The 72,089-nt window shown below is 36.5% G+C and overlaps 5 protein-coding genes, 1 non-coding gene and 1 pseudogene across 6 annotated transcripts; 3 read left to right on the plus strand and 4 right to left on the minus strand.

Moving 5' to 3' along the window:
• Positions 1 to 628: 628 nt before the first annotated feature.
• On the minus strand, positions 629 to 7,132 carry LOC126801629 (putative disease resistance protein At1g50180; annotated as a pseudogene).
• Positions 7,133 to 11,541: 4,409 nt separating this feature from the next.
• LOC126801632 (probable dolichyl pyrophosphate Glc1Man9GlcNAc2 alpha-1,3-glucosyltransferase) lies at positions 11,542 to 15,773 on the plus strand. The gene is made up of 4 exons (XM_050529053.1): positions 11,542 to 12,378; positions 13,468 to 13,674; positions 14,301 to 14,538; positions 15,228 to 15,773. The coding sequence occupies exons 1-4, from the start codon at positions 11,614 to 11,616 to the stop codon at positions 15,623 to 15,625; spliced, it is 1,608 nt and encodes a 535-aa protein (XP_050385010.1). The 5' UTR covers positions 11,542 to 11,613; the 3' UTR covers positions 15,626 to 15,773.
• A 2,254-nt stretch (positions 15,774 to 18,027) lies between these two features.
• On the plus strand, positions 18,028 to 21,013 carry LOC126801638 (ATP synthase subunit delta', mitochondrial-like). Its single transcript, XM_050529060.1, has 2 exons — positions 18,028 to 18,364; positions 20,260 to 21,013. The coding sequence occupies exons 1-2, from the start codon at positions 18,107 to 18,109 to the stop codon at positions 20,602 to 20,604; spliced, it is 603 nt and encodes a 200-aa protein (XP_050385017.1). The 5' UTR covers positions 18,028 to 18,106; the 3' UTR covers positions 20,605 to 21,013.
• A 2,809-nt stretch (positions 21,014 to 23,822) lies between these two features.
• Positions 23,823 to 24,672, plus strand: LOC126801641 (FCS-Like Zinc finger 3). Its single transcript, XM_050529062.1, has 2 exons — positions 23,823 to 24,043; positions 24,173 to 24,672. The coding sequence occupies exons 1-2, from the start codon at positions 23,919 to 23,921 to the stop codon at positions 24,363 to 24,365; spliced, it is 318 nt and encodes a 105-aa protein (XP_050385019.1). The 5' UTR covers positions 23,823 to 23,918; the 3' UTR covers positions 24,366 to 24,672.
• Positions 24,673 to 28,583: 3,911 nt separating this feature from the next.
• Positions 28,584 to 31,417, minus strand: LOC126801634 (probable serine/threonine-protein kinase PBL19). Its single transcript, XM_050529055.1, has 5 exons — positions 31,266 to 31,417; positions 30,508 to 30,925; positions 29,772 to 30,032; positions 29,530 to 29,652; positions 28,584 to 29,270 (listed from the first exon to the last, which is right to left on the minus strand). Exons 2-5 carry the CDS (start codon positions 30,856 to 30,858, stop codon positions 28,725 to 28,727), a joined length of 1,281 nt encoding a protein of 426 aa, XP_050385012.1. The 5' UTR covers positions 30,859 to 30,925; positions 31,266 to 31,417; the 3' UTR covers positions 28,584 to 28,724.
• A 12,718-nt stretch (positions 31,418 to 44,135) lies between these two features.
• On the minus strand, positions 44,136 to 45,845 carry LOC126801637 (bidirectional sugar transporter SWEET17-like). Its single transcript, XM_050529059.1, has 6 exons — positions 45,681 to 45,845; positions 45,527 to 45,563; positions 45,193 to 45,403; positions 44,910 to 45,071; positions 44,577 to 44,696; positions 44,136 to 44,448 (listed from the first exon to the last, which is right to left on the minus strand). The coding sequence occupies exons 1-6, from the start codon at positions 45,715 to 45,717 to the stop codon at positions 44,308 to 44,310; spliced, it is 708 nt and encodes a 235-aa protein (XP_050385016.1). The 5' UTR covers positions 45,718 to 45,845; the 3' UTR covers positions 44,136 to 44,307.
• Positions 45,846 to 58,319: 12,474 nt separating this feature from the next.
• On the minus strand, positions 58,320 to 58,428 carry LOC126804287 (small nucleolar RNA R71). Its single transcript, XR_007673240.1, has one exon. It is a non-coding gene; the product is annotated as a small nucleolar RNA R71 (small nucleolar RNA).
• Positions 58,429 to 72,089: the final 13,661 nt, after the last annotated feature.

The raw sequence follows: 72,089 nt of genomic DNA on the forward strand, positions 1-72,089 counted from the left end.
ATGCTTCTGAAAACAATGATGTTGCTCTTTTATATTCAATGGGAAGCATATGTGTGCTAGGATTTGCTCATGGCCTTTTTAGGTTATATGACAGGGACACCTAAAAAGATATAACTTATAACTCATACAATTATGAACCACCTTGTGTGCCCTTGGTGGTGTCTCCCTCAGAATTTTTTTTAGTTTCCTCCCCTGAGAGTTCAACGATGAAGGGAGGCACCCCTTCTCCCGAAGTTACGGGGCTTCAATTTTTCGTGCTCTTGCTACGGTTAAGTGATCGTCTTCAGATAATTCGTCCAACCCAAGATTGAGTTAAATTAAGTTACAAGAAGTCATTCTCATCTATTTAAATTATCACACTTCTCTCTTCTTCTTCTTGAAAGGATTAGACTTCTCCTTAGAAGCTATATATGACATCACAAACTTAATAAATGTGAAGTGTAAAACCATGTAAATAACGGGTGCGAGTTTCATACCTTAGAAAACAAAAAACGTGATGAGAAGAGCATGAACTCTTGTAATCATAGATATGCGAGAGATTAAACTTCTCACAAGTCACTTCTTTTGGTACCTCCAAAAAGTGGCTGGAGGCATGCCTGAAATCAGGTTAGAGATCACACTATAGATGAGGACATTCTTTTGTATAGGTGTTCAGTTTGAGGCTTTCATCATACTCTCAAGTCTTGAAGGGGAAGCAGTTGTGTCAAATGATAAAATTACACATCTTCACAAGTTTATGACAATGCTCAAGACCAGGAGAAATTTTGGCTTCATGATTGTCCTCATTCCAACCTTAACTGTGTCTCTGGCTTTCTATTCCCAGAAAGTGAATCTTCAATTAGTTAAAAGGTGAAATGTAAACAGAAAATACTCGAAAAATAGTTCCAAATTCTTGAGACGCTTCCCAGATCTCCAGTCGGACCAAAAAATAGGAACTTTGTTACATTCTTCATTTCTAACGCTTCTATGCTTGGGGAAAAGAACAAGACCAGCTTCACACTGCGTGTAATAATATTTGTTACGATTACTGCCACTCAGTTCTTGCGTATTCTCTTCCACAAGCTCAATGTGTCATTCCGTACTACAATAGTACCAGTGGAAGCATATATATGAGAATTAATACACACGTTGAAAATTGTAGCATTAGGTAGCTCCATTGATTAGCTGCAACAGCCTATTCTTGTTGTGCAAGTTCTCCTGGTTACCAGTGCTTGCAACAGCGTCCTTCATCTAACCAAAAATAAGCACGACCGACAACTAATAAGCCGTAAGTTAAGCGAAGAGAACTTGTGTACATACTTGACATTGTAGTCGAGATCAACTTCACATCGTCTGATTATAGGAACACGAACAGCTACTTGCAAGGGATAAAAGTTATAAAACACTAACCATAGTCAATATCATAGCCCAGACCGTATGGTTCAACATGCAGGATCAACAAGCAACTTGAATTTCAGCTATTTTCCGGGGAGCTGATACAATTAAACAAGATGACAAATAATTAGGATTGAATCAGTAAAATAAGAAAATAGCAAAAACTTTTGTTCAAATTGGCATAGAACAAGTTGAATTAGCAGTCTTTCAATTGCACATCATCAATTGTTGAGCGCAACAAAATATAAACCAGACACCACACTTTCAAGTATATGCCTTCAACATATCTCTTCTCCTACATAAGACATCATAAATAAATCATGTACTCTAACAAGTATTGTAGGTTCCTCAGCAACTTCAACTAGCTCCACTACTTTAGAGACGGCTAGTGATTGGGATTCCATCTCTTGTTCATCTTCTTTGCTCGGTTCTTAATTATACATGTAAAAGGGAGAAAAAAAATTACAGCTTAATAAAACTAGAGGATAAGAAATGATAATGTGATGTATGGTGACTTCAATAAGCAACTCATTAACAACAGCTAGAGTGTTAACCTGATTTGGCGAGATGACCCTGCTGCAGTCCCTACACCAAAGTGAAAAATTCAGGCAAGTATTTGTAATCCAGTAAACTGAATAAAGCTGATTGAGCTAATTAAATACAAAATGCAAATTAAAACATTAGGGACAATGTACATTAATGTAAGCTTTGGGTGTATATTTTAATGATGAGCTTAAACACATAAATTTACTTTCAGAAAATAGTCTATCAATCACATACCATCTATTTCCTTTAGCGTTGTTGGTTCCTGCATTTCTGACTCTTTAGTCAAAACAGTATTTGTGATTATAAGAGATGGCACATGTTTAACTTTGTAGAAGTCCTCTCCTCCTTCTCCAATCCTCGTACAGAATTCTCTGTACATAAAATTGATGGTTATTTCCTTGAGGGTGGATACATATTGAAGCCCATCAGGAAGTTCCCTCAATTCTGAGCAATTTTCAATGTGCAATCTGCACAGACTAGGCATAGATCCTTTCTCCACCCTCCACTCCTTCAATTCCCACCACCAATCAAAGGAAAGATATTCCAAATGAGAAAAGGCTCCTTCTGAAAAGACAATGGTCTCCGACTGGAAAGTGTAAAAGCCAAGGCAAAGAATTCTCAAGTGTGGCAGTTTCTCTAGTATTTCTCTCTGATCTTCTGTGAGACCAGTTCCCTGTAATGTCATCTTGGTGAGGTTTGAATAGCACAAAATGTGTCGCGGTAGCTCTGTGATGCGCCCATGCAATCGTAGCTTGTATAGGTTAGGACACCTTTGCACTATATTTGTTGATATAACTCCAGAGCCAGAGTCTGCCTCCACAGATAGAAATTGAATATGCTTAAATGTGATGCTTCCAAATTCCAAAATTTCCTCCAGAAGTTTTAATGCTGTCGACCCTGGTGCAGTTATGACTAGCTTCCTAAGACCGGTTAATTCAACAAGATCATTCAAATCAAAATCTTCACTTGAAATATTGACAAGTGTCTGCAAATTGCGGAGACTAGCCAATGACAGTTTCTCACTTACTTTGTGTCTACCAGGTAAATACAGATGTCTCAACTGCTCCATCTTCACAAACACATTTTGCATTTTCAGGAAATCCCAAAGCAACGCAAGTCTAGAGTCTGCAAGCACACCAAATTGGCTACAGATGAAGGCAACTTTTTTATGTTACTGTTCTTTAGACTTAAGAACCTCAGATGAACAAGATTCCCAATTGAAGCCGGCAACTCTACATCTCCACTAATATATTCAAACTTCAAAACTCTTAAGAATTTAAAGTCCTCCAATATGGGGTGTATTAATCTGGCACTCCTATTCCGATAATAGTATTCTGGATCGACAAAGTATAATAGAGACCTAAGCTGACCATCTCTTGTGGGAGCTAATTGATCTACTTCTTTGTCCAAATAGATGGCAAGCCTTCAAACTTTACCAATTGGTGCTTCCTTGGATGCCATGGCTTGAGACAAATGGATAACATCTAAAAATTTATCCTCCCTAGCTTTCAAAACACACAAGTCTCGTATAAGATCGTGGAGGCGACAAGATTTAATCTTCTTAGTTGAACCATATTTTCCGACTTCAACCATACACCTCTCCACCAACTCATTGAGGCAATTGTACGCAACATCTTCCATTAATTATGTTGATGCCAGTGGTATAAGACCTTCTGCCATCCATAACTGAACCAACCTTTTCACAGGAATCTCATAATCTTCAGGAAATTGGCACAGATATAAAAAGCACAGCTTCAAGCAATATGGCAAGTTATCATAACTCAATGCCCATACCCATGCTGTACCCTCATATTCTGGACCTTTGTTTCTTTGTTCAATAACTGTGCCCTTCCTTATATATGCGCCAACATTCTTGCGCACTATGCTCCACTCATTAAAAGTACTTTTTCTAGCTAGAACTCCTGCAACCACAGTTATGGCTAATGGCAACCCTGCACAGTGTTGAAGCATCATCTTTCCCAATTCTTCCTTCTTTGCATATGTTTCAGGATCTGAAAAGTAATGAAAAGAACAATTACTCTTCTGTGTTTGGGTCATGATGCAGCTTGGGTGGTAGACTAAATTAGGTTCCCTTAAAGATATCTGTAGTGTATAACAACATAGGTAGAATAGGGTTCATTATCTTCTTAGTGGAAGAGGCCTCAAAACTCATACATTTACTAAAGCACTAGACGAAAAGGAACAACAAAACTCTAAAGAGAAAGATACTTGAGAGATCGAGGAAAAAACTCACACATACATCACTCAATCACAAACTGAATTCTGATTTGCATCTCCACATGCACATACTTATAGAGACTCTCAATGAAACTTCAAGGGTCATACTGTCATACATAACTACTTAACTAAAAACTAAGAATTCTTCTTTCATCATTGAAACGTACCATTAATCATTTTAATTAGTTTGTTTTCAAGAATTATTCTTACAAAAATCCGCCTAACAAAGATTATTGGCTCATAATCATAAGAACCGTTTATTGTTTTTACTTCCACATCAAGTATTATTCTCGCAAAAACTATTCAAGTCAGAAATGATCTAATTTGGTCTTCTATAACTTCTCAAGTTTACACACAGTGACAGCTACAATTTCTCAAAAACGACATATTGAAAGGCTTAACATGGTGCTCAAACAATTTATTATCTGAAAAAACAGTTAAGAAATTATTTAAATTTGCCAGATATTATATAAATGGATGGGGCTGGTAGTTCGTAAAAAACTTTCTCTCAGAATGCAGCTAGCGGGCACTCTTTATTAAATTTTTTTATTTTGAGAAATAATTAAAGAAAAATTTACAGATCAAATATGAATATGAGTCTGAAGTAAACTGAAACGTAACTAGAAAGGAATTGAAGCAATTAAGACGATACCTGTGTTGTGCCTTCCCAACATTGTTATCTTCTCAATAACTCCCAACTTTCTGTATTACTTAGTGGCTGGGGCTGGTATAAGAAATCAATTCCAGATGCATGCAAAGCCACTTCTTTGTTGCGAGTTGTGAGTAATATTCTGCTCTGTGTTTCTTCCTTCATTGGAAATCCAGCCTTTAAAGAATTCCACGCATCAAGGGTCCAAATGTTATCAACCACCACTAAGCATTTGCTTTCTTTTTGCATTAGACAAAGTTGCTCTGCTATTTCATCCGTCTTCAATTTCTCAATTTCATCTCTTTGCACTTTGGTAGCAGATTTTAACTTGAATAGAATTTCTTCCAGAACTTCTCTTCCTTGGCATCTCTGAGATATACACACCCACGCAAAACAATCAAAATAACGCCTAACTTCACTGTGATGATAAACATGCTTAGCTAGCGTGGTCTTCCCCGAACCGCCCATGGCCCAAATGGAAAGCACCCTGTGACATTTCTCTTCTTTCACCAAACTCTTAGCCGATGATTCTACGTTGTTTTGTATTCCAACAACATCGCGTTCCATAACATGAGGAAAAGTTAGCCTCCTGTCTTGTGATGAAGTAGCACAAGCAACACCTTCACTCCCCCTTATCTCCTTGATGTTATAACTTTGCAAACTCGACCTCAGTTTAGAAATCTTGTTCGTAATTTGCTCGATGTCTGATCCAGTCTTGTAGAGATAACATCCTTCTTTGAAGATGCAAGCATATCTCTTCAAAACAATCTTTTTACTCCCTCTCCTTTTTAGAACAACTTTCAACACAAAAGTTTCGATAACATCCTCCAGATCATAAGCAGCATCTCGAATGTTGGCAACCCATATCCGCACCACTTCGTTATCTTCCTGCTTTGCATCTGCATCTTTCAGGAAGCCATGCATGAACTGGAGCTCGGTTTGTGCGAGCTCAACTTGACTGCTTACTCCATTCAAGAAGTTGGCTTGCTGTATGATGAAGTCTCCGAGCGGCTTGAGCCCTTCGGCCACAATAGCAACAACAGCCTCAGCCATATTTCTGATACACGACCACCAAAAGAAAACAGCCAAGCAGATATAAAATTACTGTAAGAATGTAAGATGACAAAGTGTTTTTAGTTGTCCAGGAATCTAGTACATGAAGCGGAAAATTTCGTTTCATATATGCACACAAACATATCCATATATGAGTCTTGACTTGCATATTGATTAAACTGCTTTTGATCAATCTATTACTTTTCTTTCTCTTCCTTTCTGAGTAGGGTATAAGCCTTTTTACATACATGATTGATACTTTTTCCCAGTTCTATTATCTTCATGCATATGTATCATGTTCCTACAATTATTGATACATTTGCCGTGTACATGATTAAAAAGATAGTGATCAGTTGATGGAGGTAGATGTGGAATTGGAACTGACCGGCAATATATGGTTTCAGATAACAAGCAATGCTGGTATCTTTACAAATGATCAATCATAGTACATTTGTGTGGTTTTTCTTATACATATAATTCTAATATATATATATATATATAATGCCCACGTTAATCACGAATTCCGTAGAAGCTGAATTATTGTCAAGCTTTAGCCAATCTCTCCTTTAGGAAGTGGCAGGTAACTAAAAGTAAAGATATGATAAATCACCTACGTGGGGAATAAAATTGAACCGTCCTGCCGAATAGTTGATCTTTGATGCTGATGTTTCTTATGTATCCTTTTGTTAGCAGCCTTAACATCCAGAGCCTTCCCCTTGCTACCTGTTTGAGGTTACACGGGTGTTTGTTTTTCATCACCTGAAGAATAGTAGATGACCGAAACTATTAAGAGAAAATTTAGAACAATTACTGAAAACCGAAGAAAACTTTGCAAAAAAAAAATATAGAATGTTTCACGCATATTGCATCTCTACTTCTATTTGTATTAACAAAACTGGAACTTGAAGTATGAACTAAATAGAACCTAGTAAGATGTAAATCATATATTGCTTGGCTTGGTACATGAAATCACTAAGCAAATAATTAAATAAACAGGAATGAAATCAAGCAGACTTGGTACCTGCTGCGAATGTGAAGATTACAAACTAGCTTCGACCAATGTAGAGCGTGCCCAGTTACCCCAGTATGACCCGACCCGATTGTTGTCATTGTTTTGGACCGTGCTCAATCTGGACTAGCTTCCTTGAGGGAATGCCCCAACATAAACCCTTGGGGATGTCTGCACACAGTGGAGTCGACGGAGGGTTACCTGAAAGTGGAGATCGAATAAGCGGCCGGAGAGACATCGGAGACGTAGGAGAGACGACGGAGCAGCGGCGTCGATTTGGCGGTTTTGCTTGGATGAGAGAGAGAGAGAGAGCTCGCAAATGTTCTTATTTTTTTTAAACCACGCGAGTTTTATACGCGCACGTGCCGTTAAACAATTTTGGGGTAAATTTTGTTACAGTAATTGAGGTGTGTATTAAATTGTCAATTTGATACTCTAGTTACAAAGAAAATATTTTTGAAAGTTAAAACAATGACAACTAAATTGGTCAAAGAAATTCCCCTCTATTCATTTGTAGGTTTTGTTCATTCAAGTTTTAAGCTACTTTATGATCCAATTTTGATTTTGTAAGTAAGTTTTAATGCCTAATCAAAACTTAAATTGGTACCATGGATGATACACACCGCCAAGCATAAGTAACGACCTTGTAGGTCATGCAACCGGTGCGTTGCGGTGCGCCTCGCCTCCAACATACATCTGGTACACCAACACTTAGCCAACTTAGGCTACCTCATCATGAAGAAAAATTAGTACCACATCCAAAAGCCACTCTCCCATGCCTTGCAGGAAGCCTCAAGAGTAGTGAAAATGTGTATTGTATCCCAAATTGGAAACATGGATTGTGAGGGAGTTTTCCTTCACTATAAAACGAAAGCTTCCCTTATATGAAAATGATCCACATTTGTATAATTAGAAAGTCTACTTAGCCTATCATAATGGGAGCTTCAATGGACGTAATCATGCCCACCGATGGCATGGCAAACCACTATAATTGTTGTGTCGATTTATATTATCATGCTTCTTACTAAACCTATGGGTTTGCACAGAACTAGTGGCTGAAGCAATACCCCTATGAAATGAGCGAACCACATGTTATAAAAAGCACCAGAAAACCCATCCTACCCCAGAGCTTTAACAAAATCCAACTACTTTGTAGCTTTCTGAATTTCTTCCATGATTGGCTTCAACATTAGAATCTTATTATTATGAGATGTAGTTATTAGGAGTACACATAGAGACAAGTTGCAAGTGATCAACATAAGTGTGTAGCCGTATGATGTTGTTTTTTAGGTGTAGACATTTAGGTGTTAGCCTGGTGGCGTTACCGTGTGGCCTAATCTTGAGGTTTACCTTTAGCGTACAATAACCAATAAGGGCAATCAATAATCATTTAAGGAGACCGACACAAGTAATAAACTGAAAACTATTATGGAAAGTAGACATAAAGAGTATGCATAGAGATATGTCGCAGGAAATAAGCATAGGGGGTAGCTATAAGGTGTAGCCTTTTAGGTGTTAGCCCGGAGGCGTAACCATGTGGCGTGACCGTTAAGCGTTACCGCTTAGAATTACTCATGTACATGTACATGTAGTAAGCATGTCCATGAATAATATAGCATATATGTCATGGCGTGTATATGGCGATAATTCAATTAATGTATAAGCAAGAACGTACCGGAATCCATCAACAATATCATATGTACAATAGAAAGAATGGAGTTAATGAGTGGGACTCCATGTCAGCCATTGAGCCCTGACAAAGCTCTTGATGCTCATATATGAAAGCTTCCTGGTGGTAGTTGTACCGCACCAGAGAAATATATAATTGTGTGGTGATAACTCCATGATGCTCAATCAAAGTAGTTACTAGAAACGGCGTGATCTAGACCTACGTAGCACAGAAGCTTGGCTTGACGACCGATTCCCACTTTGGAAGCGGAAGCGTTTGGAAGCGCGGGGAAGCGCGACAGAAGCGTGATTCTGGAAAAAGAGGGTTTGGGAGCGCAGCGGAAGCGTTGGCTTCCGAACTGGAAGCGTTGGCTTCTAAATTGGAAGCGTGATTCCTTCCCTACCTCTATTTCATCAATCAATCTAATATGTGGTCTCTTCTTGTCATCTCATCTTCTTTCAATTTCTTTAAGCGGTTAAATATGAATATCATCAATCGATCTAATATGCGTCAGAGAGAATAGGAAGAGTTGGGGAGAGATATGAAGAAAATCTAGATGACACAGAGAGAAGATGAACCTTTTTTATTTATTCAATTTCATCCAGTGATGTCTCTTTGAATTCCATGTGCCCAACACCTTCACACTATACTGGACATTCTTTTGTTTGAATTTTGAAAGAAAGTTTTAATATTGCTATAACCAAGGATAGTCATGTTTTAGAAAAGAAGTTATTAATAGTTATCCAGTTATTTTAATACTGGATAAAATAATTAAAAAAATAAAAGATAAAAATAGTATATAATATATATTTATTATTCCGACGATTCTAAAACGCACCCGTTTCTTTAATTTTTGAAGAAAAAAAACGCTTCCGCTTTTCCAAACGCTTTGCTTCCACGTACCCGCACCCGATTCCATGCATCCTAGGTCTAGACTGTGTCCCATAATCATGCCAAGAGAGACTCGGTCGACATATGCAATTGACCATATAATAGTTGTTGTGGTGTGGCACCAACACAACTTGGAGTACTATTAAGGACCACTAGAGTAATTGAGCTTCGGAGATAATAAGTCAATACGTGTGGGTGTTGATTGTTGACCATTTGACCCGACAAGGGCTATGGTCTTATTGACCGAAAGTCAACATAACCTCTTTTATGTTGACTGTTTGACCCGGTTCACCTTTTTTAGAAACCCTTGTTGACCGGGTCAACGCACTCCATCCGCTCATAAACACGTCCGGGCCGAGGAAAGTCCAGTCGGGCCAGGTGATGTCATCCAAGTGAAAGCTCTGGATGAGAGGTGTCGGGTGGAGAGAGTTTTGACTGGGAGAGGAAGCTTTGGCCGGACCGGCTGATGGAGCTGTTGGGTCGGAATAGAGAGAGCATCTAAGGTAGTGGCATTGGGACAACTGGGCTGAGCTTATAGGCTGGAGAGGGCCGTCGGGCTTGTTGGGTTAGGGTGCTGCGGCTGGGCGATAGCTCAGGATGAAAGGGTGTCTGGGTTTAGAGCCGGATGGAAATGGGGTGGATGAGCTGAGTCGGCGGGGAGGGCTTCAAGTGGGCGACGGGGTTGTGGCCAGACTGTAGAGCTTCCAGCGGGGTGAGGGAGCTGAGCGTTCCAGCCGGATAAGGGAGTTGAGCGGCCGAGTGTAGTTGCGGCGTGCGGGGAGCATCACTGTGCCGGCTGAGGAGCTCCGGGAGGAGAACTTAGTCCCGGACGGAAGGTAGAGAGACATCTCAGTTATGGGGCCAGATGGATGGGTTCTCCGTCCGAGTGAGTTTCTGTGGGCGAGGATGCGGTCGTGTTCCAGTCCGAGTGAGGTAAGTAGTAGCCAGGGCAATGGAGTAGTCGAATGAAAGGGATGTGGACTGGGTGAAGTTGGTTAATCAAGTCCATCTACAACTTTTCTTGGAGTGGGAAGGAACTTCAACACTAGATTAATCCCTAAAAGCCATTATGGAGCCAAGGTTTGCTACGAGCAGAGGGAAGGAACTTCACGGTGGTTGGGTGTCCAGAGCAGATCTGGGCATCACGGCGACGGCGCGTGGGCCTCTTTCTGGCGTTAGTGGACGACGTGGAGGTTGGGGTTAACTCAATGGAGGCTGATGAATTCCCTGGTGGTAGAGGTGAAGCTTGGTGATGTTTGTTGAACAATAGTTAAGGAGGAGAGAGAAGCTCAGATCTACTTTCTCTCTCCTCAAACTTTCTACAAATTGAAGAGCCCAGAAGCTCAAAGCTAGCATGATTTGCATGGGTAGGAAATAAAAATCAACATAATATATGTTTATGATAACCGTAGAGAGTGAAACCCAGAAATCATGAGATATTGGGTGGAAAAGAAAGAATTTTCAAAAAAATGGTGGAGTTGCTTGCAAAGAGCTATGAGTGAATCAATGAGGAGTGAGGACCCTCATTCTAATGCCAAATGTTACCGCGCGATTCCGGTGTGGTCAGAATCTCGAGTACCATGGGGAAGCGCACCATTTCTGATCACCTGAATATCATGAACAAACTGCGTCAACGGAGGAGACCAGGCTAGTTGACATTCGACCCTCTGATGCCTTTGTCAGCTATGTGATGATATAGAATATGTAAAAGTAAAGTGAAGAATGAAGGTTTACCAATTTATGAGGTGGAGATATCTATTTATAAGAAATAAGGAGTGTGATGATTGAAATTACCCAACTACCCTTGTAGGGCTAATAATGCATGAGATGGGCATTTGGGCTTAATTGGACCCTAAAATGGCGATTTAAAGCTACGATGATCAAGTATGTGACGAGTAATTACAATGTTTAGTCATTTAAAGAGCGTATCATTAACAATAGTATATAATTTTACTGTAAATCTTCTAATGTCTCTTGTGTTCCATTAGATTAGCTAGCTTTGAAATTCAATAGATGATGTAGTTGTGTATTTTATTTATAAAACCGAAAAAAAACAATTAAAACGGAAAAAAAAGAAAAAAAAAAGTCATCGTCACTCTCGCAACTCGCAAGTGTTGATCTCTGACTTGAAGACAAATACGAACGAACTGAACTCTCTGGTCTCCCCTCGACATTCCAACTCCCATGGAATCACAAACCACCCAAAAGAAGAACCTTCCAAACCCCCCAAAACCCCGCAACCCCATAATCTCAGAGCTATGGTGGTTCTTCGCCGCAGCCACCTGCCTCAAACTCCTCCTGATCCCAGCCTACAGAAGCACAGACTTCGAGGTCCACCGCCACTGGCTTGCCATAACTCACTCCCTCCCCCTCTCTCAATGGTACCTCGACGAGACCAGCCCCTGGACTCTTGATTACCCTCCATTCTTCGCCTACTTCGAGCGCCTCCTCTCCATTTTCGCCAATCTCATCGACCCACAAATGGTCCACCTCCACAACGGCCTCAACTACAGCGAAGACACAGTTGTTTACTTTCAGAGAGCTTCTGTTTGTGTTTCGGATTTGGTTCTGTTGTTTGGAGTTTATAGATTGAGTTGGAGGTTGGATCCGGTGAGGCGGAAACTGATGTGGGTTTTGGTTGTTTGGTCACCAATGCTGGTTGTGGTGGACCATTTGCATTTTCAGTACAATGGGTTGTTGCTTGGCGTTTTGTTGGTTTCGGTTTCGTATTTGGAGGAAGGGAGGGACTTGATGGGTGGGTTTGTGTTTGCTGTTCTGTTGTGTTTCAAGCATTTGTTTGCTGTTGCGGCGCCGGTTTATTTTGTGTACTTGTTGAGGCATTATTGCTGGAAGGGATTGATGAAGGGTTTTGGGAGGCTTGTGGTGTTGGGGAGTGTTGTTGTGGCGGTTTTCGCAGTGGCGTATGGTCCTTTTGTGTATCATGGGCAGGTAAATTTACTGGCTTTTAATTTGTGTTGGTTGATCAGGGATATATGTAGACCATTGCCTTTCCTGTGTTAACATAGTTTGTTGATGTTTTCGTATTAGCGTTGTAAAGGCATTGAGTCCTAACAGATAGGTCGACATTGTATGGTAAATTGTTGTCCTCAAAATGTTGTTTAGAGAGTCGAAGACTTCATTAAAATAGTGACTTGAATAAGAGTAAATGTGAGGCAACACTTGCATTTAAAATTGTGGCTTCGATTGGAGTAATGTGAGGCAACACTTGCATTGTTGTTTGAAGAGGAAGGTTGAATTGTTGGCCTGAAAAGGTTGTTTAGAGAGTCGGAGACTTAATAGAAGATAAGACTTGAATATAGGAGTAATGTCAGAAAACACTTGCATTACTGTTTGAAGGAAGGGGATTTCTGGAATGAGAAAAGCATAAAAAATGCAAATGTGAGCCAACTCCGTGTGACCTAGATTTATTGATGATTTCTAATTTGAGTGGATAATTGGGATGGTGGAATCTGGCTACTATATTAATGATGAAGCAACACAATTTTTTTTTCACGAGTGGTAATTTGTTTTCAAGCCTGGGTCTGAGTCACTTGTTTGGACAATATCAAAAAATTATGTCAAGGCAACAACAGTCTTGCAATGGTCGTTCTTGGTTATTGGTAGTTCAAAAATATGCTTCTTTAGAGTTTATAATTGAAAATTCTTCTATAAAAATTTTGTGCATTGTGCATTATAAATCCAATTTACTTTCTAGTCCTTATATCTGGTTATTTGCTTCTGTATTAGTCTTCTCGAATGCTCTTGCGATAATAGCTAGTGTAACTGTTAATATGCGCATATTGGCTGCGTATATCTATCTTTTGACTATAATAACTCATGTCTAACAACATGAAGTAACTGCTGAATAAATAAAAGTTATATCAATATAGATAACAATTTGTTGCTTCCTGCTCTTTTAATAATATGGCATTTGGAACAGACCGCTTGCATCTTTAGCAAATCATTCATTCTTCTTACTGATAAGCGGTCATCTTATACTCAAGCAGAATGCATTAATTATTCAACATTATCTTGCAGATAAAACAAGTCATCCACCGCATGTTTCCTTTTGGCAGGGGACTTTGCCATGCATACTGGGCACCAAATTTTTGGGTGTTTTATATCGTGTTAGATAAAGTGATAGCTTTCTTGCTTGAAAGACTTGGAATCAATATTCAGGCACCAGCTGCTTCATTTACTGGCGGACTAGTTGGTGATTCGTCCCCTTTTGCTGTATTACCTCAGGTAATTCTCAATTTTAAACCCAAGGAGTATTTGTAAGGATGTTAATTATGTGTAACTTTATATAGCTTATTAAAGGGAAAATGTTTTATTGCTGCTACTGCTTGTTTGATGGTACACAAGATCATCCTCAGTCCAACTGTGCTGTATCTTGAATCTTGATTGTGGTTGTACCACAACATTATGACCCAGTAGGTGACTGTTTGTACTAACAATTATAGGCTAAGGCATGGGGTTTGAGGCTGGTCTGGTTCTTGCGGTAGATCACATGCTGTAGTTCTAGCTCTACCAGAGCTATTTTTTAGTTTGGAATACCCAACTTAATTGGGTGGCACTGTTTATATCCCACAATAACTCTGAGTCCTAATGCAGGGTATCATTTTTGAGCTTCAGCTTGAATGTATGAATGAAAGGTAGGGATGTAAGCTTTCTTTCCATCTGTTTCTGGGTGGAGTGATGTTGATTAGAAGTTGGATGTTTCCATAAATGGGACAATGGAATAGGTTAATTTTCTTGATAAATACAGTTTTTATTTTCGATTACAAGACAACTACAGTTGTTGATTTCTCCTATTTCATATTTTTTATTGTTTGTGGAACCTAATTGTACTATAATGGATGAAATGACAGATTACACCGGCGATAACCTTTATCATGGTTCTTCTTGCATTATCTCCTTGTCTCATCAAAGCCTGGAGAGATCCAAGACCAGTGATGATTACAAGATGGGTAGCCTATGCTTACACATGTGGGTTTCTGTTTGGGTGGCATGTTCATGAAAAGGCATCACTCCACTTTGTCATCCCCCTTGCAATTGTTGCAGTGCAGGATTTGGACACTGCTAGGCATTACTTCTTTTTATCAATCGGTATGATTCTAACCATTGTCATTTATTCACATAGCAACTAAGTAAGTTGTTTTCAGGGCATTTTCTTTTTAGTGGAGATTATTAAGCAGGGGATACATTTTTTGAGCCTGTGTCTTTTGTATTGCTTTCTCTCCGGTACCCTCTAAGAACTTGATTTTTAGTCGTGGGTAAAGGCCATGATCTTTCAGCACTGTATATTAGTAGTTATTGCAGCAGTAAAAAAATTTCCCTCTGAGATTATATGGATATCATTATGCTTATGCATATACTACATACAGATGAAACTTTGTTCGACCGTTCCATGTGCAATCCAGTAGGAAACCTTGCTATGTTTTTTAGGTCTCAGTTCAAAGATCACAAATAGACAAACACTATTAGTCCAATATTAATGTGTCATTATCACATGGATAATTCACAATTATAATGTATAAATGGATTTTGATTTATCTGAATTTTTGTAAATATGATACTTAAATCGAAATCTGAAAACTAGAATGGAATGGATGCTGTAATGAAGACCTCATATGGGATATTTCAAATTAAACCAATGAAGGATTCCTACTTAAACACATAATGTACTAATTAACATATGTGGTATATGTATTGTTTATCATTTTATCTGTATTCTTGATTGTTATCTGCCTTACACACATTGTACTAATGTGTTGTATACCATGTTTCCTATGCAGTGTCATGCTATTCGCTGTTCCCCCTTCTATTTGAACCCCAAGAATATCCAATAAAGGTGCTGTTGCTATTACTACACTCCGTGCTAATGTGGTTGGCTTTCTCTGCACAATTCACCAAGGATAAGACACTGGAAATGGCACCATCCGGAACAAACAAAGATAGTCATTTGGGGTCAAACAGATCCGTTGCAGCTGCCCGGGGAGGCTTTGTTATTGGGTGGGAGTTGTGGAGCTATCTGGTTGGTTTGTTGCTTGTCGAGATTTGTGGCCAGTTTCTGCATCCTATTTTTCTTGGTGACAAGCTTCCTTTTCTACCCCTTATGCTGATCTCTGTATACTGTTCGATAGGGGTCATGTACTCTTTCCTGTGGCAGTTAAAACGGATCCTTGTTTCATGAGTGTTCAGGTTTTTTACCGAATCTCATTTATAGTGGCTGGAGTGAATTTCGTGCTAATTCTTGGCACATACAGATGCACATTGTCCTAATCTCATTTATTGTGATTGCATCTTAATTAGTCGAAGAAGCATATGGTACGTATAGTTCAAACAAACTCTAAACAGTGCAAAAGAGAGCGCTTCTCATATGATATGCATCTTTGTCTCGATCCTTCCATAGAAAGACGTTGTGACTGACGAAGACTGGCTCGAAACCTCAACTCTGACCTCCACAAAACACAATTGTGATGTTTACCCGTTGCGACATTGTGAATAACAACCATGAATTTATGATGGTGGCAATGATCATCCTGAAACTTTATCCGTCAAATTAATTAAGCATCTATGGCAAGTTCAATACATTCATAGGCATGTTCCTCAGGGAGAAGAGAGGTAGCTACGAAGGTAATGGGAAAACATGACTCCAAGATGGAGGATTATTTTACATTTATGGCATACAGAATTTGAGAAATATAAGTAAATTGATTATTATATTGTTCTTTTTATATGTGCTCTCATAATCATTTACATTTTCTCACAAGGTATAGCGAATAGGGAAATACGGGTCATCGGGGGCTTTTTTACAAAGGGTGTGGCTATTGTCACCTTACGGTCTACTTTGTTCACCCTATATTTTCTCTCACCTCACGTATATATTTTTTCTATTTTCAAATTACTTTGTTCACCTAATTATAATACATAAATTGCCTATTTTTCGATAACTCAATATAATTTCTTCAATTTTAAACTTGATTTGTTCACCCTACATTCTCTTCTTACATTACACAATTTTTTTCAATTCTAAACTAACTTTGTTCAGATTTTATTTCAAATTTATTTTGACAATTTCTATTAAGAAAAAAGCTTGCAATTATTACTACATGTAGCTCGGTAGGCCATAGGCCCAAAAGGGTAGAGAAGACGGGAGTAGCTTCTTTTGAGCGAAGAGTTTGCTTGTGCAGTTCGCGTTTCTTGTGTAGATATGCGGGAGGAGCAATTTTGAATCCTTTGATGCGGGGTCTTGCGGGGCAAAAAGATGTTTTTACGGAGCGAATGCGGAAGAGACCCTGCGGGGCTGCGGGGGCTGCGTGCAGGGGCAACAGGGGGGTTCGCAGGGGCTGCAGGGTAGCAGGGGGGTCGCAGGGACTGCAGGGCAGGATCTGGTGCGGGGCTGGCTGCGTACAGGGCTGCGCCGACGAGGAATGCCGACGGGAAGATGCCGGAGGCCGGAGACAACGACGGTCGGCGGTGGAGAAGAGAAAAAATTTCTAGGGCTCTAAAAGTTCAGGGTTTTAGGGTAAAGTGTGTGATAACGTGTCTCAGGATGAAATAATTGTCTATTATTGAATGATATGGAGGCCTATATATAGGCATTACAAAACCACAATCCCGTAAGATTCGGAGTCCTAATCTATTACGGAGATGTTAATCTATCTCATACCAAGAAACCTATTAGGTTAAAACACACACAAAGGTAGAATAGTAATTCTCCCGGAACAGTTTGCTCATTTGTACATATATCAATAGTATAATTTAGTTAAAGTTAAAAATATATGCTAATTAAGAAAACATATTCAAACACATTGAAGTCCAAATCCAAAAAAAAAACACGCTCTTCAATTTAACGATATTGCATAAGTATAAGGATTTCTATCTTTTCATTAGTTTCAATTTTAACTATTTAATAGATGTGTGTTTTGTGAAATAAACAAAAATGAATTAAAAATTTAATAACTTATTGTCTATACAATAATTTTACATCATGGTGTTACAATCTTTCAGTAAATCAATAGGTTGTGTAGGGTGACAATAACACACCCTTTTACAATAAAACAAAACTAAAAGTGCTTGCGGCTCAAGTTTGTACGTTGTTCTAATTGTCTTGAGTGTAAAAAGAGGGGCACATATGTGAGTGACCTGGTGTCGAGTGTAAACTTTGTTTGAACTCTTTTTGTTTCCTTTGGAAACTAACCAGCAAAACACATTTTCACCGAAAGTTCAATAGCACTAATTTCCCCCTCATTCCCCTTCATGTAGAAAATTAGTCTCTATCCTTGTGCACCAAACATCGGAAAAGAATGAAGTTCCTTTCCCAAACCCTTAATTTCCTGAAACAAACGAGGCCCAAGGAGAAGGAGATATTTTTGGCTTAAGAGTTCAAAGTATTGGTATAAAACGTAATTACAATTGAGTTACCACCACTAATGTTGGATTCAAAAAGGCAAATGCAAGTTTGGCAATTGCCACAGATTCCTAAAAAAATCCAATGAGCCAATTGCAAAGCCCAATTTATAAAATCCGGACCAACCCAATTTCCATCTCCCATTTCCACAAAATCGAAGCAGCTTGACCCTAAACGCACACCAAACCAAACCCTCTCCTCTCTCTCACTCTCTCTCTCTCCGACCCTGCTAGACCCGAGCGACCACCTCTCTCCGCCACCATGCTGCGCCGCGCCACCGCTCTCTTGACCCGACCCACAGCCTCCTCGATCCGGGCCGCCCGAGTCTTCTCCACCGATGTCGCCGAAGCTCCCAACGCCGCCTTCAACGAGGCCTGGAAGAAGGTGGCCCCAAACATCGAGCCTCCCAAGACTCCTCTCTCCTTCATGAAGCCCCGCCCGGCGGTCCCTTCGTCGATCCCGACTAAGCTCACCGTCAACTTCGTCCTGTCTTACGCATCTGAGCTCTCCTCCAAAGAGGTCAGTGTTTCTCTCTCTGATTTTGATCGATCTAGGAGCATCTAGGAGCTTCTAATTTGTTCGTCGCATTTTGATTTTTGTATGCTAATCGTGATTTTTACTTGACATTGTGGAGCGTTGATTTCAATTTGAATTTAGTTGACTTGGTAGTTATGGATTTTGAATTGATTTGGGGATTGTAATGGCTAATGAATAAGTAATGCAATGCTACTTAGTAATGTTTAGGGTTAAGTCTAGTTTCAGATTGATGCTGGTTTTTAAAGTGATGTTAACGAGTTTAGGTTTTATTCATTTTGACTTTTGCAACTGATGTTTTGACGTACACCGCAGGCCCGTTTGGATGAAATGATTCCAAATCCATAAAACATCAGCATTCATTTTAACTATAAGGTTGAATTTATTATTCGAACTAATGCAGAAAGAGAAGAAAAAAAAGAATTTTTCAATGAGTCCTTGAGAAAGTACCAATGGTAATCCATTCAGTCTAGTATTTAGTAACTAGATTTAATAAAAAGATCATTGTAATAATTTTAACTGTTTTTTTCATCTAAATTGAGCCTTGATTTCATTATAAACGAATGGATTTTGGCAAAAATATATCTCAGTTTTCTTGCATGGATGCTCAGTATTATCATTGTATATGTATGTGTAACTATAATTTCAGTTTTGGTTTGCCTAAAATTTAGTCAATCCTTGATTTTATGCTATCTTGGTGTTGGCAAAAATTCATCTCGTTCTGTTGCAAGGATCCTTTAAATTATGATTTGATGTGTGTGCGTGCGTGTGTGTGTGTCTATATATGTATGTTTAATTGAATTTTCAGTATTGTAAAATTCATATTCTATCCTATATAATTCAACTTCATTAAAAATCTCCAGGACCTTTTTTATGAATCGTTGAGTGATTATTTTGATGAGAAACATATATTGCTTTTATTAGAACTATGAAACTAAGTACCATTTTCTCGTCATTATTGAAGCTAAATGGCTTAACCAGACCCAGATTCTTATTAATTGTCAGAGTTATAGAGTTATACTTTTTTTTTTGTGAGAGGAGTTACACTTGATGGTTGTATAACTTTTTTTTTTTGGTTAGAAATTATGCTTCATCAATAGTTACACTTGATGGTCGTATAACATAGTTGAGTTAAATTGTTGATGGTTGTATGCAAGATGAGTGTGATGGTACAATTTTCTGTTGTGTCAGCTCTTGGTAGTGTCAAGCATCTAAATTCTTACCCATTTGCCATTCTTTCAGCTCTTTGAAATCAAATGCACTAAGCTCTGCTACTCGTATACATAAGAAGTTCACTGTCACACTTGAAGAAGAAAAACCATGAATAACCAAACCAAAAAAAATAATATGGGAATGATTTTGAAGTTCCACATTGAAATTCTGATCGTGCCTTGATTCCTGTTGCTCCTATACATAAGATGTTGCGGGAACCTCAGAGAACTGAGAACTGGATTTTGCTTTTGATATCTTCTATTCTACAATCTACACATAACTTGTGATTAAGCAATACTAAGTTGTATACTGATAGTTGATTACCAGCACTGCCACAAAAGATGTATGTTTTGGCTAATTTGAAGGGTGATGCTTAAAGAGGTGCAATGGCTGTGAATCAAGTTGTGGAAATGGCTTAGTAAAAAGACAAGTCTAGTTAATTCACTTAACTGTAGGAACCAAGTCCCTGTGTCCATTACCATGCTTTCAATATCGTAGTTGCCTCTATGTATGAATTAACATGCATGTATGCCGCCAAACCCACTTTTTCTAGTAATAAGATTTTGTACAGCTATTTCTATTGATGTGAACATGTTCCATTTCTGTAAGCTTAGATCAAATACTAAGCAGAAATACCCTCATGAATTAACTACTGTAAACCATGACAGGTGGACATGGTCATAATTCCAGCAACCACTGGGCAGATGGGTGTTCTTCCTGGACATGTGGCAACAATCGCAGAGTTGAAACCTGGGATCCTATCCGTACATGAAGGAAATGATGTGACAAAGTACTTCGTCAGCAGCGGTTTTGCATTCGTCCATGCAAATTCTTTTGCAGATATCATTGCTGTTGAAGCTGTCCCTATTGATCGAGTCGATGCCAGTCTTGTCCAGAAGGGGCTTGCAGAGTTCACCCAGAAGCTGAGCACAGCCTCGACTGACTTGGAGAAAGCTGAAGCCCAGATTGGAGTTGATGTGCATAGTGCTCTCAATGCTGCCCTCACAGGCTAGTCTTAATGGCTTTGTGCACCCTCGTTAAATTAGTCCATTTCTACATAAAGTTCTGCACTTTGACAAAATTTGATGGGTCTCTTGGAGGCAAATATTTCTGGACGTTTCTTGTAGTTCTGTGTTGAATGTGGGATTGACTGGGAATAATATGTATAAGCATCATCTGGCATACAGAGTTGGACAAAAACTTTAAGAAATGAGGGATTAGCAACATTTTTTTTCCATGGAGAAGGAAACAGTTGGTTCATCCCCATGTTTACAATCTAGAGGTTGACCATCTAGCCTTTGAGATGATGTCATATATATGTATAGCGATTCACCAAGTGAACTCGATCATTTTGAAGGTGTTTCAATAATTCAATTTTGATGTGGGATTCAATTGAAAAATGAACCGATACTGTTTGATGTGTTTTCGCAACTTATGTTAGGGATCCCCTTATGTTATCGCAAGACTGCGATTCTGAACTCCTGAATTCACTCTTGTTTCCCCACATTGCGATAAAAGGCGGAGGAGAACGTTGATTTTATCTTCTCATTTCCGGTTAAGGGTTTAGAGAGACTGCTCTGTATTTAGGGTTTATATCATTACCTGAAACAAAAGTTCTTCTGTGCAGGCTTCACAGCTTTAGTTAGTAAAACACCTTATTATCCAAACATAAACTTAGTTAGGTTTTTTATGTGAGAAGGGGTTTTGAGGGTTTAAGGTTTGTTTCATTAATTAAACATTCATCACCTAAAACTTAACGTTAGTAGTTTTCGTTACCATATTGACAATTTCGCCTATTTGACTTGATCAGAATATCTGATGATCAGGCTTATATAAGCTGTGAACCGAGCAAAAATGATGTAAATGAAGGCTCTTCCTCGAAGCTATTTCCCCTTCTTTTCCTCGAATAACACGAGCTTGAAACGTGCTTGATGAAGCTAATTATATATGATTTAAAATGAAATCAAAGATTGTATTAAGATTAAATAAATGAAGTGCCACCTAGAACTATTAGACTTTGGCACTTCATGTATACGCAGCCACCAACTATCAATTTGGTGTGTCAAAGACCAGGAAGGAAGAATTCATGGAGTATGGAGAAGGGAAGAAAGCCATTTTCGTTGAGCTGCATATTGGAAATTGTATAATTAGGTCCTCGCGTAAAGATCTTCAATATTTTTGTTCAAATTAACCGGGACTAATTAAGGTATCAAAGAAGTATATACCGTATCAAAAGTCTTTCTATTAGTTGTCCATTGATCATAGCTTCAACAATCGTAATCTTGCAAATATGTCGGTTGGCCTCTAAAAGCACACTATCGATTAAGGAAAACTCCTCTTTTGAAAAAATTATCTGATCATTTTATTTCCATCTTCATATTAAGATTTACGTTTTCTCAAACAAACAAAAAAGAAAAGAGACTTTAGGAACTTTACACTATAAAGATGCTATACTTGTGCAGAAGCATCTCGATAAGCTTCGTCCAGATTCAAATTTAGACGAATTTCCATCCAAGTTCTAAAACGATGTCTACGTGTTTTCCCGATTAAAAAAAACCCAAGTTCAAATTAAGAATGTTTGGCAAGGGCAACAAATTCATGTGTGATAATACGATGTGACAATTACGGTCCCATAGAAATACATGTAGCGAGTTGCAACTCATGTGAGCTTTTTCATTAGTTGACAAATAAAATGCCAAAGAATAATTGCTAAAAAACAAACCACAAAAATGGACAACGGGTTGGGCAAATTCAAATCCAATAGAAAAATAAAACCAAAATACACAACTCATCCAATAATATGATCCACGTGTCTAGCAGTCATAAACCGCAACGACCCAAATAATTGGAACTCCGTTCGACCGTGGCGCAGATTCCAACCGCCGATCTCCCTCCTCGTTCACCTCGGCCCGTCTCCGTCTCCGTCAGTAGCCACTTGACACGTACACGTGCTTCAATCACGAGCTGCGCAAGTGTGAGAAGAGGAAAAAGGAGCTGCCCGTCGGGCACGGTAGTTGTCCGTGGGCCCCATCGGAGACAAGGACCCGATAGTAGAGCCAGCATGGGTTTGAGTCAGGCGGGCCCTACCCGGTCGATGGTTTTGTTGGTTTGTGGGCCCTCTTCCGAGTCAGCTCCACAGTTATGGCTCCATTTTCTTATTTGTTTTCTGATGGGCAGCGGGGCCCGGTTTTTGGTTCTAGAGAAATCATGGTGCTTAGACCACTCTACCCCTCAAAGGTACCATAATTACGAGGAAATTTACGATAGGTTGTTTGTTGTTTTCTAATTCTGTTAGGGGTGTTATGGTCATTGAGTGAGTAGCAGAGTTTAGGGAGATTGCTTTTTAAATGTGCCCTTAATGTTTAGTAAATTCTATTGTGAGCCCATAATTTTATATATTTGAACCCAAAAGTTGTTTTCTTGTTTGTTACTCCAAAAAGGCCCAAAAAGGAACACATATAGTTCAAGATTCTCATAAGCACCATTTACTGTTTTATTTACTCTTTAAGGAAAGAGTCCAAGAACAAAGGAGGAAATAATAATGAAAGGACCAATCCCATTTTTTACCATAGTCCAAGGAAATGAACCCAAGATAAAAATAGCAATTGGCATAAATCTCAGGAAATCACAGAAGAGGAAACTAATTTTATATTTTTAAACACAGCCCAGGAGAAGAGAACCTACCAACATAAACATTGGGGGACGAGAACTCAATATTAGAATATGGATTGTTAAAAACACAAAAAACCCCAACATGAAAGGACCAAATGCAAAAAAGAAAAGGAGGTAGTGCATCAAAGAGAAATTAAATAAAAGTGAGAACCATTTTGGAAAAAGAGAGATGCTGATGCATTGCACAGTCTGCAGTCTCTGCACTGGAGGATGCACAGCCAATGGTTTGATTGAAACCCTCCCATGGAATCTTGAAAAACCACCCCCCCCCACAAAACCCACTGTTTTATTATAATCCCTATCATTCAAGAAGCTACACTCCCCTATTCCTTGAACCACAAGCTTCTCCTGCTCCCCACCAATACAAACCATGCCTTCTGCATAGGTTTACAGAAGTTGACATGACCAATGATTTGATTGGCGTAGAACATTTGTAGAAATAAACCCATAAAGCAGCTTAGCTTTTCAAGTTCCCACCTAGCAAACCTAAGCAAGGTGCCAAGGTCCATAAATAGGGAAGCTTAGCCCTCAGTCTCCTCTACTCTCCTTCTTACATTTTCTTAGCAGCAGAGCCTTCACCTTTAGCAAAACCAGTCCATTAAAGCATCAAGCTTTTCTCAGCTTCTCCTCTTAGTTTTCTTCTTCTCATTTCAATATGAAGAAAGGAATGTTCTCCTACAGCTCTTATGAAGATCATTTCCAGAATGAGCCTCACTTTCTTGATTCCTGCTTTCTCTGCAGAAAGTCACTTGGAAACAACTCAGACATCTTCATGTACAGGTACTTGTTTGTCTAGCTTTCCATGACCCAGTTTTTAAAATTTCATTAGCTTCTAAACCCAGTTTACAAGTTTGGGTTTTTTTTTTAATTGAGTTAAATTCTGATGGGAATTCGATTTTTATTTAACAGGGGAAATACACCATTCTGTAGCAAAGATTGCAGACAAGAACAAATAGAGTTTGATGAGGCTAAAGAGAGGAACTGGAAAGTGTCCTCTTCTTCTTCCTCATCTTCAAGCAGATCAACTATGAGAAAATCAGATGCCAACAAAGATTCCTCCACCAGCAAAACTGTACGGACAGGCAGAGTTGCTGTGGCCTAGTGATGAAGTTCTGAACTGAAGACGTTTTGTAAATTATGTTCATATCATTTCTCTATCCACGTGGCAAGATCATGGAGATGAATTGATCGTTTGATCTGTAAAGGGTGAGATGGGGAGGGGGTAGTACATAGGAGGTTTCAGGTTTGTGACCAATTTGGGGAAGAAATTTTGTTTGAGCTTTTGTGGAAAGGGAAAGGAAAACCATCATATCTCATTACTGTAGTGGTAGGGATGTGTTGTAAAATTTTGTTAATGATCTTTGTTTGCTTCTCAAGGAATTTTTTTTTTTGGTTACAAAGGCACAAAGGCCGACTAAATATTAAAGCATGTGCATTTGCGTCTATCGTCCAGTGCATGGATCAACCCAATAAATTCAAATTCATGTTTTTGGCCAAATTATAGTAATCATGTTACTCTTTAAAAATATGAGAGGATGCATAAAATTATTATCTTTTTGCATACGTTAGATAAGAATGATAGAACTCAATTTCAATGTTTCCAATTTAATGTTTGGTAATGAACTCAAGACCAACATTTTCACTATAATATTTGGGAATGAACTTAAGACCAAAAAATAAATTTCAAACCTCTGCATCCAAAATCTCCTGAATTTTTAAATTCATTTGAAAAATATGAATCCAATGCCCATGTTGATCTCTAATCACACACCAATTTTCTTCGGGTGCCATCAATATTCAATTTATACCCATAAGAGTATAACTATAAAAAGTACTCATTTTAGTCTTATTTAGAAAGCAACTCCACTTTCATAATTTCATACTCACTTTAGCCTTGTTTAGATAATTATGTACTCACTTTAGCCTTTGCTTAGAAATCAGCTCCACTTTCATAATTCCAGATGATTTCACTTGTTTCTCGATTTTCATATAAACCAACAAACAAAGATAAAAATATTGCACACCCAATGTTATTCTTGACTTTAAAATGGTAATGAAGCTAAGCAGCCAACCAGCCATTCTAATTAAGAGAAAATGAATTAACAATGAGGACTCATATCATTCCAAATAGCTTTAGATCTGTAACATTGTCTAACAAAGTGAAGTAGACTTTCATGTGCAAAGTTACAAATAAGACAGGTAGTAGTAAACCTTACTTGGGCATTGAAAAGTTTCAAAGGGATACTTGGTATCAATTCATTGTTCCATGCTCATTTCTTTCCTCCCATTCTCCATTGATATTAGCTTTTATGTGTTGTTATGATGCGTGTTGTAGGGTTATTCTCATTATCTCATATGATTAGATGGTCCATTGACTCCATTCTAGCTTTCCTTTTGGTATAACATATGGCTGGGATCTGGAATATAATCACTTTCTTTCCTTTAGTAGCTGGAAAGAATCATAGCTTTCTTCTAGTGGCAGTTCATATAAATAAAGGAGCAAATTAGAGATAAGTTTGATAATGAAGACACTCTTTTAAAATTAAATCACACATATAATTTTTTTAATCTACACTCAATGTGAATTATAAATTGACTATGTTGCTCTTTTAATATGAGTACACAAATCTTCCTTGATTATAGTTGCTGATTGTAATTCAAATTCATCTTCCTTCCCATAATTGATTACTTTATTAAATTTAAGTGATTACTTTATATATGTCAAAATATTCTCATTGAGTCATTTCAATAGTATCCATTTTTTAAATATAAAATCCAATTATGGTTTCAAAATCTAGAGAGAAGATGTTTGTCTAGGCAAGTATGCATACCATACTTCTTATTTGTGCTTACGAAAAACATCTGAGTTTTGAAATAAAAGAATAGGGTATGTGATTAGATCAAGAAATTCGCAAATTGTTTTTAGTGATTTTGTTTTCACTTATAGACTCACATTTGGTGTTTGTCTACTTACGCTAAAAATGTCTACTTATAAGGTATGTCTTTTGTTTTTTGATTTATTTCTTCTACCACATTCGTAGTTTTACCTACAAATATAGCTAATATATATGTAATTGAGGTTCGAGTGTAACCTAAATGCAAGGTGTTATCTTCTTCAATTATAGGTATAACATAGTAAGTAACCTAACAAAGAGAGCAAAAAATCTATTATTCAAGTATCTTTACAAAAAACAAAGTATGATAATCATGTACCTTAATGAATAGTCATTGTATAAAGACTTTCAAGCTAATGTACATAGTTAACTCGCATCATATATATATATATACCTAAGAAATAGGTTGACGAGAAAAATAATCCTAATACATAGGTAAAGAAAAAGTAAAAATCAAATCAACTTTTACTTGGTCAAATAAGATGAAATGTTCCCTCTAAAATAGAAAGTTTAAATTATCCAAAAATAAAATTTATTAAAATATTTCAATTAGGAAAACTACATCAATATGACCATCATGATAAATTTAATAAAAATTGCAAACAAAAAGGGACCAATTGAAAGATGGGAAAGATCTACAATTAAGATATTTAATTATCACATTATTTTTGGTAATTGACTTATAGTTAACCGATTTAAATTGTGTCAATTTATGTAATTTTTCTTAAAACAAAACCTAATAATTTGGACTAAATGTCAAAATTGTGGAAGTGGGTTTAAATTAGAATGAAGTTAGAAAATTTGGTGTATAATGAAATACCCCTAAATAAAGTATGGACATGAAATTGGCAGACTAAAGAAGGGAGGAGATGGAGATTGATGCTAGAAGAGCAAAGAGTTAAGGCTGGGAGGAGAAGGAAATGGTTCCCAACCTTTTATTTAATTAAAATATTGCATCTTTTCAAATAAAACAACAAAGCAAGCTCATCGAGTCATAGAATAGGAAGCCTCGTGTTGTAACAAAAAAAGAAAAAAGAATAGGAAGCCTCGTGTGATTTCTATGTTTTCAACACAGTCATTTAGGCCAAACAGTCTACATTATACAACGAAGAAAATGTTACATCATTTGGAATAATTAGGTGCAAAATCCAAATGTCCAATAATTTCCAACCTAGGAATTACACTTCTTCTTCTTCTTGTTGGATAAGCACTTTGTTGCATTCTGTTGAGGGCACGACGGATATGTGTCAGTATCTGAGATGAATTCACATTTCTCCTATGAAGATCAAATAATTTATCTCTAACTATGAAAATTGTAATTAGAAAATAAAATTATAAAGAAACAAGATTAAAATCGATAAAAACATAACATTATGTGATCGATACATCATGTACCGTTAGTCAGACAATATGCAAATGCATGCTACCATTGTGTTTATTTGCTTGCTAATATGCAATAAGCAATTAAGCATTACCAACTCAATTGAAATAGCTCCTTTTTAACAAAACTTCTATATATTTTTAATGTCCAAAGTATTTCAATTGTTACATGTATTCTAATGAATGTGTGTGTATACGCAGCAGGTGCTCTCCCCAAACTTTCAGAAGCAAAATATCTGGCGGATTTAATCATAACTTGAAGGTATGGAAGTTCAAGCTACTAAATTTGGTCCAACTGAACAAGATGGTTGGAACTTGGAAGGGTACAATTTTGAGCAACTCATTAAGCAACATGTATATACCAACCAGAAACAGAGCCAGGACGAAAGATTTAAACGCAAGGGAGGCTGATCTTAACTTTGAACCAACAGAGTTGTGAAGAAATGATCTTTGTTATACCAAAAACCACTCAAATGAAGGATCGTGATTGCTCACCTCAGCTCAAACTAAAGATCTAGCCGAGCAAAACCCCAACTATAGTGCCCATTTCATTTTTTTAAACACTCTCACCCACCCCGTTGGCCCTTGCTGATCATACTCAGTTCCATCCTCATTCTTGTGGCAATTCGACTTTGAAATGAAGTGACATTGTACTATACTACTACTATCACATTTCGAGATTGAAACTACTAACCTATAGAATTCAGAACGCTCATGGGTTGGAAAATCTACAATATTAACGGAGATGGAATTATGTTGGAGCTTCAAGCTCAACTAGTTGAGCAATCCCTAATAATAAGCAACCGTTCTAGATTCTATAAATTGGTAGCTTATGGAGTTGGAAGTTTTCCTAGCTACCCCATCCTATTGAAGCAACCAAACATTTTTAGTAGATTCTATAGCTCTTACACTTGAAACAAACCTTCTGTAGTGGTTGTATGGTTGCTCTACTTCTAGGTAACTCGTTAAAAATGGTTTAAGTCGTATAAGTGAGAATACAATTAGTGATCAGAATAGTTTTTCTAGTTGTAAATGGTTCATTCTCGAAGAATAAGAATAATTATCTGATGCTTTTCAAACATGTCTGCCGTACATGCTCCTACCATTAGTCTAAAAAATAAGCCATTAGACTACCATTCAGCAAAGTACAGGTGTGGTAAATGATTTAGTGTCAGGTACCCTAAACCCTAAACCTTTGCCCTCTGCATAATCATGAATCTTCTTCTACCAGCACTCTCCACATGCTCTCCTAGTTTTGCCAGGTGATTCATTCTTCTTTTCCACGATTCTGAGGCCCCTAATTGTTTCTTCATTGTCTCCGATTCAACTTGGACATCTTCAGAAGATTCAGGACTTCTGTCTGTTTGGTTTGCTTCTTCTGAGTCTTTAATAATCTGCTTCAATGTTTCTACTACCTGACTCATTGTTGGCCGGTCTTTTGGACTCTTTGATAGACAACTATCAGCCAACTTGGCAATTTTTCTTGCTGCACTACTAGAATAACTACTATCAAGTCGAGGATCCATCATCAAGCCAAACCTTTTGCTATCAGGAGGAAACTGTTTCACCCATTCTAAAAGTTTTTGTTCTGTTCTTGGCCGGTTTCTCTCCAACGATCGCCTGCCTGTAAGAATTTCAAACAACACGACACCGAAGCTCCAGACATCACTCTTAGTTGTCAGATGACCGGTCTCAATGTAATCCGGAGCAGCATATCCATATGTTCCCACTACCTGTGCAGGAATGAATTCGATTTAGCACTATAGTACTCCTAATGATTTAAGTTCTTTTTAAAGTTTCTAATAAACTAAATTATTTAGCATTTGATGCAATACTTTACAAGTCACTAAATTTTTGTAGCAACTAATATATAGGGTCCATGGCTAATATGCTGTGCTAGTTGACAAAAATCTACTATTACATGAAAAGATCAATGTTAAGTAGGAATCTCATGAAAGCTGCAAATGAGAAAGAAGTGCACAAAATACTTACTGCAGTTGACACATGAGTATGCCCAACCATTGGCCCCTCCCTTGCTAGCCCAAAGTCTGAAAGCTTCGGTTCGAAATTCTCATCCAGCAACACATTTGCACATTTGAAGTCTCGATATATTACCTTCAGCGGAGCATAAGAATATTAAAACAACGATCTTAAAAGACGAAGCTCTGAAGGCTGAGAATAACATAAAAAATGGTGTGCCATGTAGAACTGATGTTAGTTGAATGTTTATAAACCTGAACTTCCAATCCTTCATGAAGATAAGTTAATCCTTGAGCTGCTCCTAGTATTATCTGTAGTCTTGTCTCCCAAGGAATACTTGGGTGGGCCCTGTTAAATATATGATCTTCTAAACTTCTGTTTTGCATGTATTCGTAGACGAGTAGTCTTTGAATTCCTCTTTCTCCATCCACAGCACAATAGCCTATTAGTTTGACAAGATTGGGGTGCTCCACAACACTTAGAAACTGAACCTCTGCCACCCATTGTTTATGACCCTAATTGAGAAACAGATAATTAAAAGAAATGATACTCAGAAAGACAAAAATAAATTGGCCATGGACTAATGGGGCACACAAGCTTCCACCATTATTGTAATTGAAGTAAATCTAAATCGCCTTATATGCTGCAAGCCTTGAACATAGGAACACTACCCTCCAAGTTCCAACTCGACAAAAATCTCGACATTGTAAGTAAAAAATGTAAAGACTTAATAGACAAGAGTGGCGAAAATAAGGTTGCTGATACCATTTGAAAAATGTTCATGATACATGGTACAGAGGGGGGTAGTCAGAAACTTGGCTCTTAATCAACAATAAAACAGAGAGCAATTTAATACTAGAGCTCACATATTTAATGACAACAAGTCAGAAACGTATCCTATCCAAATTAATATACAAATCAAAGAAATCTTGATCACACTGCTTAACAATTCAATTCAAATTTAATAGGAAGATGCTTGAACTCAAATACCTGTATGCCATCGTTGTTGAGCTTTTTAATGGCGACTACAACTGGATCGCCCTTGGACTCAGCAGGCTTAACTGAACCCTTGTAGACATTTCCAAATCCACCTTCTCCAATTTTAAGTAACCTATTGAAATCCTTTGTTGCTTGCCTCAGCTCTTCGAAAGTAAACACCCTTAAATTATGAGCCTTTTCTTCATACAATTCCGGTATACCGCGCGGTGAATTTGCCGAGCAGGAAGACTTAATCGCCCTACTAGCTCCCGAACAATCAGAGCCGCTTTGGTCTTTTAGCTCAGGAGCTGATCTTTGTTCTCTGGTCCTAGATTTTTCCTTAAAATAGTAGAAACACTTCATTGTAATGAATCCTTAGCAAACTGCCTAGCTGAGATTAAGTGTGATCTTTCTCTGCTGCATTGAACAACTGTAACATATATAGAACAAAGCATCAACACCGTTCTCTTCATACAGGCATACCCAAATGCCTGAAAACTGCTAATATAATTAATGAAAAACAAAGACCAATATAATCATTTGCAAATACAAAAGATCATAAGTTCAGAAGCATATATTATGCAGACGAAGATCAAGAGATCACACTTGAAGAAATGGTAGGGGGAGTAAATAGGAGGATCAAAACAGGGAGAACCCAGATGGGAATGGAAGATCAAGGCACACAATCATGACCGTTATGAGGAAAACCAAAACCAAGAACAGAACAATGATCGAGCAGGTGAACAAACCCAAATCATGAACAGAATTACCTTGTGAAAGTCTCTTGGAAACACTTGAGTTTTCAAAGGGGTAGGGATTGGAGAGACTAAGGATGTCTTTGCTTGCTTGGCTTCTCTTTCTCTCTTTGCTTAAATGGTTAGGCAACCTGGTGTGGGCAATCTGGTGTAGGCTCTTTTGAATTGTGTGCCTTGGTCTGAAATATATATAATTTGAGTTATTCAACGTTGGATTAATAAGAAAGAATATATTCCTATATTGAGCTAATTTAAACGTTTAAAGTTTAGAAATGAGCGATATCAGAAACTCTAGCTAGCTACTTGCTTTCTCTCTCAAATAGCTAGACCTGACCAAATATTGATTGATAGTCAAAGCCAAGAACAGAAACTAACAAATGGGTCAACACCGTGGACACTGTTTAGGATATTTTCCTGCCTAACATGCATTTTAGAATATAAGAATCCTGCAAAAATTCATACAACTTTGAAGATGTTTTATGTTTTTGTAGCAATGTGCCCTATTATTAATTAAGACTTGAAGGCAGTGTATAAGTTTTATTTAAGAAAAAATCATTCCTAACATTTTTTCAAAAATGATGCATTTTAGAATACAAAAAAGTTGACTCAGAACTACCTTGCTTGAACTTTATACATATGCAGCAAAAAATTGAAGTATATAAAAATTGATCAATCGTAAATACTTCATTATAAAATATGTTATTATTCGTGCATAATATATATTAATTGTATCGGTATAATTTTTTATTAATTCTTATTGTTCATACGATTGGACGGTGTGTTTAATCCAATTATTTTTCGCGGTCTTGCCAACTTCCGATTTTCTTTATACGGATGTTATTGAATTATAGAGGTTCTAGCTAGGTTTGTGGTTTCAAAATTTCTTTTTCTACTGATGATAATAATAGCAAGCAAACTAGACAATTAACGTAATATTTCCTTTTCACAATTAATGAAATTGCAGGATAAGGTGCGGGTGATGGGATACACAACCATCAAGTTGTCTAAAATTCTTGTAGATAAATAGAGAATCATATATAATATGGGTACAGGGTAACTGTATAGCTTGGCAAGTAAGTTTTATTAAGAGACGCATCAAATCTGCTGGGAAAATGACTTGGGATCAAATTAGAGGCTTAGAACTCAAAACTTGACCAATTTTCATATTTAAAAAGCAAAGCTGGAAGACGTTGATGAGTCTTCTCGATGCCCATGAGTATAGCCCTGGCATTATTGGATAGCAAGGTACCTATTTGTCAAATCACCAGCGTGAAAATTGGGGCTGTGTGACTCACTGACTCCCGTCTCTATTGAGAGAATACACGAAGCTTTTGGACAAAGGAATTCGAAGTTTAATAACCATATAATATAAACAACCCTATTTGGATCATACAATTGTCAACAATCGTCACTTTTTCATTAATCTTAGAGATTTCAAATTGGGAAGCTCTGGAAATTCATGCTGTAGAAGCATTATTTATACACACACGTATATATGTGTGTGCGCGCACGCATTTTCTCCAAGTCGTGTTACTCGTGTAAATCAGATTTATGTAATAGCTTAGCAGACTTGCCTTTTGTTAAAGTATAAGTTAATTAATAGAACTGTCTGCTACCAACGTACCGTCTCGTAAAATTAGTCTATTTCTACGAGTACAATTTATGAGAGAATTAACTAATCTCATCGATCTGTTGATAAAAAATTGCTCCTATATATCATAGGTGTTTGAGAGCTTCGCCATTTGAATATATATCACTTCTTTTCTTAGTATCACTTATGTTTCCTATAAGTTTCTAACTACTTAATTAATGAGTACGTTATCTTTTGGCAATTTCATTGATCATGCTAACTTTTTTTTTTTTGCAAGGTTTGACGTACTTCAGTAACAATTGCACGTAAGTTCTAACATCAAGTCTAATAACATACACTATGCCACATTTTTCCACTGAAAACTTGGCTGAAAGAAGATTCGGATTTCGGACATACCTAGCTTCCAATATATTGATCAATTATATATAAGAGAAGTATAAATTTTTTTTCTCTGATGCACAACTAGATAAGAAAAGTTAGAGGGGAACATTGAAGCTAATGTACGTAGAAGAAATATAGTGGATCTTCAACCGATAACTGAAAGAAACATTGCATCACTATTTTGATATCTATACGTGCATTCTTGTACGTGATGATCGTAGGTAATAGGAGGCCTAAATCTCCCAACTACTCTAATCAGCCAACACTAATAAGAGTTTGATTTACTTGCATTAAATATATATATATATATATATTATTATTACTGTAAAATTATTGACGTGTCATTCAGTCATATAATCGATATGGTGGATACCCTCTCTCTCTCATTTTCTCGGCACTTCGACAGAGGCTTAGAACCTCCACCGAGACCACATCGCCATCTGCCTCTCTCGGCGTCACGCCGCCGTCGTCCAACAAGGATTGCAACATGAATCCTCACCTTCATGACCGTCTCTTCATTCTCTTCCAAACCATGTCTCTCAATCCTCCATTGATCCATGATTTTGGTGATATCAAACTAGAGGCAGTGAGATGTCTTCAATGATTTTCCGGTGAGTTCTACAACTCTGGCGAGCTCTTCAGTCTTCTTTTGGTAAGCTAGACCATTATCTTGTAAAACCCAATTCATTTCTATCTTTGGTTTCATTGATTTGAAGCTTGACTTGGTAATTCCTTTTCTGGGTTCGCACCATCTTTACCGTTGTGAAGCTTTGGGATTCCGATGAAATCCTCAGTCTCTGACTTCATGATTTTCTCCTATTTGGTAAGCCCAGCTTCTATTCCTATTCTCTAATTCGATTAAGCCTAAGGCCAATTCCATCGAAACCTTAATTCCACTCTTCTTTGCTTATGTTCTTGTTCTGCCGAACCTCTCAATGGTGAGGCGAGTAAGGGAGGAGCATAGGAACTTCAGGGCGACGCTGGAAGCTTGGTGAAGGCATTTGGGCAGTAGCAGTAAAATGGGAGAAGTGCAGCAGCTTCATCTCTGCGTTTTAAATCCGTGAGGTAGCAAAATCAGCCCTTTTGCTTCTGTTTTGTAATTTTGGAAGTTTTGTTGTTGTTGTTTGTTGTTTTGGAATTGATCGGAGAAGGAAATTGCTGCCGGATTGTTGATCGGAGAGATAAGGGTGAAAAATGAGTTTTTACTATTTTACATTTACCCTTTATTGTAATGTGAAATTACTAATCTGCCCTTGGAAGAAAAGTTACTGTTTTAATATTTACTTTTACTGTTTCATGGTTTTATCCTAAGTTACTTTTTACTCAATGATTTTAATGGTTTTACTCTTACTTACGGTAACTTAGTAAAAACCCAATTTTAACTAAAAATGCGACGAATGAAGGTAACTTTTAGTTATAACTAATGTTAATTCTGATTCTCGCCCGATTCGAGAATCGAGAACTATTTAACTTATAAATGTGTCGGTATAATAAATAAGTCGTCGATATGATTTTGAGTAATTTTTATATCCATAAAGTATGCTTGGTATCAATCGACTATTGAAGTTGAATGATTTTCGGATTTTTTCCGAGAATTGGTCAACATGGTCAATTTTAGGTCAAATCAGGAAAGACTTGGTCAACAGAAAGTCAAATGTTGACTTTCCTGGTCAAACTAGGAAAATGATTGAGTCAACTTATCTTCGATATTCAAATTGAAATTGACTCTTTATATGATTCATAAATTTAAAGTGGATGCTACGAGATCGAGCAGTGGAGCAGCAACAACAACAACTTCTATTGATTTGGATAACGATGTTGTATTTGGCCAAATATAATTGCACAGTCTAGTTCTCGGTTGAATGATTTATAATGCATTAAATATTGTGAAAACCCGAGACTAGACACGATTTCGAAATAGGGTACGTAGTGAATCCTCACGTGTGTTGATTCACGGGAGCCTAGCATTTTAGGTGATCCTACAGTCTCGATGACCGTAAACCTCCGGAGGGGCAATGCCCTGGTTATTATTGGATCCACGATTTTATTTATTGTTACTGAGTGCATTCCAGTAAATAGACATTCTTACTACTCTGTTGTTATAACAGACGTGTAGTTGGCCTCGATTATTTAGTCGCTAGGATCAGTCGAGCATTGCTTGTAGGTGAATTTGCCTTACCCTACCTTTGGCTCGCCGAAAATGTTTTAGCATGCTTATTTTCTAAACTTGCATTATTTTTAATTAAATGGTTTTCTCTACGCTAAACTACCCTTAATATTTTATAAAATTTATCCTTACCCGATTTTGGTTTTCAACCCTCATGGGCGGGCTGGCCCCTAATGGGCAAGCGAGAACGACGCTCACCAATACTTTAGTTCCTTGCAGGTCTAATTGTTACTTTTAGAGCGCCTCATTTGAGAGTTAACAAGCTTATTCTCCTTCATGTATTTCATTCTTATGTTTATTAACAATGTTTTCGAGTAACGTTTCCCGAGGTTGATTTCTTGTTTTTTAGTCACCTTCATTTTGTATTAAAATTAGGTTGTCTATTTGTTTAGCATTTGGGCCGGTGGCTTCAACGCTACCTTCCGTATATTAATTTTGTAAACTCTGAAAATTTGTAGGATTCGCATAAATGTTTAGAGTTGTATTTGTGTCGTTATAAACTTATTGGAAAAATTCTTTCACATGTTTGGTATGGTGAATGTATAAATGACACCATGTCGTTTGTTCGTTCTCCATTTACCATTTTTTAAGTATGTTTAGTTCCAAAATCCCTCAATATACTGTTTATGTTCCTTTCCGGGATGTGACAGCTTTGGTCACCTGAAACTCGGAGTTTTACTTATATGTTTATGATTTTCTTACTAGGTTTTCGGTGGGAGGAGGAAGCTAGAACTCCCAGAATGATGGAATAGTCAATGAAAAGAATTAAATACCCTTCCAAATGAGATTTAGAGTGTGTGTATGTCGATGACTTTTTTTTTTTGGTTTCTCAGGAAATACATCGTCCTTTGGGAAATGACTATATTTTCGAGCCGCGTCGGACCGTCGGGTTATGGTGGGGAAGCTCTCCTAACATTGATTGCTTCATTCACAATGCTCAAACTCAAGACGTTGTTTAAGGGGAACAAACTCATTTCCACTTGAACCACCAAGTGTTGGTTATGTCGATGACTTCGACATGTCCCATAACAAATGATTTTACATTATATGATAATTAGCAAAAACTGTAGGATTTTTACACACGCACACCTGGGTCTGGGGTGCATGAAAGAGGTCGTGTTGGCATGGCAAAGAGAATCCTAATCAGGCTTTTGAACGAACTAATTGTATACAGCTAACTAATTTTGTGTTGGATATCTGAATTCCTCTCATACATTAAACCACAGTTAAAGAAAAGCGACTTATACCAGCCTGAAGTTAATTAATAAGTTAGAGAACCCCGATACCTCAGCAAATTCATAGTTACATTTGTTATGCTCAATCTGTACGCGATAGCACAAGGATCGTAAGCTAAGAGAGCTTATTCAGTACACGGCCCGTATATATACACGGGTCCGTTGCACACCCACGCGCTAAGCATGAAAATATGTATATTGTTGGCTTTCTGTTAGATATTTTCATATCTTAATGATATGTCTATCGTCCTCTGAGAAAGGGTTGAATGCTCATCTTCCTATCTCTCTGTTCTATACCCACAAAATCCTTTCTCTATCAAAAACCCATCTGATCAATGATCACTCTCAAGGGACCAAATGACCTCCACACCACATTCCCAGTACCCAACCTCCTTTCTCTGTATCCCACTCCTTTCTCTCATCCCTCACCTCCTCTTTGATATCAGACTTCGGAAAAATAAAAACTCAATTGGCCTAACCTTCTCTCCCCTAATTCTCATCTCCTACTACATCTTCATCGGCACCATCGACTCCGGGCTAAATTGATCGGATCGGTTATGTGGGAAGGGAGCGGTGGCGAGGAGAGTGAGAAGATGAGGAGGAAACTCAAAAGATTTACTCAATGCTTTGTTCATGTAGACGACGAGGGTGAGACAGAAGCTAAGGAGGAGATCGGCAGTAGAGTAGCTAAATTGGGGCTTGCTTGCCGATGTGTTGCGGCGGCAGATTTAGGTTTAGGTTTAATTTACTTTAATTAACGGAATTGATTTTTTTTTCTTTTCCATCACAAAAGGAATTACTTAATTTTAAAAGTCGTAATAAATATTGGATTTCTGATAATATACCAAATCCAATCAAATATATATTTAAAAAAATCAATATATATTTTCATTTGATAACAGATAGTTAGAGTCGCACCATGTGATAATTTTGAATTTACAAAGAAATCTCCGAAAAATTATATTTGACACCACCGATATCTAAATAATCCCACAAAATATTTCATGTGCTCTCATTTATGCACCCTATCCACACATAAATTTTAGTAAATAACCACTCTTAGGAAGGTATGAGTAATTAAAATTAGTGAATCATCATTCCGTCATAAAAATAGCCATATTGCCCGACAATTAATTTTTCAAAATTTTTATATGGGCGAATATATCGCATTTTTCTGAGAGCGTGGTAGTTTTTGGATAATTTAGTGAACAACCGAGCTATTTTTTAAGGATTTTAGAATGTTTTAGAAACATGACAACTTACTTAAAGTCATAAAACAGACACATGGCGCATTTTCTGGCCGCATAAAGCCTTTTTCATATAATTGTAGATATTCTCAAACTTTAAAAATTTCTCATATATACATTGTCCGAAATATTCCCAAAAAATTACAACTCTCTCATAAGGATGCGATATGTTCACACGTGAATGAAAATTTAAATTTTCAGCCCCACGTGACAGAGCTAACCTTATGTAGGAAGAATGACACATAAGGTTAAGCGAGTAGATTGAGACCTAAAAGTTAATGAAAACTACTGAATTTTCTACAGTAGCCATATTTCACATTAGCGCTGACATCCTACGGTCGGTTTTCTAAAACTTCATTTCTTCAGTATAGTTGGTTTGGAAACATACACACGCATGAAACTTAAGAAACAAGTCATGCAACTATAGGCCATGTTATGGTTCATCTGACTAAGTTTTTAAAAAAATAAAAACATGATCGTCAGATGTCATCTCGACGGCGAAATGTGTCTACAATTCAAGAGGTATGCCTTATTTATCATCATTCAGTCATAAAAGTAGCCATATCACATTTTTCTGAGAGCGTGGTAATTTTTGGAGAATTTAGTGAACAATCGAGCTATTTTTTAAGGATTTTAGAATGTTTTAAAAAAATGACAACTCACTTAAAGCCATAAAACTGACACATTGCGTATTTGTGGCCGCTTAAAGCCTTTTTCATATAATTGTATATATTCTCAAACTTCAAAAATTTCTCATATATAGATACGGTGTCCGAAAAATTCTCCAAAAATTACAAATCTCTCACGCGGATGCGATATGTTGACACATGGATGAAAATTTAAATTTTGACCCCCACTTGACTTAGCTACCCTTATGTAGGAAGAATGACACATAAGGTTAAGCGAGTGGATCAAGACCTAAACTTTGATAAAAACTGCTGAATTTTCTACAGTAGCCATATTTCACATTAGTGGTGACATCCTACGGTCAGTTTTATAAAAATTAATTTATTCAGTATAGTTGGTTTAGAAACATACACACTTGCATGAAACTTAAGAAACAAGTTATGCAACTATAGGCCATGTTATGGTTCATGTGACTAAGTTAAAAAAAATAAAAACATGACCGTCAGATGTCATCTCGACGGCGAATTGTGTCTACGACTCAAAAAATTTATAATTTTTGTTAATATTTAGATCTCGATCAAGAGGTATGCCTTATTTATCATCCTTCCGTCATAAAAGTAGCCATATCGCCCGACAATTAATTTCTCAAAATTTTTATATGGGCAAATATATTGCATTTTTCTGAGAGCGTGGTCATTTTTAGAGAATTTAGTGAACAACCGAGCTATTTTTAAGGATTTTAGAATGTTTTAGAAACATGACAACTCACTTAAAGCCATAAAACTGACACATGGCACATTTCTGGCCTCATAAAGCATTTTCATATAATTGTAGATATTCTCAAACTTCAAAAATTTCTCATATATAGATACGGTGTCTGAAAAAATCCCCAAAAATTACAACTCTCTCACGTGGATGTGATATTTTCACACGTGAATGAGAATTTAAATTTTCACCCCCAAGTGACATAGCTACCCTTATGTAGGAAGAATGACGCATAAGGTTGGGCATTGGATTGAGATCTAAACGTTAATGAAAACTGCTAAATTTTCTACAATAGCTATATTTCAGATTAGTGTTGACATCCTACGGTCGGTTTTATAAAACCTTATTTCCTCAGTATAGTTGGTTTAGAAACACACATACTTTCATGAAATTTAAGAAACAAGTCATGGAACTATAGTAGCGATGTCATAATTCATGTGACTATATTTATCAAAATATATACCTTTGGATGTCATCTTGACAATGAAATGTGTTTACAGCTCAAAAATCTTTAATTTTAGTTAATATTTGGGTGTCAATCAAGAGGTATGCATTATCTATCATCCTTTCATCATAAAAGTAGCTATATCACCCGATGATGAATTTCTTGAATTTTTTATATGGGTGAATATATCACATTTTACTAAGAGTGGTAATTTTTGTAGAATTTTTAGAACACTCCAGCTATTTTCTAACACTTTTATAAAGTTTAGAAGTTAAAAACCCACTTAAAATTAAAAATCTACCATGTGACGTTGTCATAACCTCATAGAATAATTTTTAAATGACTTTAATTATTTTTAGCTTTGAAAATTCCTTTTATATAACTGTTTAGCCTGAAAAATCACTGAAGATCACTATGTTCTCACAATGTTGTTAATTCAAAAAAAAAAAGAATGAGTTACTTTATGTACTTGTAGCATTTATTAACAAATTTAACAGGAAAAAATAACAATTTATTAAACAAAATTATAATTATAAATTGAATTAAATCCTAACTTTAAACCCATTCATATGACCAGAGACTCAAACCCGAATGCCCGAAACCTTAAAACCAAAACTCAACTCTCAATCCTTGCTCTGCCGTCCCTCGCCGCCAAGATCCTCTTCGACATTGGTCCAGATCCCGACTTTCGCTGCCCTTGATTACTTCATCTCTTCCTGCATCACATCCGCCACCAGAGTACACCACCTTTCGCCGCCACCAATTGAATATCTATTATGAAGTTCCCTCCACCGATCTCTTCCTCAGCTTCTCCCTCACCACCAAGAGGCGTAGCTCTTCCGACTACGAACTCGTCGTCCTTGACAGGGAGCACAACATCCAAAGTCATATCCTTGCTCCACGCCGCTGCCACTCTCCTACTCCAGGGCATCAACTCCTTTTTCTCCTTTGATTTCGTCGACAATCGACATCGAGCACAACCTTGGTTTTATTCTGCATCAAATATCAGAGATGCTGAAGGGAGCAACCTGATGCATGATCTCCCTTTTCTTAGCCTTGCACCCAATGATATCTGATAAAACCACAAACTCAGTTTACTCCATGTCTCCATTAGTTTTTGCAGGAAATGCAAGTTTTTTTTTGAGATGATCGATCTCAGCTTGAATTGATGAGAATTTGCTGTGGCCCAGAGATGATTTGTTTAATTTGTCAAACTTATTCATCCTCACTCGCCACCATTCTGCTCAAATAGAGGTTGATCTCAAATGATCAAAAGTTTGGTCCACGTGTTTAAATGAATGGCTAAGATGACCCATGTAGATACACGGCCCGTGTATTGAATAAGTTTCGGTAAGCTAATTATACATAAAGTAAAGCTCTTAAATTTTTTAACATTCTATGACAGTTTACTTAAACAAATAGAGAAATGTACTCGATCAGTACGAACTTCAATTCAAATGGGAGCTTCGAAAGTATCACATCATGCGGAAAAGCCTTGAACTAAGCAAAATAACCATAATTTTAGTTAGATCTGAGCTGAAGAATATCAAACTATAGTAGATTCACTAACATATACTTGACTATTGCTTTCATTGAATCACCGTACCGAAAGATCTCTCACATTTCTTGAAGTTTATTGAAACACCAATTTGATGTACGTACTTTATTGCTCACAGCTGGAGTCATAGTTAACAGCTTCAAAATGAAGCCCTCCCACATATTTGAGCTACCCAAAGCAATCGAAGTTGTAAATTAAAAGTTCTTAAGGTACGCTCATATTCCTATGTAATAACAAATTTTGTTATACAAATTAAGGAAGGTCTAAGCAGAGATTCTAGAGCTGAGTTAGCAAGGATGCATGATTCACCGAATCTCGGGATCGTACGTACTAGGAAAATATATTCATGGGACAACATATCTCTTATTACTTGGACACAAAATCTGTTTGAAACTCCGATGTTCAATTAGAGGTGATGGACAAAAACTGAATATTCGGAGAGGGTTGCGCAAGTAAATTCAACGAGATGGTTCCTTCTCTATCCAAACCTGATCAAGAAATAAAAGCTCATATTCAACTTATACACGCATGCATTGAAATTGTCCATTGCTAGCTACTTCTTCTGCACGCGTACGCATCCATTTTAAATATAACCCTTCGCAGTTAGCACTTAGCATAACGAAAAGTCGATCGAAAACCAGTCTGATTGAGAATACGCAATAACTAAATAATATCAGGGCTGATATATACATATATTGTTAGTACGGAAAAATTCATTGATATATTTCATCACCAACCTCTATTATTGGAACAAGAATGAAAAAATATAGGTCGAAGATCGAACTTTAGTTCTTAGACCCAACTGAGTGCTTAGAGATGTGAAACTTTTGGAAGTGGTACTTGAGAATGTAAATTTTTAAGTTTGTGGTGAGAAATTATTATATATATCCGCCAAATATTTCATGTGGCGTATTCCTTAATGTTATTGGTCCATTTTTTATTTAATAATTCTTTATGATTGGTTCTTATATATAAATAATTTTTTGTCATTTTCACATGTGCATGTTAATTATACCATGACGTAATATCATTAATTATGTATACCACATGACAGTAATGTAACGGGTACACAGAATAATTATTCGGTCTGTCTTCTAATTTCTCATTGTCCTTGTACATTCAACTTCGTCACAAGCGCCACATTTACTGCGCATCGTGGTTTGGTTTAACCATAAGTCGTGCATGAGTGGATCCTCAACGCCTCACGTTTATTATCGTGGGTGACCGCCTCTGGCCATACTTTGCTTGTTGACCCCTTCTTTCTCATCTCGACTATCTAATTCAATCGCAATATTACTTGACCACTACATGGACAGTCCATTCAAAGCTCAATTCCTCCATGGCATAATTTAACCGTAAACCAAATTCACCATCACTAGATTTGCTCAATTTCGCCATGCATAGATTTTCTGTTTTAGCTAGACCACGTACGTACGAGGTGATTCATTGTGACCCATTGCGTCATGGGTCAAGTCATCTGCTGCCTAATTTGTTATCGGATTAGAGCATATGGTGCACCGCGAGGCAATTTTATTTTGGTATGGCGCTTGCCAAATTATCTTATCCTCGAGGTGATACGTACCCTTTAATTTGTTTTAAAAAAAAACTTCTTTTATTCCTATCTGAAAATTATTCCCCTCACATATATGCCCCTCCATATATATATATATAGTCCCTATCCAGAGTGAAGCTTCACTCTGAAATTTCAGAGTGAAGTTCCAATTTTAGCACACTTTTCGGTCAAATTTTTTTTAGCATAAGCGATTCAATATTTAGGTATACTATTCAAGATCATCTCTACAAAATTTCATCCAATTTGACAATGATTTGAGCTTTCAAAATTGAGATTTATATGAACGGTTCACGTTGAACAATTTTAATTCATTTATTGATTTAATCTAATTTCAATACCTTAACGATGTCCGAATTAGATGAAATTTTGCATAGATGATCTTGAATAGCATACCTAAATATTGAATCGTTTATGGTGAAAAAATTTGACCGAAAAGTGTGTCAAATTGAAACTTCACTCTGGATAGGGACTGTACATATATATATATATATACAGTCCCTATCCAGAGTGAAGCTTCACTCTGAAATTTTAGAGTGAAGTTCCAATTTTGGCACACTTTTCAGTCAATTTTTTTCAGCATAAGCGATTCAATATTTAGGTATGTTATTCAATATCATCTCTATAAAGTTTCATCCAATTTGATAATGATTTGAGCTTTTAAAATTGAGATTTACACGAACGGTTCACGTTGAACAGTTTTAATTCATTCATTGATTTAATCTAATTTCAATACCTTAACGATGTCCGAATTAGATGAAATTTTGTAGAGATGATCTTGAATAGCATACCTAAATATTGAATCGCTTATGCTGAAAAAATTGGACCAAAAAGTGTGCCAAAATTGGAACTTTACTCTGAAATTTCAGAGTGAAGCTTCACTCTGGATATGGACTATATATATATATATATATAGACACACACTTTCAAAACTGCCAACAACAGTACCCCATTCCCCTTACGGAATAGCACATCAACATTAGCTTACTGAATGTAAACGAAGCTTTTATCTATCGATGATGGTTGTATTTTGCGACAAGCTTGAGTGTTCTAGGGAGCTAGCTATATATACAAAAATTCCTTCATTTGGTTTCTGTACGGTAAGCGTGATTGCGTGAATGGAAATGACAGAGGGGTAAGTAGCGATTAGCGAATGCGGCAACCACGCATGTTATTGTCCGATCCAATATATTCAGGTCCATGTTATATCTAAACTTCAATGATGCATTCATGGAGCTACTGACTACGTACCCTACCTCGATCATAAGGATACAATGCATGGAGGGACGACCACCACGATGATAAACACGTAGAATTACAACAACTTTATATTTTCGATCTGAGATCCACTCGTCTCAAACTCAATCAGTAATGTGTAAAGAAGGGCAAAAAATTATAGATTATATCAGAAAAACTGCCAACAAATCATATGCGCGCGGGCGCAGGATCAAGTTCTCTTCATATCCAATCTTTAAACCGGTGAAGGATTAGATACGAGTGATTCAGTTATCTGTTGATCCTCAGATTCTTGCTTTGATGACTTCGGTTTCCAGTATATGAAATAGAGAATCAGCTGAGCAGTTCCGAGTAAAAATCCACTTCCATTTGGAATCTGCAGATAAATAATTCACCAGTCGCATATATATAAGTACGTAAAAGCATGCATATAGTACGTGAGCGATTAATTGTTTTCACCATGCAGGTTGTTATTTGATCGATGTTGGGTACTTAAGAACTTACTCCAACAAACAAGTCCTTTGCAAGAATGGCATACAGTGTCCAGACTCCTCCATTAAGGAAAAGGATGAAAGATAAAAGGAAGGGCATGTACTCCACACTCTTTAACGCCACAACAGTTTTCTGCACATTAGCACATACATTAATCAAAGGGAGAAGGGCTTAATTAGACAATAACTTTACTGTACTACTTAGAAGTAAAAGTATACCGAACATTAAAAATAGCTAGACTTTGCATAACTCTGAACCACGGATTTACCCAATTGAATGTCAACAAGTACTGAGATTTTGTACAGGCATATGTTGTCTTGATATATATCGTATTGTAAGTCTTACCATAGCTGAAAGAGGGGAAGCATATGCAATCATGCTGAAAATTACACACCAGATTCCAGCAACATCGATCCTTGTATCCCCGTCTAGCAGAAAGTGAGTAAGCAAAATCGTCACTCCTGGAAACGCCACATCGAGAACTACAACTAGTATGGCAGTCCTGATCTAAAATAGATCATATAACAATTTAAGAGGAGTAACTAGCTTGTACAATCTCAGATACTTCCACATTTATGAAAGCTGAACAGAATTGAAGGAAACCTTGTGACTTAGTACACGAACATACCTTCATCCTCGGAGGTGCAAAAAGTAGAAATATGGTGAGAAAAACAATCTCGACGGCAGCACCAAAAACATTGACAGTTGCTACGAGCACGCTGTTAGGCTTAATAAATCCATAGTAAACCCAGAAGTAGGCATTCAACAGTTTGCTAACATAAGGAATGCTCTCAAATTCCTCAGTCGACCTACGCTTGGCGATTCTCACAAATACATTTCTAAGGCAATAATTCAAAAAATAAATCTTAATTAGATGTTTAGATATGCATGCCACAAGTACACACCATGAAATCAACAACAACAAATCAAGCTAGACAAGACAGGTAGGCTAACTAACTTACGCAGGAGAAAGGTAGACTAATCCTGACATAATGTTGCCTGAAACATATATTCAGATGAAATATCAAGGAATATTCACTTTAATTACATCAATTAGTTTCAAGAAGATACTGAACACCACTACAACAGAAACTTAATTGGATTATTAAAGTTTACCTAGGACCCCAAAAATGGTGATCGAACTTATTGCCATGCTGAGGAACAATATGATCGAGATAGTTAACACCTTATTAGTCAATCCCCGCCAAGGAAAGTAAGACTTGAAGCAATGAAACTACACTAGCATATGGTAGGAGTATGAAAGTGTTTGAGCTAGCTAGCAGTTTCTAAATCATCGGGATTCTCTCTGCTTGATTATTGATTAGATGTACTTATATTACTCTGTGTGATACTTTTCTGCTTCGGATTTTTGTGGATTCTTTTTCTCTGGACTGGATACCTTACTCAACTTAGGGTGGACATACACCTAACGGTCTTCTTCAGCTGTTGACCTTGTTGACTTTATTAAAAAGAATTCCACAAAGAAAAATATGAACACTAAATTAATTAGCTTCAAGAAAATTGCTGTAGAGTGTAGGCATTCAAAAGATGATTGCCAAACGAAACTGAGAATAAATTCCTTAATTCTACATGTGCGATGAGTCTAAAAACATTCATGAAGCAATCTGTTCATTTAACTTAAAGAAAAGATATTAAGATTTTGATGTAAAGCCTTGATTATACCCTTTGACATTGAGAAGAATTATATTAGTCATTGTAGGACGACTCTCCACAAACATGCCTTCTTAATAATAACCTTGATCAGATTTGACTCATTCAACAGGAAAGTATCCCAAAATCTTCTAAAATTCAAACAATATAGATATATATATATGTACGGATGTACGTAAGTATCACGTACATGTGCGATTTAGATGTTAGTGTGTGTGTGTGAAGTTTAGCATCATGTTTGGATTGTGGTTCATCATTTGCTGGATACTTTTTTTTTGGGAAGTGAATTACTTCATAGGGGCAAGACCCAAAAGTAAACACAGAAATAGACTTACTACAACAGTTAGCTAATAAAAAAGGGGGAAAATGAAGGATCCTCCCAGCTAAACCCAGAGGAATAGACACAGAAGAATCCAACAAAGCTAAAAACAAATAAACTACTCAGCCAATGCCCTTTTACTGCTCCACTGGAGCCACAGGAGAAGACTCACGAGCCATAACCGAAACAAGAGAAGGATGAGATAAATTGGTCCAATAAAGAGGACCCTCACTCCTATAGGTGAGCTTGGCCGCAAAATGAGCTGCCATATTAGCTCTTCTTGGAACCCAGTTCCATAAACAAGAATTAAAATGAGCCATGATGCTTCTGATTTGATTAGGATGTGAAAGGCTCTCCAATTCCTACATCTCTTCTCAGTAATATCCTCAATAGAACCCTTTGAGTCAGATTCAATGATGATATTACTAAGGCCATTGTCTCTATCCACAATCAAACCCTTCAAAATAGTTAATGTTTCAGCTTCATCCACGTCCACAGCTTGACACGGAACAGAAGCACCAGCTATGCACCCCCAGTAGAGTCTCTAATTATCACACCAATACCAGCTCGATTCGGGGCTAGCCAAGCCGCATCACAGTTAACCTTGAGAACATTATCAGGAGGAGGGGTCCACAATTGATTATCAGTACTTCTGGCAGTTGATGTGGCCCGAGGGATCAATCTCATCGCCGTAGTTGGTTTAAGAAAGATAAGTTGGTCTGGCCTTACAATAAGCGGGGGGGAGTACACTGTCAAGGGTGGTTATCATCATCTCCACCAAAAAAGTGTTAAATCGGTGACATCGGGGCAAATGGAAATAATGATCTTCACTCTAGCTCCATCTCAATGTGAATATGACTTTCTCTCTTTCAAAATTCTCAAACTTGATAGCAAAATGTCTTCACTCATAAATGCTTTCATACTTCACTCATCTCTTCATCATATTCCATTTGCCTTCTCTCTCATTTTCCATGTGGAAAAGATGAATGCCAAGAACACAATCTTTGAAAAAGTGAAAAGTTAGTTTCTTCTTTCAAGCAAGCTTGCTTCTAGCCACCTCATTTCATGAGAGATAGTCTCATGCATCCTTCATGCTCTAGCTAGCTTCCATTTTTATGTACGTATCTATAAATTAAACAAGCAAAAGTAATTCAACAATGATGGCTAAGGTAATATTTTCAATACAATATACTTAATGCAATGAGAATGCATTTCATCAATTGTAGGTTACACATGTTATGAGAACAATAAGAATGTGGTGAACTTATTTGCTTTAAAAGGGAAAAACACTCATATTAAATCAATGACTCAATTTACCATATGAAAATAGATAAATTACTTCAATATCTTTAACATTTATTAATGTAAGACAAATACTTATAAGGACACAATATCAAACTAAATGACTCAAACTAATAAAAATAAGTCACTAACAAATATAAATATGAGAGAATAATATGATATATAATGTGCTAATCAGTGGCCAGCCCTAAGGCCACTTCCTGTAGTTTCTTGTTATGAGACCCAACAATACTACTTCACCAAAGTAGTTTTATTATTTATTTATATTCATGTGAACAGTAGTTTGTCATTATATTTCCTCTTGCTTTGTTACTGATGTTTTCTTTTCTATCTTTTTATTTATTTTTAATAAATTAACAAGTCTAAATAAGCATAAGCTATATTGCAATGTATATTAATTTAATTCTTGAGGAAGTTTAGTATGACCAATATCATCGTATCAACTCACTTGCAATGTCCAAGCTTGTGCTTTCTAGGAAGTAAGTTTTTCTTACTAAACTTCTAATTTCATTCATAAATGTGTATATGATGGCTTTAAAAAAAATTATAAACGTTATGAGCTTTAATAATCGGCTTTTCAAGCAAAGAGAAATCATATTGTTCTCATAAACACTTGTGGACAAGATGTAATAAAAGGCAGGATACCACACTCTCACCCTTGACAATATTAAGGTTTAAAATGACAATGCAAGGTGATTTTCCCTCAACTTGGATATAATTTGGAGAGCATCACAACCATCACATTTCATAAGTTACTCTTTGGAATAAGAGAATTTGAAAAACGCGATGTAAGAATGCATAAAGAGCGTGATAACTTTTATGTCAAACTCTCAAACCCAAATTTAAGCTAAAGACAGTTTCTTATTTGCTTCAACACTTGTAAGTTGTATAAAAAGTAGGAAACAAAGGAAGACGCTTGATAACTACGGTTAATAGCAACTATTAGATGAGACAACTTGAAGGGTTTAAGAAGTACATAGATGTCACAGTTGAAAAACTTAACCATGTAAGAAATATCATCCACCATGTGAATGAGAAAATGATGAAATGTAAAAAGAGAGTAAGCCAAAAGAATGAAAGGTGCAAATTTTTTATTTTTATTTTTTTACTTTTGAATATCATCACAATATTCCACTGGTTTAAAACAATAAAACAAGTTCAACATAAATAATGTCAGAAAGGCTTAAACATGTCATAAGTTAAAGAGTACAAAAGGAAACGTGACTAATCTAATTGTATGTGAAAACAACATTCTTCTGCCACCTTTTAACATTGTCACCCTTCTCATCCTCAAAGCCGCCAAGAAATCCCATCTTCGCCAACTCCAAAACACCCATGTTCGAGGTGTGATTGGTCGTCATAAATGGAACATTTGCAGCAAATCACTAAGCTCTTTCAACAACAACATCCTAAAAAAAACAACCCTTCGTAGATTATAGCAGGGCTTTTAAGAAGAGTAGCAAAATTGATTCCAAATTGTAATAGTTTTTGCCTCTACTCTAGGGGCAGAGGAAGCATATACAACTTGAAAATCCATTCCAAGGACTTGATAATCCAACAGCCTCGCCACTACTACAACAACAACTTTTCTATCAAGCATCAGTCAAAATGAATCCACGTTCTTTTTTGGCAGATCATCATTCTTGATCCAAAACTTGTCATTGATTCTAATAGGTCCTCTAAAAGTAGCAACAACATCACCTTGAATCTCTTTTGATATGCCCAGAAAGAATGATAATCGCCCATGGACAAACCTGAGTTTCAGATATATAGGCATCAAATTGTAAAAGAGAACCAAATTGATCCCAGATAGCTGCGGCTTCTTCATCTATTGTGCCAAATCCGAGTTTGACAATAGAGAAATTGAGAAATTCACTATGGACAAACTGGAATGCGTAATGGTATAAAGTACTATTCTGGATGCTGAGAAGAAAGTTTATGATTTCACGTACGAAGAAAAGATAATAAAAGATTCCAAGGGATCTTTGATCAAGTGTTAAACATAGGTATAAGGTTACAAATTTATGATATATCTTACCGCTGATAATCAGATAATCTGCTCTAAATAACTATAGTATGATAGAAATATTAAAGGTAAATAGAGGATTTGTGGTGCAAATGAATCAAATTGTTGAATATATATATATATATAGGCACACAAAATGACAATATAGTGATAGTGCACAACTTCCTTGGTCATGGTGCTAAGTGACTCTAATACCTTAATGATTTTCATCTAATAAGAAGCTAATAACTAACCTTGAGAGATCTCAAGCAAGTTCTAGATGTGCAATGTCATAAAATTGTGCATACATGGAATAATATGCTAGTGAGCGAACATTGCATACACTATTAAATATAGGCCCTAAAGGTCACAGATGGAATACAAGTAGATCAAATCATATATATGCATGCTTCTTTAACTATGATGAATGGAGCTAACATACACTATACATAAATAATTGTTCATAAATCGCATCAACACTCATACGAGTTCGTCCGGCACGCCTCCCTCTCTCTCCCCGATTTTCTCTCTCTTCCGTCCCTCTCCATTTTGCCGTTTTCTTCTCCGGCACGGTGCTTCGCCATCCGACCACTAATCCGGCCGCCACCGGTACCGTTGGAATTGCACGATCACCCTCTCCAAGCCTGCGGTGGTGGGACACCGCCTCTTGCCGCCACTATGAAGCCGTGCAGCTGTGCGGTCACATCGGCGTAACTCCTCCGTCCGGCCACCTGTCCGGCTGCCACCGATCCCGTTCGAACCATCTCCCTCCCACCTTTCGTTTAAACCCAGATTCATGCATCACCGGCAACCGTGTGAGGAGTTGTGACGTTCGCAAGTTCCGGCCACTGTCGACAACGTCGTTGCGGCAGATTTCGACGTCATCTCGGCTCGGGGTCACTCTTTTCTGACCTCAATTCTTCCTCTGGGCACGTTTTCACCATTGTGGGGCCCGATTCAACCGGAAAATTTGAGTTTCACAACTCAAGTCACCGTCGACATCTCGGCCACTTCCCGGCCGTTCCAGGTTTAGCTCCAGGTATGAAAATTGTTTATTTCACTGTGATCTACATGTTTGATGTTGTAGTCGATTAGTTTTGAGCAGGTTAGAGTGTCACCGCGTGGGGCCCACCATGCCCAGCCACTTAGGGCGGCGTGTGGCGGCACGTCTGGCGTTGTTTAGAGTAAGGGTTTATGTTATTGTATTGTGCTCGTTGATACGAGCGTGTGCATATATAATTTGCATATGTTTAGGTTAATTGTGAATGTGTTGGTTGATGTTGTTGTGAGAATACCTACTTTGAGTTGACTTATGGAGTTGTGGGTGTGATACCTAGGTGTAGTTGTCGTAAAATAATAGTATGGTTCTCTAGTGACCTTGATAGGTCATGAAGGGTGATTGAAGATTGCTTCTTGTCATCATAAAGTCTATGTGACGTAGCTAGTAGTGTTATTAGTATTAGTTGTTTACTAAGTTAAAATGGTTTCACTTAGGCATTTGAGTTGGAAATTGTGTTTGGTGATTTGGACTATAGTTAATAGTTGAGCAGGAAATTGGAGTATGCATGTTGTTATTGATATAAGGAATGGTTGAATTGTAGATGTATATTAACTGGATACAAGTACACGTTGCTATCTTATATTGTGAAATGGTCATATGTCATTGTTGTGGAAATCTTATGTTAATTAATGAAATGGTTGATATAACTTAGTTTACTTATATATGTGTATTAATAGTAATAATAATATGCGTGTATAAGTTGCTATATTATAATGTAGTTGTCATGTGTCATTGATATTGAATTTATTTGTTGGTCATTTAAGATGTTGATATAATATAGCTTATTTATATACGTGTATTTAATGGTAACAATAATATACATATATATGTTGCTATGTTATATTGTGTCTTGTTCATGTATCATTGATTGTGATAGGTTTGTGACTAGGTGAAAACTTTGGCTTGGTAACCAATGTGGTAAGTGTAGGTGAGATCTCTCCTTAGTAGCGAAGGAGATCTATGTGTGGAATGGTTTATGGTCTCTCATATGTGGCGAAAGAGAATTTTGATCCCTCCTATGTGGCGAAGGGGATCATGATCTCTCCTTAGTGGCGAAAGGGATCTTTAGACATAAATAACCCACACCTTGGCCATGTGAGTGGGTACGAATAGAGCTTTAGTTTGATTGTCTGTGTTATGGGTAATGATGTTGATCATTACGCTAAGTGTGTGTGTTTAGAAAGTGGGGTTAAGTGTACCTCTCTACTTGCCTATGAGTCGTTGAGTTTTTGCATAATGCATGTGAAAGTGTTTCAGGAGGGGGTGTCTCATCCGGATCATCCTTGAGGAAAATTTAGTGGTTCCATCTGGAAACCTTTATTTTGTTAATTATCGTATTTATTTAGGTTACCAGGTTTGTTTGTTTTACAACCTGGTGCACCAATCCATGGTGTAGTAGTTGATGTTGCATTGCAGGTGAGGGACATCAGAGTTGAGGTACTGACGACATTGTGATAGCTAGAGGGTGAGGATGTGGCCTTAGTAGTTTTTATAGAGTTGTAGCTAGTTAGATTGAGCTTCCTATCTCCATTTGGTTTCAAGTTGTAAACATTTGGAATGTAATTTGAATTGTCTGAGTTACACTTTCGAACTCAATTATTAATATTTGGTTATTTGTAATAACTCTCAATTATTCTGGAGTTTATCACACCTTGAATTTTGAAAATTTATTATTCAAAAATTTGGGGTTGTGACAAAGGTTTAGCATGGGATAAGAAGTCGTAGTGCCCACATGTCTCTCGCAAAGAAAACATAAAATCTACCTAAAAGGCCTTAGATAAGGGTCATTGATCAAGATCAACAAATGTAATTTTTAAGGCAAAATTACCAAAATACACCCAAACTTGGCTGAAATTGTTAATTTATACCCCGAACTTATATTGGAGTCAATTTACCTCCTAAACTTGGTAAAAATTGCCAATTTGCACCTCATCCGTTAAATTTAACTGTTTCTATCCAATTTTGCGTCACATGTCATGCACATGAGGGGTAATGTTGTCATTTTTCTATTTATATTTTTCTTAAAAACAGATAAAATATTCTTTAAAAGGAGGATTATTTTTTTAATCAAATTAGTTATTTACTGTTACGAGAGAATTACTATTCTACCCTTGTGTGTGTCTTAGCCTATTAGGTTTCCTGATAGGAGATAGATTAACATCTCTGTAATAGATTAAGACTTCGATCCTACGAGATTTTTGTTTAGTAATGCCTATATAGAGACACCCATATCATTCAATAAAGATACAGTTATTTCAACATGCATCATTTACATCTTTTTTCTACATACTTAACCATACTTCGAATTATATATTCAACATACCCACCTATTCAAATATAGTGTGTTGTGTATATATATATATTTTTATATGTACATATTGTTGGAGGATGAACGAAACGAGAATAATCACGACATAATGGAACAGAGCGTAACCGTTTATTGATTGATAATGTGGCTTATATATAGACATTACATAACCACTATCCCGTAGGATCCAGAATTATAATCTATTACAGAGATGCAAATCTATCTCTAACAGAAAACCTAATAAGACTAAGACACACACAATGGTAGAACAGTAATTCTCCCGGAACAAACATTTATTTTTAATTTTTAATGTATTTATATAAATTTTTCTAATATCTTTTAACATACTATATTACGTAAAATAATAAATATATAAATTAATAACATGTTTCGAAAAAAAAAGCAGTGTATCAAATGTTCCACTTAAGTAATTTTATTAATTTATTTTATTATTAAATATGAATAAATATATAATGACAATACTGCCCCTCAAATGCATGACATGTGACTTAAAATTGGATGAAAAATATTAAATTTAACGGATAGAGTGTAAATCGGCAATTTTTACCAAGTTTAGGAGGTAAATTGACTAAAATACAAATTCGGGGTGTAAATTTATGGTGCAAATCGACATTTTTGCCTTTTTGTTTTTTAGGAAACATATATAATTTGAAGACCACTGTAACTAGATTATTTAAATTAAAATTCATTAGACCAATACTAAACAAAAAATATTCCAAAAGTTGAAGAAAAAAAATTAAAAGCTTATTATGTCCAATGTTGAAATATTCCAAAAGGAGAAACCTATATATATATATATAGTTAGGTTCATGTTCGGCAGAACTGAATTCGTCTACTGGTTTTAATCTAGTTAGGTACCTTAACCGTTATTACATTAGCTGAAAATTTGTATAGATGATTTATATGTTATAATTTAAAAAGTGGACGGTAGAGATGTGAAAATTCGATCAAAAGGATAGTCTAAAAATAAAATCCTCACCATAAGGATTGGTAAGGACCTCCTAAACTAAGAAAATATATATATATATATATATATATATATGTACAGTTATTAGTTCTATGCTAAACAGAGTACTAACTACAAATATAAATGCTTATCACCAAACCCTTAAAGCTGTCATGCATGTAGATGTACCAATTTAGAAAGATTACTATCATTCTAGTCTAATTACATATATTGCACTATTTTCTTCTTAAAAATGAAATTGATTGATACAATTTTCAGAGAACATAAAAAGTGAACACAAACACGATCTGAACCGCAATAAAAGAGATATATACAAGATGCAGCATATCGCCGTCAATAGTCATAGCACAATACGTAAGCTAGTTCCATGGCTATCCCCTTGTGTATATATATATATATATATCAAATTTTCAAAACTTAATTTGTATTAAAAACTTCACACATGCACACACATGATATATGCTTAAGCTCAAAAAAACGAGCCAATTGAAATGATTAATGGAAATTTCGGTTGATACATCACAAGAAAATAGCATGTATGGTAATCATACTGCCACCTCATCTGAAAATCATTGGCTCGGAATAATGAATCTTGGTGGAGTTAAAAAATTCCAGGTTAATTTGAGTTGCTTCAGACACAGGTGGAGAAAAAGTTTGAAACATTTTATTCTAAATGATGTCAGAAAATTCGTTATTGAAGAATTGTTTAATATATATGGCATTGATAAATCATAAATTAGTTCATAATCAAGTGCAAGTGTGAGCAATTTATGTGTACAATAATTCATCTTTACCGCGGTATCATTTACATGAACAATTCATGTGGAGACAAGTATCTAGCAAATGATTGGTTGAGAGTGATCCTGCCTAATTTGATATCCAACAATCAGAATGTCTTTGTTCCTAATCGCCTTATTCAGGATAACTTATTACTGGCCCATGAAACCTATCATTACTTGAAGCTAAAAAAAAAAAGGGGGCAAGCATGATTTAGGGCTTAAACTTGACATGAACAAGGCTTCCACCAGGTGGAATGGGATTTTCAGAGGGTGGTTTTAAATCGGTTTGGCTTTTCCAGTGCTTGGGTGGAACTGATAATGGAATGTGTTTCTTCGGTTACTTTCTCTATTGTCATGAATGGAAAACCTGGGAAGACTTTTAGGCCGAGTAGAGGGTTGAGGCAAGGGGATCCCCTCTCACCCTACCTCTTTCTATTGGTCAGTGAAGTGATATCATTGCGTATCACTCATGCTGTAAGGGATAAGAAAGTTGTGGGGGTTCGTTTGTGTAGAGGCAGCCAGGAGTTATCCCACCTTTTTTTCGCAGATGATGCTTTGTTCTTCATTAGAGCTACTTTGAGAAATGTGTGGGAGTTTAGTGCTATCTTTAGGGAGTACTGCCTGGCTTCGGGTCAGGAAATAAATAAAGAGAAATCTAACATTTTCTTTACCCCAATATGCCGAGACAACTGGCGATACTTATTAGTGAAATGCTTGATTTAGCTGAAGTGGTTGATCCAGGATCTTACCTTGGATTACCAATAGTTTGGGGGAGATCAAAAAAGGAAGCTTTATACTACATAACCGATCGTGTCCAGCGTAAACTTGATGGGTAGAAAGAACACACTCTTTCTTGGGCAGGAAAGGAAATTCTAATCAAATCAATAGCAATGGCGATTCCGGCCTATCCTATGGCGTGCTTTAAACTTCCTCTTAGTTTTTGTGATAGTCTCAAGTCTATGATCAGCAATTTTTGGTGGGGGTACAAGAGTGATGGCAAGAAAATTCACTAGAAGGTGTGGGATCACTTGACTAAAGCTAAGAGTGATGGTGGCATGGGTTTCAAGGATCTGCATCAATACAATATGGCTCTATTGGGAAAGCAATGTTGGAGGCTTATGTCCAACCCTTCTTCTACTTGGGCAAGAGTCTTGAAGGCTAGATACTTTCCCAAATGTGGTTTTATACAATCAAGAAAAGGACGTAGCCCATCTTGGGGGTGGTCTAGCCTGATTGCAGCCAGGGATGAGCTTATGATGGAAAATCACTGGTTGGTGGGTAATGGCAATCTCATTGATGTGTGGCATGATCACTGGCTGCCTCCTCCTCACTCCGGAACGATGAGTATTGTACAGGGTACTCCTAATCCCCCTCCCCTGCTAGTGAATTCCATTATTGATTGGGAGAATTGCTCTTGGGACTTGAGAGGTATTAGTGATTTTATTGCCCCTCAAATAGATGTTGTATCCAAGAGAATAAGGGAGGAGGAGAGTGAGGAGAATTTGAGAGACACATTGTTGCTCTTTGTTCTTCAATTCCCTTAACTATGTTGCATTTTATAGTTTTGAACATGTTTTTAGTTTGTATTATGTATTGCTAAATTTCATTAACTAAGGTTAAGGAGAAAATCACATTATGAAATAAGTTTTATTCAATTATATATTGATTCTCATAATCACATATTCCATGCCTATGATTTTTACTTCAATATGCATTAATAAAATCATGTTCCTTTCACCTCTAATGTCATGCATTTTTGGTAGTTTGGAAGTCACTTTTATTAATCCATGCTTGGTTTTATATCATATTAATATGAAATCCTTTGATATGTTGTCATTCAAATGAGCTTTTGTTTCACATCTAATGCTTAGCAAACACTTTGATCTTTTGTAGTTTCAATAAGTTTGTATATAGGTGATACTTTGTTGTTCATAATTAAGAAGCGAAGAAGAGTCTACATTAGAATTTATTCAGGTGTGCTTCATTGAAAAATCCTGACAAAGCAGTAGATTAATTTCTAGATTGCTACTCCTGATTGGGAATTAGTAGATAATATATCGAGACTTATTGATTAATGTGGTGGAATCTGATACCTTAGTTATTTCGTCATCAAGGTAATTTTTATCTCTTTATTTTGTCTTTATGTTAGCTACTTCATAACCAAATTTTATTCAACTAGGTTACTGTTTTAAATTAATTTAGATTTGATTAACTTTTTCCTAATATCATACATTGCCTACATCAATTACTATTCTCATAATAGTTTCTTTTGTAGAAATTTTCTTTGAGTAAAAAAAATGAGCTAGTTGAAACAGGACTTTGAGGAATAAAGTACGATAAGTGAAGGAGGAGAAAGCTAGAGTTGTCAGGCATTGATCGATAATTGCATAACTACTGTTGCCGGCACAAATTTGTTCTCTTTTCTGGGTGTGTCCTTTCTTATTTACTCATTTCTTCATTTTTCTTGTAGCTTGCTTTCTTTTGTCCATTATTGTATATAATTATTTTCTAGCCTTTTTCTTTTCAATTAATTAAATCCATATCAAACTTAAACTCAAGCCAAATTTTAATCATAAAATTCATAAGACATTAGCTTAAGTTTAACAAAGTTCTTAAGTCATTCCGGTAAGTATCTTCTAAAAAGTGTGGTATAACAACGTTCTTTAAGGCATCATCTTCGGTGTTTAAGAGGATTTGAGTTTGAAGTGGGACCATTATGACCCTTCCAATCTTCCCGAAACACACTAGGCACATTTCTAGAAGTACTTAACTGGTAATCCTCTAATATCTCTATCAGACAGTAGAGCCTTCATTAGGTAGATTTTAGTGTGCAAAAAAATTAAAAAAAATTAGTGTTATAGTTTTATGTTTGGTCGTCGTTCAATTAGTTTAGAGTTGTTGCCCTACGACCCTGAGATTGAGAGAACTGTTAGAAAAGAAAGCAAGGTAGTTGATCATTTGATCACGATGGTTGAAAATTTAGAGCCCAAAACTCTAAGGGAGTATTTTGCTCCCAACACCACAAATTCCCCATCATGCATAGTATTGCCTAATGCAGCTCATTTCGAGTTGAAGCCTCAAATTCTTCAACTGTTGCCCAATTTTCATGGATTAGATCATGAGGACCCGTATCTGCATATCAAAGAATTTCTAGACATTTGTTCCACCTTCAATTTCCAAAACTGTCTGCTTGCGTCTGTTTCCCTTTTTCTTAAAAGATAAGGCGAAAATGTTGGCTGAATTCCCAACCACCAGTTCCATCCCTTCTTGGGATGAATTAGTCTGAAAATTTTTGTCTAAATTTTTTCCCATGTCCAGAACCAATTCCCTGAGGAGAAACATTTCCGACTTTAGGCAAAAAGATGATGAACAATTTTATGAATCTTGGGAAAGATTCAAGGATTTGATTCTGAATTGTTCCCACCATGGTTTTGAAACATGGAGATTGGTATAATATTTCTATAACGGTTTGACACAGTCGAACCGTCTTATGATAGATTCGATGAAAGGAGGAGCATTTTTTAGCCTTAGAGATGATGAAGCATATGAATTTCTAGAGAACTTGTCTGAAAATTCTCAATAGTGGGATTTTTCTAATCAAAATGATAGGCATGTGAAGGAACCCAAGAGAGGTGGTTTGTATAAGGTCAGAAGTGATTCTGATTTAGAACTAAAAATCGAGAGTTTGTCAAGAAAGGTTGAGTCGTTAGCTTTAAGTAAAACCTTGAGTTCAGTCAACCAAGTCTAGTCAGAGGTATGTTCTTTTTGTGAAAACCCAGTGCATTCTGCTCAAACATGTACATCCATGTGCGGCTACTCTAACAGCCACACTGAGCAAACCAATGCCATGAACAATTTTAGAAAACCATTCGATACTGCATTTTCTGAGACTTACAATCCAAATTGGCGGAACTACCCTAATTTTTCTTGGAGAAATAACTAACCTCAAGTGTTTGGTGCAAACCAAAATTCACAGAATAATAAATTTCGCTCTCCTAATCAGCCATATCATTCAACTCCTCAATCCAATCCACAATTTGTGGCACCACAGCCACAACAATCATCTTTGGAGGATTCCCTTCAAAAGTTCATGTAAGTCACTGGTCAAGCCATTTCAAAGTTAGAATAACAAATAGGCCAGTTAGCAACGGTTGTTAGGGAGAGAGAAAAAAAGAAAATTTTCAAGTCAACCATTGCCCAACCCAAAAGGGCAATTTCAGATTAGTGAGCCTTCGAGTTCTTTGAACTCTCATGAGCAAGTCCAATCAATCTCTAGTCTTAGGTCATGCAAACAAGTTGATAACAAGGTTCAGATGCCTAGCCTAGATGATGAATCTTCCAGAAAAATCCCAAGATGGAGAGACACCAATCTCTCTCGACACCCAATCATCGGGTGCCCCCAAAATCCAAACTCATCATGTAGTTGATCAGCCTGTTAGAAGTTTTATTCCGAAAGCTCCATTTCCTCCAAGAAAGGTGCCCAATTTCATGAGATCTTAGAGGTGTTTAAGAGAGTCTATAAATATCTCATTCTTAGATGCCATTCAACAGGTACCCTCATATGCCAAGTTTTTGAAAGACATTTGCACCCTTAAGCGAAAGACCAATGTTCCAAAGAAAGGTTTTGTAACAGAACAAATCAGTTCAATCATTCAACGAAAATCTCTTGTCAAGTACAAGGACCCTGGTAATCCCACCAATCCATGTACCATAGGAGAGAACCATTTCAAGAGAGCTTTGCTAGATTTAGGGGCGAGTGTAAATCTATTACCATATTATGTATATGTGCAAATGGGTTTAGGGGGAATGAAACCGACTCCTGTGATTTTACAATTGGCAGATCAGTCGGTGAAATATCCTAAAGGTATTGTTTAAGATGTCCTCATTCAAGTTGACAAATTTTACTCTCTTGTTGACTTCATAATCTTAGATATCCAGCAAGTCTCAAACCTAAGTGATGAAATTCCTGTCATTCTATGTTGTCCTTTTCTAGCTACTTGTGATGCCAATATTAGTTTTCAAAGTGGTATGATGACAATTTCCTTTGGTAACATGACTCTAGATCTCAACATTTTCAATATAAGCAAGCAGCTAGTTGAGAATGACGACGTTGGTGAGGTTAATTTGATTGACAACTTAGTGTCAGATACTTTCCACCAATCTAGCATTATGGACCCTTTAGAGGCATGCCTAGCTCATTTTGGTACTAATTTTGATTTTGACAAATCTATTGAAGATGTCAATGCTTTGTTAGATTATGTCCCACTCATAGATACTGCCAATTGAAAATCGAAGGTAGATCCACTTCCTTTGTCTTTGTCCCCTCCTAGCCCTTCCATTGTCAAGCCTCCAAAGTTAGACTTAAAACAACTACCTGATACTCTCAAGTACGTGGTTTTAGGTCCATCTGAGTCATTGTCTGTCATCATTGCTTCTGATTTGAGTAATACTCAAGAAGAAAAATTGTTGACAATTCTTAGGGAGCATAAGGAAGCCATAGGATGGTCGATAGCTGACATTAAAAGTATTTCTCCTTCTGTCGTCATGCATAGGATTCACCTTAATGAAAATGCTAATCCTTCTCGTGAATCACAAAGACGTCTGAATCCTGCCATGAAAGAAGTAGTTATAGCTGAAGTGTTGAAACTTTTAGATGTTTGTGTCATTTACCCAATTGCTGATAGTGAGTGGGTGAGCCTGTTCAAGTTGTCCCGAAAAAGTTAGGTATCACTGTTGTTAAAAATGATGACAATGAGTTAGTTCCCACAAAAATTCAAACTGGTTGGTGCGTGGGCATTAACTACCGTAAGTTAAATGCCATGACGAGGAAAGATCATTTTCCTCTTCCTTTCATTGATCAAATGTTTGAAAAGTTAGCCGGTCATGCATACTACTGTTTCTTGGATGGTTATTTCGGTTATAACCAAATTCCCATTGCACCAGAGGATCAAGAGTAAACCACTTTTACTTGTCCTTTTAGAACTTTTGCCTACCGTCGCATGCCCTTTGGGTTATACAATGCACCAGCTACTTTTCAGCGGTGTATGGTCTCTATGTTTTCTGATATGGTAGAGCGTTTCCTTGAGATATTCATGGATGATTTCTCAGTCTTCGGATCTTCATTTGATGAGTGCTTCACCATCTTTCCCTTATCTTAGCTCGTTGTAAAGAGAAAAATCTTGTTTTGAACTGAGAAAAATGTCATTTTATGGTCAAAAAGGGTATTGTCTTAGGCCATGTGATTTCTTCCAATGGCATAGAGGTTGACAAGGCCAAGGTCGAATTGATTTTTAATCTTCCACCCCCAAGGACCGTAGATTCGTTCATTCCTAGGCCATGCTGGATTTTACCGTAGGTTCATCAAAGACTTTAGCAAAATTTCTCGTCCTTTGTGCAGTTTTTTTGCCAAAGATGCTCCATTTGTCTTCACTGATGAATGCCTACATGCTTTTGAAATGCTCTAGTCACTTTTGACTTTTCCCCCATCATTCGACCTCCCGATTGGAGGTCCCTTTTGAAATTATGTGTGAGTCATCTGATTATGTCATAGGTGTTGTAGGACATCAAATCAATAAACTTCCCATGTCATATACTACTCTAGTAAGACTCTCACTGATGCACAACTCAATTACTGCACCACTGAAAAAGAGTTATTAGCGGTTGTTTTTGCGCTAGACAAGTTTAGGTCTTATCTCTTAGGATCTAAAGTCATTGTTTTTTCGGATCATTCTGCATTGAAGTATCTTTTGTCTAAAAAGGATGCAAAACCTCGTTTAATCCGATGGATTCTGTTGCTACAAGAGTTTGACATTGAGATCAAAGATAAAAAAAGGTTATGAGAATGTTGTAGCTGACCATTTGTCTAGATTGATTGTCGAGTATAGTGAGGACTCTTCCCCAATCACTGAGTATTTTCCTGATGAGCAACTTATGCATATTTCTCATTTACCATGGTATGTCGATATTGTCAATTATCTTGTAATTGGTGAGATGTCATCTCATTGGAGCAAACAAGATAAATTAAAGTTCTTAGCCTTGGTAAAACACTTCTTTTGGGATGACCCTTACTTGTTTAAGTATTGTCTGAATTAGCTAATTAGGATATGTGTCTCTGAAAATGAACAAACCAACATCATCTCATTTTGTCATGATCATGCATGTGGTGGCCATTTTAGTTCCAAAAAGACTGCTGCCAAAATCCTACAATGTGGATTCTACTGGCCATCTATTTTCCGTGATACACATGAGTATTGCAAAGCATGTGACCGTTGTCAAAAGTTAGGAAGCCTTTCTAGGAGAAACATGATGCCCTTAATCCCAATCCTTGTTGTTGAACTCTTTGATGTTTGGGGTATTGATTTTATGAGACGATTTCCTAACTCTTTTGGTAACTTGTACATCCTTGTTGCGGTTGATTATGTATCTAAGTGGGTTGAAGCTTTAGCATGCAAAACAAATGATCACAAGGTTGTGATAGGATTTTTGAAAGAGAATATATTTTCTTGTTTTGGTACCCCTCATGTGATCATTAGTGATGGAGGAAAACACTTTTGTAATAGGCCATTTAAGAACTTGATGAAACAATATGGTATTACACATAGAGCTGCAACCCCATATCACCCACAGACAAGCGGTCAAGTTGAAGTCTCTAATAGGGAAATTAAGCACATTCTTGAGAAGACGGTTAACCCCACTAGGAAATATTGGTCTTTGAAACTCACTGATGCATTGTGGGCGTACCGTACTGTTTTCAAAACCCCTATAGGAATGTCACATTTTCGACTTGTCTATGGTAAAGCATGTCATCCCCCTATTGAGTTAGAACATAGAGCTTATTGGGCCTTCAAGCGCTTGAACTTCTCTCAATGAAGCGGGATCTCACAGGAAGCTCCAACTCAATGAATTGGAAGAATTCAGAATGATGCTTACGACTCGGCAAAATTTTACAAGGATCGAATGAAGGTGTTTCATGACAAGAACATTTTAAGGAAAACATTTACACCTGATCAGAAAGTCCTCTTGTATAACTCTCGTTTGCATCTGTTCCCTGGTAATTGAAATCTCGGTGGACCGGTCCTTTTCTTGTTCGTACTATTTATCCTCATGGAGCTGTTGAAATTGAAAATACAAAAAATGGTGATGTGTTCAAAGTTAATGGTCAAAGGTTGAAACCATTTTTGGAGTTGAAAACTCCTGACATTGAAGAGGTGCTCCTCACTGATCAGGTCTATCAGGATTGATACTTCTGGTTATTTGTGTTCTTATAGTTATCGTTTTGTTTTATTTTTGTCAGTGTCTTTTGTTAGTCATGTGTGATTTTCGTAATTTCTATCGAACTGTGAATTAACAAATGATCAATTATGTTTCACTGTTGGATTCATTTAAAGAGAAATTGGAAAAGCGTCAATAAGGTACTATCTTTCTTAACCTTCTACCATCTTATTTAATGTTGTCATGCTTTACTTATGTAACATTGAGGACAATGTTAGATTTAGGTTTGGGGTAGGATTTTGAAAGTACATTAAGGAACTCTGGTGTATGAGATTCGACACTCTCAATGGTAACTGGTATTCTTTCATGAGATCAATTTTACATATTTTTCAGACAGAGCAATTTCTTTTGATACACATATGTGAGACGTTTGCATTCCTTTACAATTATTCTCCTCACATATGAACTGAGTGAAATACATACTCATATCTCTGAGCATTTCAATTTTGAGTGAATATCATTTTGTGAGATTAGCAATTTTCAAAAGGAAATTAGATTTGAGTTTAATTTTGAGATGAAAGGTTGTATTTGTGTTAACTTCATTGATACAAACCCTAGGTTAAGATACATTCTGAATAGATTCTAACTTTTGTCTTAACATACTATGTAGCTTAGTAAATAAGTTGTTAGTTGTGTTCTGTTTCTTTGGTTTGCTCGAGGACTAGCAAAATATAGGTTCGGGGTATTTGATGAGCACATTATATATCATATTATTCTTCCTTATTTATATTTGTTAGTGACTTATTTTTATTAGTTTGAGTCATTTAGTTTGATATTGTGTCCTTATAAGTATTTGTCTTACATTAATAAAATGTTAAAGATATTGAAGCAATTTATCTATTTTCATATAGTAAATTGAGTCCTTGATTTAACATGAGTGTTTTTCCCTTTTAAAGCAAATAAGTTCATCACATTCTTATTGTTCCCATAACATGTGTAGCATATAATTGATGGAATGCATTCTCATTGCATTAAGTATATTGTATTGAAAATATTACCTTAGCCATCGTTGTTAAATTACTTTTGCTTGTTTGATTCATAGATACATACATAAAAATGGAAGCTAGCTAGAGCATGAAGGATGCATGAGACAATCTCTCATGAAATAAGGTGGCTAGAAGCAAGCTTGCTTGAAATAAGGAATTAACTTTGCACTCTTTCAAAGATTGTGTTATTGACATTCATCTTTTCCACATGGAAACTGAGAGATAGAGGGAAAATGGAATATGATGAAGAGAGGAGTGAAGTATGAAAGCATTTATGAGTGAAGACATTTTGCCATCAAGCTTGAGAATTTTGAAAGAGGGAAAGTCATATTCACATGGAGATGGAGCTAGAGTGAAGATCTTTGTTTCCCTATAAATAGATGTTGTTTCAAGAGAATAAGGGAGGAGGAGAGTGAGGAGAATTTGAGAGACACATTATTGCTCTTTGTTCTTTCATTCCCTTAGCTATTTTCCTATGTTGCATTTTATAGTTTTGAGCATGTTTTTAGTTTGTATTATGTATTGCTAAATTTCCTTAACTAAGGTTAAGGAGAAAACCACATTATGAAATAACTTTTATTCAATTATCTATTAATTCCCATTACCACATATTCCATGCCTATGATTCTTGCTTCAATATGCATTAATAAAATCGGTGTTCATTTCACCTCTAATGTCATGTATTTTTGGTAGTTTGGAAGTCACTTTTATTAATTCATGCTTGGTTTTATATCATATTAATATGAAATTCTTTGATCTCTTGTCATTTAAATGAGCTTTTGTTTCACATCTGATGCTTAGCAAACACTTTCATCTTTTGTAGTTTCAATAAGTTTGTATACATGTGATACTTTGGTGTTCATAATTAAGAAGCGAAGAAGAGTCTACATTAGAATTTATTCATGTGTGCTTCATTGAAAAATCCTGAGAAAATAGTAGATTGATTTCTAGATTGCTACTCCTAATTGGGAATTAGTAGATAATATATCGAGACTTATTGATTAATGTGGTGGAATCTGATACCTTAGTTACTTCGTCATCAAGGTAATCCTTATCTCTTTATTTTGTCTTTATTTTAGCTACTTCAAAACTAAATTTTATTCAACTAAGTTAGTGATTTAAATTAATTTAGATTTGATTAGTTTTTCCTAATATCATACATTCTTCGTGGGTTCGACCTTATTCTTGCATATTTGTGCTACAATAGATTCGTGTGCTTGCGAGTAACATTTTAAGACACATCAGCCACCATACTTTTTGAGAGTGAGTTCTCAGTGCACTGTATGATGTACGTTCATAAGGAAATTGAATATTCCTTTGGCGAGAGGGTTTTTCCATGTAACTCGGTATACTAGAAAATCTTTTTCTCACTTTTGATTCAAGCAGTGACTATCCTATCTCCTTTGAAGATACTAAACAATTACTTCTACGGTGAGGGATCATTGTGATTAGCTGCCATATGGACCCGATGCACGAAATTTTGCTTGGTCAGGGACCCAAGTGTTGCATACATGGGCCTGCCAAGTAGAACGTTTTACACCTTGTCTGGCCTTTGTGTTATGGTCAAGGCATATGTGCCTCATTAGCTCTTGTTCTTGTTGCGGTAGTGTTTTTGTTTTGTTTTAACTACAACAATTTATTATATATATATAATTCCCTTCCAGAACGGAGCCCCGCTTTGAAGTTAAAGTGTGGAGTTTCTTATTTGATTCATTTTTTGTCACATTTTCACATCTCCACTATTCAGTATCTTGATATATATTTATATATGTACATATCATTTATACAAAATTTCAACTTATTTGGTGATTACTAATAAAAAAGTAGAATTTACTAGTTATTTGATGCTACAGTATCATCCAGTCCTCATGTATTTAGAGGAGATATATCATTTCCACTCTATTACTGGCGTAGCTCTTGCGGTCTTTCCTGAGTGGGAAAATTTGTATGAATCTTAAGGTGAAACTTTTCTTAAAATTCAAATTAAGAAGAATATCCAATCCAACCCTTTGTTAAATAAAGTGCTCATATCGAACAAAAAACAATAAAAAGATAGGTTTCAGAGATAACTGTGTGGGCTTATCAAGATTCCTAGTTATTCAGGGTGTAGATATAAGCAAAAACTTGTTAAATACATAACATTATCGTTGTCTTTTAAATTTATCTTATTTTATAATATTTCTTTATTTACTTTTTTTTTTCATCCATTTGAGTTTGTAGAGCATGAGCTTAACAAAATGTAATTTCCTTGATGCTAGTCCAGTTAATATTTGAGCTTTGATTCATACATATGTCTCCATGTGTCATAAGTGAACTTTCTTAACATACCTTCGATAAGTGCTCTTCTTATTCTTACATGTTGATTTGTGATCTAGGTTTTGGATTTTTATTTTGTATATTATTTTTAAGTTTTTTTTAGATTAATAATTATGACTTATTATTATTATTATTATTGTTCATATTAGGCATTCTCCTTGATTTGTTAATATCTCACCTCTACGCATATCGTTATAACAATGAGAAAGAGTTGTTTGTCGATGCCCTGGTAAGAACTTTATTTCTTGGGCAAATTTCAAGTATCAGGAATAGGTTGTTATGTTCAGCAGTTTTAGGTCAGGTCCAAGGTGATTTCAATGAGAGACCTTATGATCATATTATTGAGTTTGATGTCCTATGTTCAACTAGTCCTTAGCCACATCAACAGAAGATGGTGGAAACAATGTCGCTGAAGCTGACCATAAACGCAGCCTTGTTTACTTTCAGCATAACCATATTCAATGGATTAATTCTCACCACTATTGTAGTAGAAGGAGGAGAGAAAGAGGGATAAAGTCATAACCATCCTGGTGCCTAATACTACCCGGGATTGCCATCACTCGAGTCATTACCGCCATAAGACTCACACCCTCGCCACCACTTAAGTTAAGATAATTACTAGACTACAATTTCTTAGTTAAAGTCGTAAACAACTAGCTAACAAAAGAGAAAAAAAAAGACAAGAGAAGACGCTTATATTTTCGCATATATAGACACTAAATGGATTGAGTTAGAAAGAGGACTTCAGAAGAATAAATAAAGAAACATCATTAAATCCATAGTTATATGTGAAATTTTTAGCTCAATATAACAATCAATTTATTAAATTACTGAAGATGTGTGAAAGCTTCTATAAACATCATGACCTTTATCTAGTGAAGCATCTTGCAGTAAACTAACACAGATGTATCAAATTGAGGTAAACTAAAAATCTTGATAAGTTATGAGGTCAACAATAACTTTGGACTGTTGTTTCTTAAAAGCTGAATATCAATAATAAATAAAACATATATAAAAAAATGTTATAGGTAAATGCATCTTCACAAAAAAAAAACTCTCTCGATATATATATGTTTAATATATATTTTTACTACTATAAAACGATCACCTAAGTACCATCAAAATATGAATTAACACAATTTTCATATCTCACACTGACAATCAAATAAATAGGGGTATTACGGGTAAAATATAAATATTTTCAGAAATAAATCAGTAATTTATTCACATTAATAACCACCCATTTTCCCACACCTATAGGGTGTGTGCAGTTTCTAGTGTTCAATAAAACAGTCACAAACATTATATATGTAACGCTCGAAACTACACCTCACCAACTTAGCACGTCACAATGTCGCGACTCGATAAAACGTAAACTGAAAATCTGATTTATATTTTAAAGAAACGCAAGGCAAATTGTATAAGAAATTGTCGAGTAATACAGCAAAAGCTTAAAATAATTTTGACGTGAAATCTTTATTCTCAAAATACATTTGTTCGTCTAGAACTTGATATAACTGATATTCTAGAATGATAAACTGAAAGAAAGGAATACACCAACAAAGCTGAACAAGAAACTAGCATCAACTAAGTTCTAAAGACTACGAACAAAGGAATAGAATTTACAACGGACAACGAGAAACGTTAACACCACCCTGCTCCATCCTCCACTATCTCGTACCAGTGCACAGTACCTGCAAACACACTGATATAGGGTGTCTCGATTAGCTTTGAAAAATATTTCATGTGTACCCAATATAAAACTTAAATCAAAGAATCAATAAATGAATGACAAACTTTTAAAATATTTTTACTCGAGAGTCAGTGCATAGATTTTCAATACGGCTAGCTAAAACCGAATGTTACCTGATGACCGGTCTTATAGACCCATTACACGACCTTACGTCAAGTCCATATAAATAGGTAAGCGTAGCAAGAACGTCCACTACCAAGCTACACACATTTCGACCCCGTCCTTAAGATCAGAAATCTCACAACCAGTGTCACTAAATCCTTTGGAGGTTAAGGGATCGAACCTAAGGAAATCAGTGTCACTCTTCGCTCTCAACTCATCACAATCACTCACGGTTCGGACAATACATGAAGTATTAAAAACCACCAAACCACAACATATCATTTTATAAATAAATTACAGAAAACTCTAATCGAGATAAATAAAGAATCCCTACCTGAATTCTAATGCTTTCCTTGCGTACTATGCGAGTCACAAGCTTTCACTCTTTTCTAAACCAATGCGCACTTGCATATGTTCAATCATGTGCTTAATTCAATATAGCAATAAGTGAACAAGAACTCAATCAAGTTTCCTGATTATGGGAGATTTGATTACTACCAAATGCACCATATATATACATAGCCCAATTCCAACTTCAACCCTTCAACAAACTGGAGGCAACCAACTCACAATTACAGTTGTAGAATGAGAATCTAAAAACAAATAAGAGTGTAGACATGTGTACAAATAAAATGTAATTTATTGATAATCAAGCGCGAGGTTACAATCTTTGTGTACTCATCTGATTCTATCTCCGTATGGAACTTGGCTCAAGGGTGACATGCATTTGATCTTGAGAATTTGAGTTTTGATTTGGATTTGATGAAGAATGAACTATTTGGTAGCTTGATGATTCTTCGTGGACTTGAGTTTAGATTTGTATTTGATGAAGAATGAGCGATTGGTAGCTTGATGATTCTTCGTGAACTTGAGTTTGGATTTGGATTTGATGAAGAACAAGCGATTCGGTAGCTTGACGATTCTTTATGGACTTGGAAGACTTCGGGATTTCTCGAGAGTGATCTTGCTCAAGTGATTTTATCTCTTCATCTCAAGTCCCATTCTCTTCATGTTGGAATGGGTATTTATAGTGTCAAAGCTTCTATTTTATAGAATATTTTAATGACACTAAAATAATAAATTTCTTTAATTGTATAATGAAATCAATATGTATTTTCTGATTAAATTAAAATTAGTTATTCTCATAACTAAATTAAGCATAAAATAATTGTTTTAATTATAACCGTTAAAGAATTGATTAATTTAATCAAATTTCCGATTACCATTTCAAATCGTCAATGACATTCAATTTCTGATTTAAGTCGGAATCACGTAGCTTCGTTTACGATCATCCATTTATGTGCTGACACAAGTTTTATTCGGATCCGCACTAATTTTGCTGACTTTTGGGCCACGTGTGCAATTTTGTAGGGTTTTTTGGTCGATTTAATCATTTAGTGAAAATGATTTTACTTCATTAAATTTCATGTGTCTCGAAATGCCCCCACTTCAAGTCGTGCTACAGATATGACTTCGTCACGTGCCGAAAGCGCAGCTTGAAGTATGCACTTTGATTTGAAGAATTTGTGGAGCTAGCTTCCATGGCTCCGTAAATTTGTAGTAATCTTTTCTTATGACTTCTGAATGTCTTCGAAAATATTCATCCCATGGACCTTCTTACAATATTTATGATGTCTGAATCCACTGATATCTTCAATATGCATCAGATTAACACGGTATTTGATCAAACTTGATGGGGTAGCAACAGCTTTAACTTCATCACTCTCCCAAGATGTCATGCTAAAATCTAGATAAGTAAATAGAAACTCCAAGCCCTTGAGGTCTACCATAGAAAATGGTCTAGGCGAAAACATAAAACATATTGAAGAACTCAGTTGCATATATATACCATTCATATCAAAGAAACTGATAATTGGACGACCTTCAAATAAGTCAAGATGATTGCAAACTTTACGAAGTTGCATTATTATACTTATCATTCCAAAGAAGTTGGTACTTGCCAGAGTTGCTTGTGTTTCCGAGCTAGCAATAAAGTCTTCATACAAGTTTCGTTGCCTCCTGGATAGTCTACAGTATATCACATGCTCATGCTTCATAGGCAGTTGTTTCTCCACTGCCTTCAATTATTTACCTTAAGACTAGTTTCATTATCACCTTCAACATAGCCTCAACTTTTTCTCTCAGTCCGCCAAAGGCATAATGCCTAGCCATGATAGCTTTAACAGTATATGTCAGCTTTTTCTTTCAGTCCGCCAAAGGCATAATGCCTAGCCATGATAGCTTGAATATTGAGCACGCAATACCCAGCTAAACAAGAATGAAGTGAATCACGGCAATGCTAACTTTTTACAAACCTTTTTACTGTTACATGTAATCATCTTCAATGCTAGCTTTTTACACGTCTATGCTAATTTTTTATAAACCCTTTTTACAAACCCTTTTACTGTTACATGTAACTATAATGCCTAGCCATGATAGCTTGTCGGCAATGTCATTTGCTTTGGTTCTGTAATTGATTGATTCCAGCATATAACACATGGTGGTGTGCTCACTTTCCAACCTGATTTCCAATTTCTCTTCTACAATGAATTTCTTCTTTTGTTGTAGTTATAGCTTCAGCATCTTCACTCTGGGAAAGCCTGCTCCGCAGATACTTTAATAAAGTAGGAGTTGGTCCTGACACCAATGTGCTTCGAAGAGTTCGTATAGGTTTCCAGTAAGCAAAAGTCTTCGCAAGGTAGTCATCTTGCCTAATTCTCCTGAGCTAACATGGATGTGCCAGTTGCATTTTTCACACTTTCTTCTCTATTCATAGTACACGGTTTAGCTTGTGAAGAGGTCAAGTTACTTTTTTCCCTTAACCCTGATGGGTTCCTCACCATGCTTGATATCGTTTTAGCTGTCTGATGCTTTTTGGTATCACTTAGAATATCTCCCTTCTTAGATATATTCAATAGTGGTTTTGGAGTACATGCTATGAAATTACTGTTCTCCTTCTGATTAGTCATATCAGTTTGCTCATTCAAAGGTACTGCAGTTGACAAAACACTTACATCATTCTTAGAGCACTTGTCGTCTAGATTATCAGCATAAATCATAGTGCTTTGTCCTGCACTGTTTTCTTATTCAGCTTTGCTGGGAATGATTTCTTCCTTCAATTCAGGAGTGTTCTTCAAATCAGTCTTAGTTTCCATGGAAACATCAGCAACTTTTACTTCAGATGATGATTCAAGGTTCTTCTGTATATGTTCGGCTTCAGTAAAGTCGCACATGCTATCTACTGTAAAAGATCTACCAGTCTTGATTCTAGGCATGAAGGCTGGGGAAGGGGCGTATGGGCGGGCATTGTCGAACTAGAGCTCGTCCTTGTTCTTGTCGCCGTCGCTCTCCCCCCTCATGAAATCGAAGAAGCGCGGCACGGAGAACTCATACGTCTCGTCAACAACTATTAACGCCATCGTCATCACCATCGGCTTTGTGACCGGTTCATCAGTCGTCGCCGAAATTTGGGATTTTGAGAATTCTGTTGGGCCTTGTTAATGGGACTGATCCTCAAACCGTCTTCCGCCACAATTTTGTAAGCTTTATTGGTGTATACTTCTCTGATGACGTAAGGACCATCCCACTTTGACTTGAATTTGGGGCCAGTCTTGTGCGTCATAATGGTGGGTTTTCGAATAGCAAGAACTAAATCATCAACTTGA

The sequence above is a fragment of the Argentina anserina genome, chromosome 7, assembly GCF_933775445.1.
Source record: "Argentina anserina chromosome 7, drPotAnse1.1, whole genome shotgun sequence".
Taxonomy (NCBI): Eukaryota; Viridiplantae; Streptophyta; class Magnoliopsida; order Rosales; family Rosaceae; genus Argentina; species Argentina anserina.

Coding starts and splice junctions, on each gene's coding strand:
- LOC126801638 (XM_050529060.1), top strand. CDS start 18,107: ATGCTGCGCCGCGCCACCGCTCTCTTGACCCGACCCACAGCCTCCTCG. Junction 18,365..20,259: donor CTGAGCTCTCCTCCAAAGAG/GTCAGTGTTTCT, acceptor AAACCATGACAG/GTGGACATGGTCATAATTCC.
- LOC126801637 (XM_050529059.1), bottom strand. CDS start 45,717: ATGGCAATAAGTTCGATCACCATTTTTGGGGTCCTAG. Junction 44,697..44,909: donor CTTCCCCTCTTTCAGCTATG/GTAAGACTTACA, acceptor GCTAATGTGCAG/AAAACTGTTGTGGCGTTAAA. Junction 44,449..44,576: donor CAAAGGACTTGTTTGTTGGA/GTAAGTTCTTAA, acceptor ATTTATCTGCAG/ATTCCAAATGGAAGTGGATT.
- LOC126801641 (XM_050529062.1), top strand. CDS start 23,919: ATGAAGAAAGGAATGTTCTCCTACAGCTCTTATGAAGATCATTTCCAG. Junction 24,044..24,172: donor TCAGACATCTTCATGTACAG/GTACTTGTTTGT, acceptor TTTATTTAACAG/GGGAAATACACCATTCTGTA.
- LOC126801634 (XM_050529055.1), bottom strand. CDS start 30,858: ATGAAGTGTTTCTACTATTTTAAGGAAAAATCTAGGACCAGAGAACAA. Junction 30,033..30,507: donor TCAACAACGATGGCATACAG/GTATTTGAGTTC, acceptor TTTCTCAATTAG/GGTCATAAACAATGGGTGGC. Junction 29,653..29,771: donor ATGAAGGATTGGAAGTTCAG/GTTTATAAACAT, acceptor GCTCCGCTGAAG/GTAATATATCGAGACTTCAA.
- LOC126801632 (XM_050529053.1), top strand. CDS start 11,614: ATGGAATCACAAACCACCCAAAAGAAGAACCTTCCAAACCCCCCAAAA. Junction 12,379..13,467: donor CTTTTGTGTATCATGGGCAG/GTAAATTTACTG, acceptor ATTATCTTGCAG/ATAAAACAAGTCATCCACCG. Junction 14,539..15,227: donor TTACTTCTTTTTATCAATCG/GTATGATTCTAA, acceptor TTTCCTATGCAG/TGTCATGCTATTCGCTGTTC.